Source organism: Hordeum vulgare, chromosome 6H (assembly GCF_904849725.1).
Source record: "Hordeum vulgare subsp. vulgare chromosome 6H, MorexV3_pseudomolecules_assembly, whole genome shotgun sequence".
NCBI classification, from domain to species: domain Eukaryota; kingdom Viridiplantae; phylum Streptophyta; class Magnoliopsida; order Poales; family Poaceae; genus Hordeum; species Hordeum vulgare.
Genome location: NC_058523.1, coordinates 558,533,212 through 558,605,300, shown reverse-complemented (window position 1 = coordinate 558,605,300; position 72,089 = coordinate 558,533,212). Strand labels below are relative to the sequence as shown.

The 72,089-nt window shown below is 45.3% G+C and overlaps 1 protein-coding gene and 1 non-coding gene across 2 annotated transcripts; one reads left to right on the top strand and one right to left on the bottom strand.

The window, feature by feature from the left end:
* Nucleotides 1-34,187: 34,187 nt before the first annotated feature.
* Nucleotides 34,188-34,326, top strand: LOC123406612. Its single transcript, XR_006612276.1, has one exon. It is a non-coding gene; the product is annotated as a small nucleolar RNA Z247 (small nucleolar RNA).
* A 12,817-nt stretch (nt 34,327-47,143) lies between these two features.
* LOC123405912 (disease resistance protein PIK6-NP-like) lies at nt 47,144-50,604 on the bottom strand. The gene is given in 3 exon segments (XM_045099426.1): nt 47,144-47,482; nt 47,485-48,798; nt 50,551-50,604. Coding segments are annotated over 3 exon segments (1,707 nt in total).
* Nucleotides 50,605-72,089: the final 21,485 nt, after the last annotated feature.

Here is a 72,089-nt window from a genome sequence, read left to right as displayed (position 1 = left end):
GTTCCGCCTTGTGGCGGCGGAGAATCCACGAAAAATCTCCACCTTGAATTTTTTCCGGACGAAACCCTTCATATAGCAAAAGAGGGGGGCCAGTGGGCCACCAGGTTGCCCACTAGCCCTGTTGCCGCGGCCAGGGGGTAGGCCGCGGCAACCAGGCTTGTGGGCCCCTGGTTGCTCCCCTGTGACACTTCTTTCGCCCAGTATTTTTTATATATTCCCAAAAAAATCACCGTTGATTTTCAGGGCATTTGGAGTTGCGCACAATAGAGGACTCAGACTTGCTCCTTTTCTAGTCCAGAATTCCAGCTGTCGGTATTGTCCCTCTTCAAATAAACCTTGCAAAATGAGAGAGAAAAGGCATAAGTATGGTTCCACAAAGTATAGTAATAGTCCATAAAGCGATAAATATCAACATGAAAGCATGATGCAAAATGGACGTATCAGTCGTCTACCACAAGGAAGAAATATTTCTTTCCCGCGTGAGTTGCCGGGGTGATAGGGCCACATAGATCACCATGGAGCAGCTCGCATGCATCACTTGCACGATAGGTAGACTGAGCAGGGAACGACATGCGGTGATGTTTTCCAACCAAGCACCCATTACATGCTCGATCAACATGGTCGATAAATGGCATCCCGGATACCATCTCCATCTTTGACATCTTCTTCAAGGCGTAGAAGTTAACGTGTTCAAATCTAGCATGCCATAACCACGAATCATCATCACTCTTGGTGAGCCAACACTCCGGTTGAGATTGATCAAGGTTGAGGATATAGAGCCTATTCCGTGTGCGATTAACACGAGCTAGCACGTTTCGGAGGTTGTCGAAGATCGTCATCACTCTGTTCTCGATATTCACCTTGCATCCATTCTCGTCAAGCTTCCCAATAGAGATAATGTTGTTGCGAAGCTGTGGGATGTAGTACACTCCGGTGAGTATGCGATGTTCGCTTGTGAGACCCTCGAAGAGGACAGATCCTTGCCCGCAAATCTCCACAGCTGAACCATCACCGAACTTGACCGAGCCTTGAACATTACATTCCAGCTCGAGAAATTCCTCCTTGCATCCCGTCATGTGGTTACTGGCACCCATGTCGAGATACCACGACACATTGTGATTCCCGGATAACTTAGGTGTCACATTCTTCTCATGAAGTAGCACCTTCCGGGTTGGTTTCACAACCATCGTTTCAGCGAGATCACAAACTTCAGCCATCAGAAGACCTGGACCTTCGTCTTCCTGCTTTGCCCAATTTGCCTTGATCTCCCGCTTGTTAGGCTTCGGACAATCCTTTGCAAAGTGACCCATCTCGTTGCAGTTATAGCACTTAACCTTGGATAAATCCAAGTTCTGTGGCTTCCGCCCTTTAGATTGGTCCGCCTTACCACGACCTTGTGGTTGCCTTTTCCTTTGACTTTTCCGGTTTGTCCGTCGCGCTTCACGTTGCTTGAGCCTTCGCCACCATCACGCCTTCCTTTGCTACTTGGGGCCTCCCAATCTACGCGCGAGTACATGAGTTGGTCGCTACCTCCTCCTTTGCCTTTCCGACAGCCACGAGCATTCTCTTCCCATGTCCGCAAGCGTTTGATTGCCTCCGTTATGGTCATGTCGTCGATGTCGTAAAGCTGCTCGAGTGTCTCAATGATGTACGTGAATTTATCAGTCACCGAACTAAAATATTTCTCCACAATCTCGGTCTCATCGAGCTTTGCACCAAGCGCGTGGATCTCTCCCACCAAAGTAGTAAGACGCATGGCATAGTCGTTCACCGATTCAGTTTCCTCCATCTGCAACTTGTGAAATTGGCGCTTCAGCACTTGTGCCCGAGCCTTGGTGACGCGATCTTCTCCGATCCTCATCTCCTTGAGTGCGTTCCACGCCTCTCTTCCGTATTGAACTCCGCCAATGTCATTAGCACGGAATCCGACACGGACTGGGCTATGGCGGCCATGGCACCTTCGTCGGACTCGTCATCGACGTCGTCGTCCATGATTGCCTGCCACACTTGAAGGGTTCGGAGAATAATCTTCATCTTCACCGCCCACACGCCGTAGTTGGCGTCGGTGAGCATCGGGTACTAGATGGGGATGTTGCGATGCGCCTGGACGTTGGCGCCGCTCGTTCCTCCACCACTGGTTGCTGACTTGACGCCCTTCTTCACCTTGTCGCCGTTCTTGTTCGCCTTGGCACCGTCCTTGCCGGACTTGACCGACTCAGCGTTGCTGTCCGTCATCGTAGATCGTAGATCGTCGAGGCTCTAGATACCAATTGTTGGCCTTTGAACGTGCATATGCAGTCGTACACCCCTAGGGTGTCTTTTATACACGTCCACAAGGGACTATAAAAATAGACTAGGACTAGGTATTCCAATACTACTAGTACTCGGTTTGGCTTTTTTTCCTAATTCTAGAGAAACAACATGATTAACTTCTACTACAAGGCATTACAGCGACACCTCACCACACTCATAGAAGTATTCATTGTTCATTTCCAATATTTCTATAGATGGTAGCTGCACTCCTCAGTCCTCACCAACCGCATGGGTATATAATGGCAAGAACAACCTCACCCATCTTATTCAGCTGCCTGAAGCAAATCCTGCATCAGGGATTGACGTTTGTGAAAAGGCATACGGCTTTGATAATAATATATGGCTGTCCGCCGGCTAACACAGAGTTTTCATCTATTATTGTCAGCCAATGCAAAGTTTGATATCTTTATATATATAGGGTCGCGTTATTCGTCACTCTAGATGAAGAATAGTTATTCTTCACCCCCCTCTATTTTAATATCAATGCACCGTAATTTTACATGTCATATTTGTTTCTTATTTTATACGTAAAAAGAGACCGTAAGAAAATATAATCAACGTAAAAATATTTTATGTCACGTAAAATTACGAACATACAAAAATAGTGCAGAAAATACAAGAAATTCAATTTTTTCTGGTCTTGTGACCTATATTTTTGTTTTTCTTTTGTCAAATTTTACATAATGATTTCATATAAATGTAATTATTTGTATTTCAAATGTAATTTATTTGTAAATTGATCGTAAGATTATCTCGGGTGAAGAATAAACTATTCCGCACCCTGGGTGATGAATAGAGTTTATATTTTTTTTTCTTATGTCAAATTTTTCGTAATGAATCAATATAAACGTATCTATTTGCATTTCAAATTTAATTTATTTATGAAATGGCCGTAAAATTACCTCGGGTGAGGAATAATTTAATGTACATCCTGGATATATATATATATTAATGAAGAGCAGTGGGGCATTTGGCCTGCACGGTGGCTCCATTCAGCAAGGATTTGGTGCGTACTCGGCGCGTGTTAGTTTAATTGACTAATTACGCATTGCCAGTTCCTATTTCCAAATTCCAACCACATGTATATATAAACGTTGCCTGAACCAAGCCTGCATCAAGTGACAATTTATGTGTCTCTCCGGCGGCCAACGCAAAGTTTAACCATTTATCGGTCTATTATTGTGGGCTGTTGGGACCTGCTGCGCGAGGCAAATTTGGCGTACCCACCAGCACCATTCAGCAAGGATTTGGCGTGACACATTTGGTGTGACTCATCAGTTGATATGTTGTACACTCTACATCGATATAGGATTAACAATTGTTTGATTGACAGTGTGACTCTTCACTAGATGGGCGATGATGGGATTGACAATTGTTAATCTGTATATGCAGAGCGATGAATAGTGGCCCGGACAGCCGGAGGGGAAAATGTGGTGAGGAGGCAAGATGGAACCTCGCTGGTCCTAGGAGTCCTCGTCGGAGAAGAAGAACCGAAGAACGGCCTCGGGCTCCTCGGCGCGGCACGAGCGCACAACGTTCCGAGCAGCTGCAGTCCTAGCCACGGTCCCCTCTGCTTCCAGTCGCACGCCTGCTCCAAAGGTAAACTTAAAAATGATTTCATACTTGAATCATACTTGAATCATATCCATACATGTATCTTTCAAAACCATACTTAAACCATATCCATTTAATGTCATTTTCAGTCCAGCCAAAACTGAACCTAATATTTTTTTCACCCAAATCTATTTGAACCGAATACATAACCATGGGTTTAAACTCAATATATAACTATGGTTTTGCTTTAATGTACATATGATTTCACAAATTGACATGTTAAGAAGCAAATGAGATAGAAAAGACATAAGTGCATCTAAAACAGTTTGGAATAAAGTTATCCTTGAGATACAATAAGCACACAACAAGAGGCAAGAAAGACAATTCCCACGGCTGAAAAACTCACTGATAAGTGTATTAAAGCCAAATTACTTAGTCAAATTTGCATGTGATGTTTTTTCATAATATATAATTACATAGTGCATCACAACATGCACATGGATCAAAGATCCTCGTTATCGGTTGTCGTTGGATATTGCACATAACCATTGTCCATAAACTGGTTTGGACCCATAGTTTATAACCACTAATAATCAAACCGTTTAAACCCATAACCAACTATACCCAAATTGATTTCTCCACATACCCAAATTAAAATCAAACTAAAAAAGTTTAACCGAATAAAATTTGAACCAATCAAACTCAAAATAAAAATCGAACAGTTTCATCCGGTTTTTTAATAACGATTCCCGGGTTTACCCAGAGGCACGTTCCACTGCCCTTCAACGGCGGGGCTCCCCATCCTTCCTTCGAAGAAACCGCTCTGGCAGAGCACTGTACAGGCCGGCTGGCGACGAGGAGACGCACCGAGAACGTATCTGATGAAACGAGCGAACTTCCTGCCGCCGCTGGTTGCTCAATCTCCGTGCACTCTTCCTCAAGAGCTCCCTGCCTATGCTCGCCTCCCTCCCCTTCTCCGGCCGCCGGCGCTGAAACACCAATGCCCAGGATCCAAATCATGAGGTCCAGCGGCGGCAAGATGTGATTGCATCTTCGTAGTGACGCGGGGCTGTAGCTGTGTGGACCAACAGCACGGCTGCATAGGAGTCTGCCCTCTGCCCTTATAGCTCACCAAGGATCCGAGGTATATGCACCGTATTTGGTTTATTCGTGCGTCGGATCTGATGTAACTTTTTAGATGACCCATTCTCGAAGTTTCAGAAAATCTCAAAATCTCCATTGCTTTTGCAGAACGTAGGGAGTATTTTATATTCCACCTGCAAACACTGCAAAGAGAGCCTTCGATCAGTGGTTGGGCATACGGTTGTGCAGACCAACAATCCGATTTCAAATCCTATAATTGATAGGTGATGCACACGCCTCTTCCTCAAATTTGGGTTCGTTTTTCGGGGGCTCCGTCAAAGGCTGTCAATGACTTTCTGGTTACTTGGAGTCTCGGATCATTGATAGGTAAGATTGAGAAGGTGGATATGCAGCATACAAGGGCTAAAGGAGTTGCGAGGTTGCGGGTTAGTGTCATTGACATCGAGCTCGTTCCGGATGAAGTTATATGGACTTATGCGGGAATGCGCTACACCTTACAGCTTGAGATTGAGAGTCCACCTCTGTTTGACGAGGTAGGGTCGGACAAGGATACTCATATGACTGACGGGGATGATGCTTCGGGCTCTAGGGAGTCCGAGAAAAACGAACACCAGCCCGAGACCGCAAAGGAATTGGATCAACCGGAATCAGCTTCTGATGGAGGTGCTATTCACTTGGTCACAGCTCCTTCGGTGCAGCTCAGGTTTGGTTCTTTTGAACCTGCCTCGGCGCCGGCGATGGTTGGAGGGGCAGGTATAGGCGCGAATGAGGAGGGTTCAGTACAGCCTAAGAGGTCGGGGAAGAAAACTAAGCCTGGCTCTATTCGATTTTATCAGCCTAAGAAGGCTTTATCGGCGGTATCCCGAAGACCTATCATGTTGATGTCCATCGACGAGAGGAGATTTTGGATCTACGTACGCTTGTAGATCGCACAACAGGAAGCGTTAAGAAACGCGGTTGATGTAGTGGAACGTCTTCACGTCCCTCGATCAGCCCCACGAACCGTACGGCGATCCGTCCCACGGTCTGTTCCAATCTAGTGCCGAACGGATGGCACCTACGCGTTCAGCACACGTACAGCTCGACGATGATCTCGGTCTTCTTGATCCAGCAAGCAAGACGGAGAAGTAGATGAGTTCTCTGGCAGCGTGACGGAGCTTCGGTGGTGGTGACGATCTACTCCTGCAAGACTCCACATGAGCTCCGCAGAAATACGATCTAGAGGAAGAACTATGGTGTCTAAATCTGAGTTGCACGTGGCAAACATTATCTCAAATCAGCCCTAGACCACAACTATATATAGGAGGGAGGGGAGGAGGCTTGCCTTGAGGACTAAGTCCCCAAGGGTCCGCCAGCCAGGAAGGAGAGGAGCAATCCTACTTCAACTAGGATTGGAAAGTGGAGTCCTTCTCTTCCTTCCCACCTCCCTTTTTTTTCCTTTCTTTGGTTTTTTCTTCTTATGACGCCAAGGCTATGATAGCCTGGCTTATTAAGGATGATAGACTACTCATATCAATAAGGAATTCCTTCTTTTCCGGAAGCCCGCGGTCATGTTCTTCATGACGTTTGTGACCCGTCGTGGCACACGGCATGGTACATGTACTGGACTGGATGCACAGACGTTTGTGCCAAGAGGGAACGCTCCTGTGGCCCGACGAGGACGTCGGTTACTCTGAGTGGTGGTGTATGTGATAGCCTGGCTTATTAGAGATGATAGACTACTCATATCAATAAGGAATTCCTTCATTTCCGGGAGCCCATTCAAACAGAACTCCCAGGTTAAGCGTGCTCGGCTTGGAGTAGTTCTAGGATGGGTGACCGACCTCATACGGGACTCTGAACAACATTCGGTAACCACACATATAACTCAACTATACTAAAACATCATCAAATCTTAAGTGTGCAGACCCTGCGGGTTCGAGAACTATGTAGACATGCCCTGAGGTACTCCTCCGTCTACGCGCACGAAGACCTATCATGTTGATGTCCATCTACGAGAGGGGATTTCCGATCTACGTACCCTTGTAGATCGCACAGTAGAAGCGTTAGTGAACGCGGTTGATGTGGTGGAACGTCCTCACGTCCCGCGATCCGTCCCACGATCTAGTGCCGAACGGACGGCACCTCCGCGTTCAGCACACGTACAACTCAACGATGATCTCGGCCTTCTTGATCCAGCAAGAGAGACGGAGAGGTAGATGAGTTCGCCGGAAGCGTGACAGCGCTCCGGAGGTTGGTGGTGATCAAATCTCAGCAGGGCACCACCCGAGCTCCGCAGAAACGTGATCTAGAGGAAAAACCGTGGAGGTATGTGGTCGGGCTGCCATGGCAAAAGTTGTCTCAAATCAGCCCTAAAACCCCACTATATATAGGAGGGAGGGAGGGGAGGAGGCAGCCTCAAAACCTAAAGGTTTGGCCGAAATTGGAGGTGGAGGAGTCCTACTCCAATCCTACTTGGAGTAGGATTCCACCTTCCGACTTGGAAACTCTTTCCACCTTGTGTTTTTTTTCCTTCTCAAACCTTATGGGCCTTAGTGGGAACTTATTCCAGCCCACTAGGGGCTGGTTTATCTCTTCCCATAGCCCATGAGACCCCTTGGGGCGTGACACCCCTCCTGATGGTCCCCGGCACCCCTCCCGGCACTCCCAGTACACTACCGATGAGCCCAAAACATTTCCGGTAATGCACGAAAACCTTCCGGTAACCAAATGAGGTCATCCTATATACCAATCTTCGTTTCCAGACCATTACGGAAACCCTCGTGACGTCCGTGATCTCATCCGGGACTCCGAAAAACATTCGGTAACCAACCATATAACTCAAATACGCATAAGACAACGTCGAACCTTAAGTGTGCAGACCCTGCGGGTTCGAGAACTATGTAGACATGACCCGAGAGACTCCTCGGTCAATATCCAATAGCGGGACCTAGATGCCCATATTGGATCCTACATATTCTACGAAGATCTTATCTTTTGAACCTCAGTGCAAGGATTCATATAATCCCGTATGTCATTCTCTTTGTCCTTCGGTATGTCACTTGCCCGAGATTCGATCGTCAGTATCCGCATACATATTTCAATCTAGTTTACCAGCAAGTCTCTTTACTCGTTCCGTAATACAAGATCCCGCAACTTACACTAAGTCACATTGCTTGCAAGGCTTGTGTGTGATGTTGTATTACCGAGTGGGCCCCGAGATACCTCTCCGTCATACGGAGTGACAAATCCCAGTCTCGATCCATACTAACCCAACGAACACCTTCGGAGATACCTGTAGAGCATCTTTATAGTCACCCAGTTATGTTGCGACGTTTGATACACACAAAGCATTCCTCTAGTGTCAGTAAGTTATATGATCTCATGGTCATAGGAACAAATACTTGACACGCAGAAAACAGTAGCAACAAAATGATACGATCAACATGCTACGTCTATTAGTTTGGGTCTAGTCCATCACATGATTCTCCTAATGATGTGATCCCGTTATCAAGTAACAACACTTGCCTATGGCCAGGAAACCTTGACGATCTTTGATCAACGAGCTAGTCAACTAGAGGCTTACTAGGGACAGTGTTTTGTCTATGTATCCACACAAGTATTGTGTTTCCAATCAATACAATTATAGCATGGATAATAAACGATTATCATGAACAAATAAATATAATAATAACTAATTATGATTGCCTCTAGGGCATATTTCTAACAGTCTCCCACTTGCACTAGAGTCAATAATCTAGTTCACATCACCATGTGATTTCAACGAATCCAAGACCCATACAGTTCTGGGGTCTGATCACGTCTTGCTCGCGAGAGAGGTTTTAGTCAACAGTTCTGAAACTTTCAGATCCGTGCGTTCTTTACAAATCTTTATGTCATCTTTTAGATGCTGCTACTACGTGCTATTCGGAAATGCTCCAAATATCTACTCTACTATACGAATCCGTTTCACTACTCATAGTTATTCGGATTAGTGTCAAAGCTTGCATCGACGTAACCCTTTACGACGAACTCTTTAACCACCTCCATAATCGAGAAAAATTCCTTAGTCTATTTAGTTAATAAGGATAACTTTGACCGCTGATCAGTGATTCAATCCTGGATCACTCTGTGTACCTCTTAACAGACTTGCTGCAAGGCACACATCAGGTGTGGTACTCAGCATGGCATACTTTAGAGTCTACGGCTAAGGCATAGAAGACGACCTTCGTCTATTCTCTTTATTCTGCCGTGGTCGGGTTTTGAGTCTTACTCAAATTCACACCTCACAACGCAACCAAGAACTCCTTCTTTGCTGATCTATTTTGAACTCCTTCGAAAACTTGTCAAGGCATGCATCTTGTTGAAACTTCTATTAAGCGCTTTCGATCTATCTCCATAGATCTTTGATGCTCAATGTTCAAGTAGCGCAATCGAGGTATTCCTTTGAAAACTCCTTTCAAACAACCTTGTATGCTTTACAGAAATTCTACATTACTTCTGATCCACAATATGTCAACCACATATACTTATCAGAAATTCTATAGTGCTCCCACTCACTTCTTTGGAAATACAAGTTTCTCATAAACCTTGTACAAACCCAAAATCTTTGATCATCTCATCAAAGTGTATATTCCAACTCCGAGATGCTTGCACCAGTCCATTGAAGGATCGCTGGAGCTTGCATACTTGTTAGTATCTTTAGGATCGACAAAACCTTCTGGTTGTATCACATACAATGTTTGCTCAAGGGAACCGTCGAGGAAACAATGTTTTGACATCCTATGTGCAATATTTCAAAAATAATGCAACAACTACTAACATAATTCTAACAGACTTTTAGCATCGCTACGAGTGAGAAAGTCTCACCATAGTCAACTGTTTGATCATGTCGGAAACATCTTTGCGACAAGTCGAGCTTTTCTTAATAGTGACTTACCACCATCGTCGTCTGTCTTCCTTTTAAAGATCCATCTTTACTCAATAGTCCTATGACCATCAAGTAGTTCTTCCAAAGTCTGCACTTTGTTTTCATACATGGATCCTCTCTCGGATTTCATGGCTTCCAGCCATTTGTCGGAATCCGGGCCCACCATTGCTTTCTCCATAACTCGTAGGTTCACTGTCGCTCAACAACATGACCTCCAAGACAGGGTTACCGTACCACTCTGCAGTAGTACGCGACCTTGTCAACCTACGAGGCTTGTAGTAACTTGATCCGATGCTCGATGATCACCATCATCAGCTTTCACTTCAATTGGTGTAGGCGCCACAAGAACAATTTCCTGCGCCCTTCTACACACTGGTTGAAGTGATGGTTCAATAACCTCATCAAGTTCTACCACCCTCCCACTCAATTCTTTCGAGAGAAACCATTCCTCGAGAAAGGATCTGTTTCTATAAACAAACACTTTGCTTTCGGATCTGAGATAGGAGATGTACCCAATTGTTTTGAATATCCTATGAAGATGCATTTATCCGCTTTGCGTTCGAGCTTATCAGACTGAAACTTTTTCACATAAGTGTCGAAGCCCCAAACTTTCAAGAAACGACAGTTTAGATTTCTCTAAACATCAGTCTATACTGTGTCATCTCAACGGAAATACGCGGTGCCCTATTTAAAGTGAATGCGGTTGTCTCTAATGCATAACCCATAAACGATAGTGGTAATTCAATAAGACACATCATAGCATGCACCATACCGAATAATGCGTGGCTATGACGTTCAGACACATCATCACACTATGATGTTCCAGGTGGCATGAACTGCGAAACAATTTCCACATTGTCTTAACTGCGTACCAAAACTCGTAACTCAGATATTCATTTCTATGATCATATCGTAGATAGTTTATCCTCTTGTTACGACGAACTTCACTCCGAAACAGAATTGAACTTTTCAATATTTCAGACTTGTGATTCATTAAGTAAATACTCTTGTATCTACTTAAATCGTCATTGAAGTAAGAACATAATGATATCCACTGCGTGCCTCAGCACCCATTGGACTGCATACATCAAAATGTATCACTTCCAACAAGTTACTATCTTGTTTCATCTCAATGAAAACAAGGCCTTGCTCATGTGGTATGATTTGCATGTCACTAGTGATTCAAAATCAAGTGAGTATAAAGATCCATCAGCATGGAGCCTCTTCATGCAATTTATACCAACATGACTCAAGCGGCAGTGCCACAAGTAAGTGGTACTATCATCATTACCTCGTATCTTTTGGCACCAATATCATGGACATGTGTAACACTACGATCGAGATTCAATAAACCATTGAAGGTGATTATTCAAGCAAATAGAGTAACCATTATTCTCTTTAACTGAATAATCGTATTGCAATAAACACGATCCAATCATGTTCATGCTTAACGCAAGCACCAAATAACAATTATTTAGGTTTAACACCAATCCCGATGGCAGAGGGAGCGTACGACGTTTGATCATATCAACCTTGGAAACACTTCCAACACGTATCGTCACCTTGCTTTTAGATAGTCTCCGTTTATGCCGTAGCTTTCATTTCGTGTTACTAATCACTTAGCAACCGAACCGGTATCCAATACCCTCATGCTACTAGGAGTACTAGTAAAGTACACATCAACATCATGTATATCAAATATACTTCTTTCGACTTTTGCCAGCCTTCATTATCTACCAAGTATCTAGAGTTGCTCAGCCTCAGTGACCGTTCCCCTCACAACAGAAGCACTTAGTCCCGGGCTTGGGTTTAATCTGGGGTATCTTCATTACTGCAGCAACTGCTTTGCCGTTTCACGAAGTATCCCTTCTAGCCCTTGCCTTTCTCGAAACTTAGTGGTTTTACTAACCATCAACTATTGATGCTCCTTCTTGATTTCTACTTTCGCAGTGTCAAACATCGCGAATCGCTCAAGCATCATTGTATCTATCCTTGATATGTTATAGTTCATCATGAAGCTCTCACAGCTTGGTGGCAGTGACTTTGGAGAACCATCACTATCTTATCTGGAAGATCAACTCCCACTTGATTCAAGCGATTGTCGTACTCAGATAATCTGAGCACACGCTCAACGATTGAGCTTTTCTCCTTTACTTCGTGGACAAAGAATCTTGTCGGAGGTCTCATACCTCTTAACAAGGGCACAAGCATGAAATCACAATTTCATCTCTTTAGAACATCTCTTATGTTCCGTGACGTTTCAAAACGTCTTCGACGCCTTGCTTCTAAGCCATTTAAGTATTTTGTACTGAACTATCGTGTAGTCATCAGAAACTTGTATGTCGGATGTTCACAACATCTACAGATGACGCTCGAGGTGCAGCACACCGAGTGGTGCATTAAGGACATAAGCCTTCTGCACAGCAACGAGGACAATCCTCGGTTTTACAGATTCAGTCTGCAAAGTTTGCTACTATCAACTTTCAACTAAATTTTTCTAGGAACATATAAAAACAGTAGAACTATAGCGCAAGCTACATCGTAATTCGCCAAGACCATTAGACTATGTTCATGACAATTAGTTCAATTAATCATATTATTTAAGAACTCCTACTCAAAAAGTACATCTCTCTAGTCATTTGAGTGGTACATGATCCAAATCCACTATCTCAAGTCCGATCATCACGTGAGTCGAGAATAGTTTCAGTGGTAAGCATCTCTATGCTAATCATATCAACTATACGATTCATGCTCGACCTTTCGGTCTCATGTGTTCCGAGGCCATGTCTGCACATGCTAGGCTCGTCAAGCTTAACCCGAGTGTTCCGTGTGTGCAACTATTTTGCACCCGTTGTATGTGAACGTTGAGTCTATCACACCCGATCATCACGTGGTGTATCGAAACGAAGAACTGTCACAACGGTGCACAGTCGGGGAGAACACAATTTCGTCTTGAAATTTTAGTGAGAGATCACCTCATAATGCTACCATCGTTCTAAGCAAGAAAAGGTGCATAAAGGATTAACATCACATGCAATTCATAAGTGACATGATATGGCCATCATCATGTGCTTCTTGATCTCCATCAGCAAAGCACCGGCACGATCTTCTTGTCACCGGCGTCACACCATGATCTCCATAATCATGATCTCCATCAACATGTTGCCATCGGGGTTGTCGTGCTACTCATGCTATTACTACTAAAGCTACGTCCTAGCAATATAGTAAACACATCTGCAAGCACAAACGTTAGTTTAAAGACAACCCTATGGCTCATGCCGGTTGCCGTACCATCGACGTGTAAGTCGATATTAACTATTACAACATGATCATCTCATACATCCAATATATCACATCACATCATTGGCCATATCACATCACAAGCATACCCTGCAAAAAAAAGTTAGACGTCCTCTAATTGTTGTTGCATGTTTTACGTGGTGACCATGGGTATCTAGTAGGATCGCATCTTACTTACACAAACACCACAATGGAGATATATGAATTGCTATTTAACCTCATCCAAGGACCTCCTCGGTCAAATACGATTCAACTAAAGTTGGAGAAACCGACACTCGCCGGTCATCTTTGAGCAACGGAGTTACTCATAGCGATGAAACCAGTCTCTCGTAAGCGTAGGAGTAATGTCGGTCCGAGCCGCTTCGATCCAACAATACCGCGGAATCAAGAAAAGACTAAGGAGGGCAGCAAAACGCACATCACTGCCCACAAAAACTTTTGTGTTCTACTCGAGATTACATCTACGCATCAACCTAGCTCATGATGCCACTGTTGGGGAACGTGGCGTGGAAAATAAAAATTTTCCTACGTGCACGAAGACCTATCATGGTGATGTCCATCTACGAGAGGGGATTTCCGATCTACGTACCCTTGTAGATCACATAGCAGAAGCGTTAGTGAACGCGGTTGATGTAGTGGAACGTCCTCACGTCCCTTGATCCGCCCCGCGAACCGTCCCACGAACCGTCCCGCGATCCGTCCCACGATCTAGTGCCGAACGGACGGCACCTCTGCGTTCAGCACACATACAACTCGACGATGATCTCGGCCTTCTTGATCCAGCAAGAGAGACGGAGAGGTAGATGAGTTCTCCTGCAGAGTGACAGTGCTCCGGAGGTTGGTGGTGATCTAATCTCAGCAGGGCTCCGCCCGAGCTCCGCAGAAACGCGATCTAGAGGAAAAACCGTGGAGGTATGTGGTCGGGCTGTCGTAGCAAAAGTTGTCTCAAATCAGCCCTAAAACCCCACTATATATAGGAGGGAGGGAGGGGAGGAGGCAGCCTCAAAACCTAATGGTTTGGCCGAAATTGGAGGTGGAGGAGTCCTACTCCAATCCTACTTGGAGTAGGATTCCACCTTCCCACTTGGAAACTCTTTCCACCTTGTGTTTTTTTTCCTTCTCAAACCTTATGGGCCTTAGTGGGAACTTATTCCAGCCCACTAGGGGCTGGTTTGTCTCTTCCCATAGCCCATGAGACCCCTTGGGGCGTGACACCCCTCCCAATGGTCCCCGGCACACCTCCCGGCACTCCCAGTACACTACCGATGAGCCCAAAACTTTTCCGGTAATGCACGAAAACCTTCCTGTAACCAAATGAGGTCATCCTATATATCAATCTTCGTTTCCAGACCATTCCGGAAACCCTCGTGACGTCTGTGATCTCATCCGGGACTCCAAACAACATTCGGTAACCAACCATATAACTCAAATAAGCATAAAACAACGTCGAACCTTAAGTGTCCAGACCCTGCGGGTTCGAGAACTATGTAGACATGACCCGGGAGACTCCTCGGTCAATATCCAATAGCGGGACCTGGATGCCCATATTGTATCCTACATATTCTATGAAGATCTTATCGTTTGAACCTCAGTGCCAAGGATTCATATAATCCCGTATGTCATTCTCTTTGTCCTTCGGTATGTTACTTGCCCGAGATTCGATCATCAGTATCCGCATACCTGTTTCAATCTTGTTAACGGCAAGTCTCTTTACACGTTCCGTAATACAAGATCTCGCAACTTACACTAAGTCACATTGCTTGCAAGGCTTGTGTGTGATGTTGTATTACCGAGTGGGCCCCGAGATACCTCTCCGTCATACGGAGTGACAAATCCCAGTCTTGATCCATACTAACTCAATGAACACCTTCGGAGATACCTGTAGAGCTTCTTTATAGTCACCCAGTTATGCTGCGACGTTTGATACACACAAAGCATTCCTCCGGTGTCAGTGAGTTATATGATCTCATGGTCACAGGAACAAATACTTGACACGCAGAAAACAATAGCAACAAAATGACACGATCAACATGCTATGTCTATTAGTTTGGGTCTAGTCCATCACATGATTCTCCTAATGATGTGATCCCATTATCAAGTAACAACACTTGCCTATGGCTAGGAAACCTTGACCATCTTTGATCAACGAGCTAGTCAACTAGAGGCTTACTAGGGACAGTGTTTTGTCTATGTATCCACACAAGTATTGTGTTTCCAATCAATACAATTATAGCATGGATAATAAACGATTATCATGAACAAAGAAATATAAGAATAACTAATTATGATTGCCTCTAGGGCATATTTCCAACAATTGGATCCTACATATTCTCCGAAGATCTTCTCGGTTGAACCTCAGTGTCAAGGATTCATATAATCCCGTATTTCATTCCCTTTGTCCTTCGGTATGTTACCTGCCCGAGATTCGATCGTCGGTATCCGCATACCTATTTCAATCTCGTTAACGGCAAGTCTCTTTACTCATTCTGTAATACAAGATCCCGTGACTTACACTTAGTCACATTGCTTGCAAGCCTTGTGTGTCATTTTGTATTACCGAGTGGGCCCTGAGATACCTCCCAACAAGTGCTATTGTTTAACGCCCTTAGCTAGGCATAAGGTGATAGAATCAAGTTTCGTCGTCTTTGGTTCTCAAACCATAAGTATCCCTCATCATGGATTCATAAGGCAATCTTATTTTCTTTTTAGGAAAATGTTCCATGCCCTTCTTGAATGGAAATTGAAATCTAATATTCCCTTCCTTCATATCGATGATAGCACCAATAGTCCTAAGGAAAGGTCTACCAAGAATGATGGGACATGTCAGATTGCAATCACTGTCAAGCACAATGAAATCTACGGGTACATAGTTCCTATTTGCAATAGTAAGAACATCATTGATCCTTCCCATAGGTTTCTTAACAGTAGAATCCGCAAGATGCAAATTAAGAGCGCACTCATCAATCTCATTGAAGCCTAGAACATCACATAAAGACTTTGGAATAGTGGAAACACTAGCACCCAAATCACACAAAGCATTGCATTCATAGTTTTTAATCTTGATTTTGATAGTAGGTTCCCACTCATCATGAAGTTTTCTAGGAATAGAAACTTCCAACTCAAGTTTCTCTTCAAGAGATTTCATCATAGCATCGACGATATGATCGGTAAAGGCCTAGTTTTGGCTATAAGCGTGTGGAGAGTTTAGCATGGACTGCATCAAGGAAATACATTCAATCAAAGAGCAACTATCATAATTGAATTCCTTGAAACCCAAAGTAGTAATTTCATTACTACTCAAAGTTTTGATATCCTCTACTCCACTTTCAATGCTTTTAGCATCAAGAGAGATAGACTCCGAATCATTGGAGCGTTTCTCAACCAAAGTGGATTCATATCCAGCACCATCATCATTAGGTTTGACATTAGAAAACAAGGATTCAATAGGAGTCACACCAAGCACTTTAAGATCTTCGTGATTCTCATCACGAGAACACGCTTTTTTAAGCCATTCATGTCTAGCACGAATTTGGGCGGTTCTTTCTTTACTCTCAATCATGGAAACACGCATAGCTTTCAAAGTTTCATCCATATTAATCTTGGGAGGAGCACATCTCAATTTCAAAGCATCAACATCAAGAGACATTATATCAATGGTCCTAGCCAAGTCATCAATTTTGAGCAACTTTTCTTCTATGGACGCATTGAAAATCTTTTGCGAGTTGATAAACTCCTTAATATTACTCTCAAGATGAGAGGGTAATTTATTTTAATTTCCATGAGCATTGTTGTAGGAATTGCCAAAGTTATTAGAGGGATTACTAGGAAAAGGCCTAGGAATAAAGTTTCCTGTATAAGCATTGTTGCTGCCAAAATTATTCCTACCAACAAAATTAACATACAAGCTCTCATTGCTACTCTCAATCAAGGAAGACAAGGGCATATCATTTGGATATAAATGAGCACCTTTAATAGCAAACAATTTCATTAACTCATCCATCTTAGCACTCAAAGAGTTAATTTCTTCTATAGCATGCACTTTTATACTAGGTGTGATTTCCTTGAAAGTTCCACCGGAGGCGGAATCCAAGATATTTCTAGAAGCAAAATTCAAACCAACATAGAAGATTTATATAATCATCTACGGACTCAAGCCATGAGCGGGACAATTTCTAATCATCAATTTCATTCTCTCCCAAGATTGTGCAACATGCTCATGATCTAGTTGCTTAAAATTCATGATATCATTACGGAGAGAGATAATCTTAGCCGGTGGAAAATACTTGGATATATAAGCATCTTTACACTTGTCCAAGAATCAATGCTATTTTTGGGTAAAGATGAAAACCAAGTTTTTGCTCGATCTCGCAATGAGAACGAAAATAGCTTCAATTTAATCACATCATTATCCACATCTTTCTTCTTTTGCATATCGCATAACTCAATGAAGGTATTAAGATGGGATGCGACATCTTCACTAGAAAGGCCGGAAAATTGCTCTTTCATAACAAGATTCAGCAAAGCAGCATTGATTTCATATGATTCCGCACTAGTGGCGGGAGCAATCAGAGTACTAATAAAATCATTATTATTAGTATTCGAGAAGTCACAAAGTTTGGTGTTTTTAGTCATGATGACTTCAGCAAGCAGACAAGCACACAAGCGAACAGAAAGCAAGCAAAAGAAAAGGGCGAACGAAAAAGGCAAATATTTTTGTAATTTTTTTTTCAGAAGTGGGGGAGAGGAAAACGAGAGGCAAAAAAGTAAATGCAAGAGATGAGTTTGCGACAGTTACTTGGATAATCTTCACTTAGAACAGTCCCCGGTGCCAGAAATTGACACGTTGGAGGAATACTATTCTTGACTTGATACTTCCCGGCAACGGCGCCAGAAATTCTTCTTGCTACCTCTTGAGCTTGTGTTGGTTTTTCGATTGAAGAGGAAAGGGTGATGCAGCATAGTAGCAGTAAGTATGTCCCTCAGTTTGAGAACCAAGGTATCAATCCAGTAGGAGTATCAAGGAAAGTCTCCAAAGTACGTGCGCAAAAACAAACAAACTTGCACCCAACGCTATAAAGGGGTTGTCAATCCCTTTCACGATTGATTGCAAGGTGAGATCTGAAGGTGGAAGGTGCAACAAAGTAAAAGTGTAGAGCTGCAAATATGAAGTGAAGTAGACCCGGGGGCCATAGTGTTCACTAGAGGCTTCTCTCATGATAGCAAGTATTACGGTGGGTGAACGAATTACTATCGAGAAATTGATAGAACCGCACAAAGTCATGATGATATCTAAGGCAATGATGATACATATAGGCATCACGTCCGAGACAAGCAGACCGATACTTTCTGCATCTATTACTATTGCTCCACACATCGACCGCTATCCAGCATGCATCTAGTGTATTAAGTTCATAAAAAATGGAGTAACGCCTTAAGCAAGATGACATGATGTAGAGGGATAAAGTCATGCAATAGATATAAACTGCATCTTTTTACCCTTGATGGCAACAACACGATGCGTGCCTCGCTACCCCTTCTGTCACTGGGTGAGGACACCGCATGGTATGAACCCAAAACCAAGCACTTATCCCATTGCAACAATTATAGATCAAGTTGGCCAAGCGAAACCCACAACTCGAAGAGAATTACAAGGATACGAAATCATGCATATAAGAGATCAGAGGAAACTCAAATAACATTCATAGATAATCTGATCATAAATCCACAATTCATCGGATCTCGACAAACACACTCCAAAAGAAGATTACATCGGATAGATCTCCATGAAGATCATGGAGAACTTTGTATCGAAGATCCAAGAAAGAGAAGAAGACATCTAGCTACTAGCTATGGACCCGAAGGTCTGTGGTGAACTACTCACGCATCATCGGAGAGGCAATGGTGTTGATGAAGAAGCTCTCCGTGTCCGATTCCCCCTCCGGTAGGGCACCATAACGTGTCCCAGATGGGATCTTGCGGAGACAGAAGCTTGCGGCGGCGAAAAAGTATTTTCGTGGCTCTCTTCCGTGGTTTCAGATTTTTGGAGAATTTATAGGCGGAAGAAGTAGGGCAGGGGAGCCACAGGGGTCCCAGAAGCCTGCTAGGCCCGCCCCCTAGGCCGGGTCTGGGTGGCTTGTGACCTCCTCCGAGGTCCCGTGCCTTGGTTCTCAAGTTTCCTGCATGTCTTCTGTTATGGAAAAAATCATTCCGCAGGTTTTATTTCGTTTGGACTCCGTTTAATATTCTCCTCTGAAAAAGGTCAAAAACACAGAAAAAACAAGAACTGACACTTGGCACTGAGTTAATAGGTTAGTCTCAAAAAAGATATAAAATAGCATATTCATGCATACAAAACATCAAAAGTTGACAAGATAATAGCATGAAACTAACAAAAATTATAGATACGTTGGAGACGTATCAGGGTACAGCGAGGAGGGTATTGCACTGGTTTCTGTTGAGCGGGTCATAGAATATGGAGGTATTCAAAGTCCGTTGACAACGGATAGGAGATCTAGTGTGCGAATTCAGAATCAACCTGATGCGAATGACCTACAGATAAGCCGTGCTATGCGTGCTGTAAAAAAGAGAGACGTGAATCTTCAACAGGTATGTCTTTTAGTATAAAAGATTCTATTCTTCATTTTTCTCCGCATGAAATTATTGATAAGGCAGCTTCTGTTGGGGTTTCTTTGGGGAGCACAAGCCGAGAAATTTTGAAATCTATTAATGATCTATTAGACTTAGAGGTTGATAGAGCGTTAGATATAGTTTGAAATTTAGCAGCAGTTAAACCTATGAAAGACTCTGATATTAATGAACTCGGGGGGCCTGAACTCTCTTTGTGATAATCTGGCCCCTACATAGCATCTAGAGGAAGGAGATGACGATGTCTTGGATGGCCAAGGAGTGGGTGAACAATCTTCTCAGGCAGACTCACAAATTCCTCGTTATATGGACCAGGAATTTCTAGAAAAGCCGAAACGACCATGGAGACGGAAAGTATATCCGGTCTCCGTGGTGCGTAGAAGTGTTAGATTTAAGATTGCCAAAAAAATTATGATGAATAATGAGAGGAATTTTTTGGAATAGTAGAGGTCTTAGAGACTTGGCTAAAAAAAGATTTCTAGCAGAGGCTACGTTAGAACATCACCTCGATTTTATCGCGCTTATGGAGACACGGCGGGATAATTTTACATCACAATTTTTAAGTTCTTTATCAGCCGGGGTGGATTTTGACTGGCACTGTCTCCCTCCAAGAGGAAGGTCCGGTGGGATCTTACTTGGAGTTCGTTGTGACACCCTCCAAGTGCGGGAGGTAGTGTTTGGTGAGTTTGCAGTCAAATTCAGGATTAGATCTAAGGGGGATGGTTTCCAATGGGCTCTTGTAGCTGTCTATGGCGCAGCACAACGAGAGCTTAAGCCTGATTTCCTAGCGGATCTGCTTAGGATTTGTGATGAGAAATTACCAATTTTGGTAGGGGCTGATTTTAATATTATTAGACGGGCTGATGAAAAGAGCAGTGTTAATTTTGATGGCAGATGGCCTTTCATGTTTAACACAATAATTGAGAGCTTGGATCTAAGGGAGATAGCTCTATCGAGTAGAAAATTTACCTGGGCGAATGCTCTACAAAACCAGACATATGAAAAGTTGGATTGGGTCCTTACTAGTATTGAATGGGAACAGAAGTTCCCGCTAGTAACTGTTAGAGCGCTTCAACGAGCAATCTCGGACTATAGTCACTGTTGTTGGACTCCGGTGATGCAGTCCATATGGGAAACAAGCATGGATTCTCTTTTGAATCAAGTTGGTTCACAAGGGAGGGATTCATGAATATGGTTGAGAGGGAATGGAACAGGGAGTTGGGGGGCATCCTTTGTAGATAGATAGCAGAACAAGATACGACATCTTAGACAGTACTTACGGGGTTGGTCTAAGAATGTATCCGGTATTTATAAGGATGAGCAAGATAAGCTTATCAAACTTATAGATAATCTCGATCGGAAGGCTGAGTTGTCTTTTGGATGCAAAATAACGGTCTTTGAATTTTGAGGCCGAACAACGATTGCGTGTTCTCCTTAGGGAGGAGGAAATGAAATGGGCACTTAGAGCCAAAGTGAGGGCCATGGTACTTGGGGATAATAACACTATTTTTTCCACTTGATTGCAAATGGCAAACATAGGAAAAAGAGAGTAGTGCAGCCAGAGAAAGATGAGGGTACAATAGTATGTCATGAGAATCAAAAATTGTACATCTCTAACTACTATAAACAATTATTGGTTGCTCCTGATCATAGTTATGTGTCTATGGTTGAGCACCAAATCGTGGATATACCTCAAGTTGGAGAGACCGACAACGAGATATTATCCGCTCCTTTCTCCAAGAAAGAGGTGTTTAATGCGATTGGGCATATGAAGAATGGCAAAGCTCCCGGTCCAGATGGGTTTCTGGCTGAGTTTTATAAGAACTGTTGGCATATTACTAAGAAGGAAGGGGCCACACGTATTACTATAACGTTGTTACCAAAGAAGGAAGGGGCCACACGTATTGAACAGTTCCGTCCGATATGTTTGTTAAATGTTAGTTTCAAGATTTTCACAAAGGTGGGAGCGGATAGGTTGACTAAGATGGCCCATCCGGTGGTGCAATTTACGCAAATAGCTTTTATGTCGGGACGTAATATCCTTGAAGGAGTCGTTGTCTTACATGAAACTCTTCATGAAATTCACTCGAAGAAACTTGATGGGGTTATCTTCAAAGTGGATTTGGAAAAAGCATACGATAAAGTCAAATGGTCTTTTCTCCAGCAAACCCTATGTATGAATGGTTTCGATGAGCTCTGGCGTAAGCATGTCGATTGTTTTATAAAAAAGGGAAGTGTTGGAATTAAATTAAATGATGATGTGGGTCATTTCTTTCAGACACTGAAGGGTCTCCGGCAAGGGGATCTAGTGTCACCTATTTTATTCAACATTGTTGCTGATATGTTGGCACTGATGATTAAGCGGGCCAATGAGAAGGCCCTTGTACGGGGATTAATCCCGCATCTTGTTGAGGGGGGTGTCTCTATTTTATAGTATGCGGATGACACGATTCTATTTATGGAGCATGATCTTAGTAAAGCCAGAAACCTCAAACTCATTTTATGCTTATTTGAACAGCTATCGGGGCTGAAGATCAATTTTCATAAAAATGAATTGTTTTGTTTTGGAAAGGCCAAGGATGAACAACACACTTATAATCAATTGTTTGGTTGTGCTAGTGGGAATTTACCTTTTACGTATTTAGGGATCCCAATTCATCACCGAAAATTATCAAATAAGGAATGGAAATGCATCGAGGACCGGTTCAAAAAAAGTTAAGCTTTTCGAAGGGCAAGCTCTTATCCTATGGAGGAAGGTTGGTACTTGTTAATTCGGTATTATCGAGTATGCCTATGTTTCTCCTATCCTTCTTTGAAGTACCTGTTGGGGTGCGGAAAAGGTTGGATTTCTATCGGTGTTTTTCTGGCAGAGTGATGAGATCAAGACTAAGTACAGGCTCACGAGATGGGACATCATATGTAGACCAAAAGATCAAGGGGGTTTAGGGATTGAAAATTTAGAGATTAAAAATAAATGTCTACTCAGTAAATGGCTGTTTAGATTATCTATGGAGACAGAAGGTTTGTGGGTACAGATTCTGACCAACAAGTACTTACACAACAAGACCTTGGCGCAGGTTACAGCGAGACCAACTGGCTCACCATTCTGGAATGGGTTGATGCGGTCTAAAAATGCATTTTTTAATAGGACTAGGTTTGTCATTGGTAATGGCGAATCTACGAGATTCTAGGAGGATACTTGGCTGGGGGAGACACCTTTAGCCATTCAGTATCCGCATCTGTACCATATTACACAACGGCGACAAGCGACCGTTGCGTCAATATTATGCGAGGTTCCTCTAAATATTCAGTTCCGTAGAGCCTTACTGGGTAACATATGATCCAACTTGTTGCATCTAGTTAGAAAGTTGATGGATATTAACCTTGCTGAATACCCCCACAATGTTCGTTGGAAGTTGAACACTAATGGAGTATTTTTGGTAAAATCTATGTATTTTGATCTCATAAATTCAATACCTATTCTGAAGTCCTTACATATTTGGAAGGTCAAAGTTCCACTTAGAATTAAGATATTCATGTGGTTTGTTCATAAGGGGGTTATTCTAACAAAGGATAATTTGGCAAAACGTAACTGGAAAGGTAATACTAGATGCAGCTTTTGTGAGAACAATGAAACGATTAAGCACCTCTTTCTTGATTGTCCTATGGCTAAACTTTTATGGCGATCGCTTCTTATTGCTTTCAACATCAAGCCACCTAATAGTTTAAACACGTTATTTGGGACGTGGTTAAAGGGGGTTGATGTTAGAACTGCTAAACTTATCCGATTAGGAACATGTGCACTTTTATGGGCTACATGGAATTGTAGAAATGACTTGGTATTTAACAAACATCAACATATTCATTTTTTGCAGGTCATTTTCAGGGCTACTGCCTTGATCCGCACATGATCATTACTCACTCCTGTGAAAGCCAGGGAGCCTATGGTTACTGGGTGTGTCCCATGGGAGATAGTAACTCAGGCTATCTTCAACCGGTTTGGATGACGTCATATTAATATGATAAGTGGTTAGTCATCTAGGCCTATGTGCATCCCTGGTTGTGGCGCGTTAGACACCGTGTATCTTTTTTCTTTTTTCATTTGAGACTCTTTTGTACTATTCGATGACTTGAGATCTTTTTAATATATGGTCGCATGCATCCCTCGATGCACAGGCCGTGGCTACGCCTCATTTTCTAAAAAAAAAATATTCCACGTTGAATACTGTTGAAGTTTCATAAGCTATTTAAGATGTATGCAAATCTCCATTGCTTTTTAAGTAGCAGTATTACTCTGTTGTAGATTGTATACCAGCTTGGATACGGTCTGGTCCGGTCTAGTCGCGGCACTGTCCGGCATTTGGACCGGCCGGCGCCGGTCCGGACTGGACCGAGCTGGCCAGCGTTCTCATTTGTCAAGGCCGGACCGAATTGATGCCACCTCGGTCAAGGTTTTCCAGCTTGTATGGACCGAGCCAACTTGTCCTTCCATCTTCTGTTTAGTGCCTATTTAGCTGCAGTTCCGGTCTAAGTTAGCTGTTTTTTAGTCATCTCTTAATTATGAACAGCAAATGAAGCAGAAATGGAACATTTTCTTTGAAAAACAAGAATAGCAGGTCTGATTTTCTTTGAGCAAATAAAGCAGAAATATCACATCTCCAAAATTTGGACAACAAGAATAACTAAATTTGGACAGCATTTCAGTTGATTTTTGGACATCAAAACAAATGATTTTGACAGGAAACATATCACAAATCAGTTTAAGCATAAATATCACATGCATAAACATAAGGTCTTTTCATCATTGAACGATACGATTACAAGCTTGCAATGACAATTTGAAGTTCATGTCAATTGACAAGTTCAACATAACATAAATGAGGGGTTCATCTCCAAAGTTGCAATAACAATTCATAGTTCATGAGTCGACAAGTTCGAACATAACACAAATTCAAAAGTAGCCTTCACATGAGAAATATCACTTTCTCATCCATCTCCTAAATAGCAAGATCAACAACCCCATGATAAATGTCTACAAGTAAGATAAGCAACATTCACATAAATAATGTTTGGTATTGTATAACATGTGAAACATGTAGGAAGAATAAATTACCAATCGTTTATCTCCTCTACAATGGGCAACTTGATGGTCTCAACATCATCCTCTTCATTATCATACCTCGGCTACAAGTGCGTAAGTTAGACAAATGATCATATCTCATACAACAAGACCAAAATTGAAAGAAAAAAGGTAAGGAAAATATTGCAAACATACCACCATATTCAAGTCAATGTGCGCACCCTTGATATAACTTGCAGCACAAACTAATGCCTCTACCTTATCCGGCTTTAAAGAACTCCGGTAGGCATCTAGTATGAGAAGTAGTTCGATGATGAGAAGTTGACAAGTTTATATCTAAACTTCGTTTGTAGGAGTTGACATACCTAAAATCCGTCCGGACATGCTGAAGGTAGATTCCGAAGACACGGAGGTAGCCGGGATAGCAAGGAACCTCTTGGCTATCTTGGCCATAATTCGGTATCTAGGAGCATTGACCTTCCACCAATCAAGAATATCAAGAGATGTATCGGCAGAGGCAACTTCATCCTCTAAGTAGTTCCTGATATTCTTGTTGAACGGGCTGATAAGGACTTACCCAGCTTGAACCAGGATACTAGGAATGCTTGTAGTTGTAGATGAAGACTCCATTTCCAGCTCACTTATCTTTGGCAACACATTTGAGATACAAGGCCTCCAACTCTTTCTTCACAACAGTCATTTCAGTTCTAAACCTCGCAGTTTCTTTTCCATGTAGTTCTCCAAAGGCCCACCCTATGTAATTCATCTTGTACCTAGGAGAAAATCAGCAAGCATTCTCTTAAAAACAGCAAGCATATGAGTGAAAAGAGGAAGCATTCTATTAAAAACAACAATATGAGTTAAATGAACAAGCAAGCATATGTACCGTGGATCAAAGATGGTTGCAATCACCATGGCATTGTTCTTTTCTTCCCAATATTTGTCAAACTTATCCAACATCTCTTCACCCATTTTCTTGTAGTGGTCACTATCACTAGCAATTGCATGTTTTATTGCAATCTTGACACCAACAATGTATGAGTAGAAGATGTTTGAAGTGGGATATGAACTTCCTGAAAATGCTTTTGTCACCTCAGCCAAACTCTTAAGTAATGGAGAGATAAGGTCATACATGTCCCACTCCGCGTTTGTCGGTGCCCAAGCATAGTTGGCATTGGAGTGAGCATGAGAGGTCAAGGCTTCCTTGTATTGACCGACAGTGTTAACCATCTTATAGGTTGAACTCCACCTTGTTTGACAATCCAGGTGTAAATGGTTGCCAACTTTGACACCCATGCTTCTACAAGTGTCAACAAAAGCGTGGAGATGAGAAGGTGAGCTCTTGAAGTACTTCACCGTCTCTCTCAAACTCTTTATCAAATTTTCTAAGACATTTATTCCATCTTGCACCACCAAGTTGACGATGTGTGCACAACAACGGATATGAAAATATTGGCCTTCGAAGTCATTACCTACAAGAGGTAACTTCTATGTGAGCACAAATAACAAGCGTACGAGCATACGAACAAAAACAACAAGCATAACTCTCCGGTACAAGAACTTGGTCTTCAAAGCATCGATTGCACCATCATTGTTTGAAGTGTTGTCTAGTGTGATGGACATAATTTTTGTCTCAATATTCCATTCTGTCACAAATGCAGAGAGAGCATCCGCAATGCCAATTTCGGTGTGAGGAGGATCCAACTATAGGAAACCAAGTACGTGAGTTTGCATCTTCCAGTTATCATCTATATAGTGTGCAACCACACACATGTAAGATAAAGTTTGGTTGCTTGTCCACAAACCCGTGGTTAGAGATATGGAGCTCACACCCCTTAGGACAGATTTAAGCACCTCTTTTTCTTTCTTGTAAACCCTCATGCACTCGGCTCGTATTGCCTTCCTTCCAATGCATTTATAATTTGGATTCATGCACTTCATTAGAATGTTGAACCACTCATGTTCAACCATTCTAAATGAATACGCATGCACACATATCATCTTAGCAATAAGCTCCTTGATGATTCCTTGGTCGTAGTCGATGGAGGGGCTCATCGCTGGAGCACTTGTTGGACCATTGGTTTTGCGCAATTCCAGAGTTGTTTGGATCGAAGCCCTAGCCATCTTGGCCTTGTAATTCAAACATTTTGTATGATGCCTTCCAATAGTTGAGGTGCTGCCAGCTTGCTCATACGCATACTACTTTCGACAATAATTGCAACATGCCTTCAAAACATTTTGTCCGGGGTTCTTCAATGATGGCTCCTTGACCTTATGAAAATGGGCCCAAACATCTCATGTTGTCCTAACAGGAGCATTGGCTCTTGGCCTCTTGTTCTTTTTCTTGTTCCTTTCTCCTCCTCCTCCTCAGAGTCCTTACTAGAGACGACATGCACAAGTGATTCCTCGGGCATAGTGTCACCTTCTAGTTCATCAGCTGATTCCTTGTACCCCTCTGATGTATCATCATCCGACATATCATCACCTCCTTGCAATGGCGGGACCACAAACAGATTATGCTCGTCATATTCCTGATCATCCTTTTCCTTGTCCTCCTCCATGTCCTCGTCCTCGGCGTCCTCCTTCTCCTCGTATTGTGGCACCTAGCACACATGAGCAAACACATAAGGAAAAACTTCTATATGGTTATATGGAAATATGGCTACATCAATCATCAAGCAAAGGAATCATACATGAGGCACCTTGGAGCCGGAGGCAGCGGCTTCCGCAACACGCACGCCGGCACTAGTGCGATCGGGGAGACGCGGAGGAGGTGGAGGGTGTTTCTTTACACTACAAACAAACTCTCCCATTGGGGCATTGAGAAAGTCTTTTGCCTTCCTAATCGCCGCCTTCTGCTTGCCCTTCCTCGGAACCGGTGGAGGCAGCGGCGAATCTTGCCTAATTAGGTAATTCACGCTCTTCGCCTTTGTCTTCGCCTTCCCATTCTCCTTCTCCTTACCAGCCGCCCCTTTCCCTTCTCATTCCCCTTCCCCTTCACCATTCCCTAAAAAAAGTACATAATAGCTGTCAATACATAAAGTTTATGTTGAAATTTCAGAAATGAACCAAGTACAGGAGTAGCAGCAGCAAAAATCACAGGAGCAGCAGCAGCACAATTACAGGAGCAGCAACAGCAGCACAATTACAGGAGCAGGAGCAGCAGCGATTTCTAAAGAATTACAGCAGCAGCAGCAGCAGAAATTACAACAGCCCAACAACAGAAATTACAACAACATCAACAGCAAAAAAATACAGCAGCAGCAGCAACACAATTACAACAGCAGGAGCAGCAGCGATTTCTAAAGTATTACAGCACCAGCAGCAGAATTAGAGTAGGAACAACAGCAGAATTACAACAGCATATTAGGCCTCTGAATCAATTACAACAGCAGCGATTTCTAAAGAAAAATATAGCAATGGGCAACCAACTCTACATCCACCAGGACCACTACAATCAGATTCTACACAAACCAATTATCCACCACCGCAAACAAATTCATGCACCACCACCACAATTTGTATTTATGCACAGATTCTACATCCACCAAGCAGCCAACTCTACATCCAACACTAGACTGAAAGAAAATACATCACCAACTCTGAACCAGTCAACCAGGGAGGGAGGGAAGGCGGCGAGCCGGCGAGGTTACCTCTTCCTCCTCGTAGCGCTCGGTGAGGAACCAGGGAAGGCGGGATCAACGACGTGCCGGCCTTGCGGCGACCCCAGCGTGCAGGTGCTCCTCCAGCTTGGACTCGGACGAGATGTCGCCATCGGTGAAGGGGAGAGGCCGTAGGCGACGGCACCGTCGCTTTAGGGTTAGGGTTAGGGTGGGATGAAGAAGAGGAGGCGCGTCTATGCGAGAAGGAATCGAGCGAGGAGGAATCGAACGAGGCAGAGAGAAGACACCAGATCGGCCCTAGTTGGGCTCAGTCCACTCGTTCGGCCCGGTTAAAGACCGGACCGGACCGAACTTTTTTCTGTCTGGAATACTGGGCTCGGACCGGCCTGTTTTCTTGTCGGGTCTGGACCGAGCAGGCCTAAAAGCCCGCTTGGTATGTCCAGACTGAATTGTATATGAAGGCATGCCTCTTCTTTTATACATTTGTTTGACCGGGCTTTTGTTTTAAAGCGTGCATACCACCTGTGATAATTGACAAGATTTCTTGTATCAGCTTATGCAACTATCGCATGGCTGCTCATTGCTGACTTTAGCCAAAAATGCAAAGTTTTCATGTAAGTTGTTCTTTGTACAATTGGAAGAAAAATGTTGCATGTGTGTAATACTCTCTCCGTTTTCAAATATAAGTTTTTTAAGAGATTTCACTCGGAAACTACATACAAAGTAAAATGAGTGAATCTATATTTTAAAATATATCTATACATCCGTATGTAGTCCTCTAGTAAAACCTCTAAAAATACTTATATTTAGGAAAGGAAGAAGTATTAAGTATCAAAGAAGCAAACTGTTATGATAGATGGTGTTTTCCTGTGTTAAAAAAAGAATATAGTGTACGGCAGCACAGGACGGAAGAAAAAGTGCAGAGGGAGAGAGACGATTACAGAAAGAATGGGTGCAGAATTCTGTTACACGTAAAGGATAAGTTTGCAAAAGTACCAGCAGCTCCCTTGCATATGGATCCTGTCCCTTGGTTTCACATCTATTGGCCCATAAGTTATCGAAGCACCTGGTGCATGAGTTCGCTCGTTTCATCAGATATGTTCTCGAGAAGCACCACTCTTCGCGGCTGAGGGCCTGAGGCCACCACGCCCGGCGGCTCGGAAGGGAAAAGGGCAAAGAGTACTCTTTTTCCTCAAAACAAAAATACAATTAAATATATCAGTTTTGCTATGTCACATCTAAGTTTCTCACCATATATCAAACTATCCCAAGATCTATATTTAACTCCCACACGTACACATACATCAGGTTTTTTTGTGCTGGATTGTTTCTTTTGGTTGGTACTAGTACAAATGCCCGTGCGTTGCAACGGGTAAAACCTACCCCATGTGCCATCACACACCATTTTTTATCCAGTTCTAAACTTACAGAGAAGGGTTGCAGCTAATTTGCCATTTAAGCTAATCTTAAAGGAGAGAGATCCGAGGTGAAGATTCAGAGAATTTGAGCAAAAAATTGTCCAACCTAATAGAAAGGCTGCAGTAAAAATTTGTCATTCGAGCTATGCGTAATATTACTTAATAGGAACATGGATCCCCTTTCATCCTAATATTACTTAATAGGAGCAAAAAATAAGGTGCTTCCATGATGATCTTCTAAAAAATAGAGGCGTAAAATAAATGTATGTTACCGCAAAATATTCATTTTCTACAAACAAACTATTTCATCATTGTTGCTTACAAACCTTGACAATTAAATCAAACAATGCATGTACCTTCAGTTGACGAGCAATTTCCAAAATAGTTTCTTTAAATTCCATCTCTGTGAGGGCTTGCTAAGCAGCATTATCATAATCTGGGTCAAACTCTTGTCTCTTTGCATTCTATATTTCTATCCACTCAATTTAGTTAAAGAAGGCCCTCCATCTGGCACATGTAAATTGAACAGATCAATTTCTAATATAGGGATATTGCAGGAATCTAAGGAAATACGAAGGTGAGGCTTATATTTAGTTAGACAAGAAACTACTTCTAAGTCTATCTTTGGTATACTTTGTCGGTAGTACGAATATCTAAATGATGTCTTCAAGCATAAATGTTTTGGGCACCTCAAATGTTTTAGTAATAACCATAAAATAAAGCCAATGTTGCACCATTTAAAAAGCATGACAGTAATTGTATAGGTCCAATAACGCAACTCAGATTTTTAGGCCACATGCCAATGTCCTTTCGGCGAACATCCAAATGCGCCCAGTTATCAGCTCCACATCTTATGGGACAAAGTTGTGTCCACGGTATAGCTTTTGGCTCTCCTGCACCAGAAGGAAATAAAACATATCAAAATCACACATGAAGTTATAAACATAGGGAACTGGTGCATCCAGAGATAAAAAGAAACTGCATCAGAAACTCAGTGTAGTCAGTACCTGTTGTTGCTGATGAAAAAGGTATGTTAATTAGGGTGTCTGGAAATTGATAAACTGGAAAGTATATGGATAACCTGCAAATCCAAGACATTTAGCTGCCATGTAGGTCTCATAATATAAGAACGTTTAAGGTGATAAATGGATACATGTACAGCCAAACATTATAATTGGCATGTAAACGGCACATTGCAACAACTATAGAGATTTTGCACAACATGAAAATCATGATAGCTGGAATTTATATTCTTGTTGCATCTAAGAGCATGTAAAACATATGCTTACCAGAGCTAAGATAAACATTGCATTTCGCAGAAGGGTACCGCCTGAAGATGTCCAATATTTTCGTATTTGTGACATCAGTTGACGAGATCTCATCTGACAGCTTAACAATCACTTTTTTAAGCATTGGTGCACAACTAAATACCAGTTTCAAGAAATCAAGCTCATGATCCTCTCCTTCAAAGCCATGTATTTCTACTTCTTCAAGAGCAGTCAAGGAGATAATTTGGGTCCTCCAGTTCGTAGGCTGACAAGTACAAACTGCAGGGCATACATCTTTCTCCTAATAGTACCAAACAAAAGATGTGAATGGTTACAAAATGTATTATTGAGATATATAAGCACAGCAAAAGGATGGGAGCACAACAAAATGTATTATTGAGATATATAAGCACTCCAATAAGTACAGCTTCAATTGCTTAAGGATGGGAGCAACGATGTCAATTCGGTGTGTCCGGAAATTACACATGTCCTCCATGACAAGCTCCTGCAGCGACGCGGAGTGGACTATCGTCGTCGAGTAGTCGCGGGGCAAAATGCCCTTGAGCCTGAGCACGCGGAGGTATGGGCAGAGGGAGAGCAAGGCACCAAGGTCGACTTCGCCGCCCTTGAGGGACGGCGTCTGTAGGGCGGGGAACTCGCCCCCGGCGGCCTGTGCGCGGAGGACGAAGGGGATCCGCTCCAGCGCAATCGACGTGGCGCGGTGGAAGCACGGCAGGTCAACCTCCGTGGGATATCGATATAGGCCCAACGGGAAAGTGAAGACGAGCTTCTCCGGCCCTAGCCGCGCGGCGGCATGCAGCAGCGATGCGACGATGCCGGCGCCGGCGGGAGGCCTGTTCTCGTCGGGGACGCGGATCTTGAGGAGGGAGACCGCTGGAGGGGGGAGGGCGACGCGGCCGAGCGCCGCCTCGAGCGACGGGAGCGCGACATCCTGGAGGCTGGCCCACAGTCCGCGCCACCTGCGGGCGAGGAGGCCCATGCGTGCAGCGGCGGCGGCGTAGCCGAGGCAGGCGAGGACCAGGAGGAGAAGGTCGTCGGGGAGGGCGCTGAGGGAGTCCACTCCGCCGGCTGGGCCTGGCTCGGAGGAACACTGGCGGCTCCTCGTACCCAAATCCATTGAAACTTGCAGAGGCCTAAATTTCCGATGGTGGTTGCAGTGGGTGTGGTGGTGGCCGGCCCCGATCTTGGCTGTGAGCTCTCTCTGTGTACGGCGTGGTGGTGGCCGGCCTCGGCGGCCGCGAGCAGTGGCGTGGTGGTGGCCGGCCGCGGCGGCCATGGGCACGAAACTTTGTTTAACTCAAAAACGTATTGCGGTTTGAATACTGAAAAAGCGAGGATGTTTTTGTAAAATGACCGCGACGTACGGCCGAAGCACTTCGCGCGTTATTATTAGGAAGAGACATCAGCCCGAATGGGTTGTGGGTTGTAACTATTTTTCTTTTGGCTCGTGGCTGGTTTCACTGGATGGGCTGCATGGGCCGCGATGATCTTTTTACGGCCCTATTGTTTCCTCATTTTCTAGTACATCCTATTCGTCGTACTATTCATTTTCCTCGTTTCTCTCGTCTCCTTTCTTCGTAATAAGTTTTGAATAGAAAAAGTGTCACACTACTTCCTTCATCTTAGTTTATAAATCCGGCATGTATACTTAGGTCGTTAATTTAATCAACTTAATGATAAGCATATATTATAAAAAATATATCATTAAAAAGTTTAGATGTTTTATTTTCTAATGATATAATTTTTATATTAAATAATAAATTTTATATATGTCAAATTGACGACCTAGATACACATGCGTGCCTTCTAAACTGTGACGGAGGTAGTAATAAATAGAATAATAAGATTGCAGCGAGGATTATTTTGGGGCAGCTTTTTTGAATTTGTTTTGTCAAGATTGTCCTTCATTACTCAGATTTTTTTTTATGAATGCAGCAACGATTTTCAGTTGGTAGGAGAAGCACTAAACTATTGAAGTCGGGATGCACATCCGTTTTTGTTTTCTGTTTGTAGTTTTGTCGATCTAGACTTTCTTTTAGTTGTCTTCTAGCTTGGTGCTTCCAAACTGTGAATGCATTTCCATGCCAGGGATGCTGGCAGAAAAGGATTCTGGCTCAACCACGAACCCATTGAGGCCAAAAGCCATGTCGCAGTCTGTTAGAATATAAACTGTATAGGGATAGGAAATTGTCTTAAACCTGTTTCCTTCTTATCTCTTTGCCTCTCACTTATCTTATGTAACCTCCTAGAGGATCAACTTGTATGCCACGGTATTGATATTATAAATACAATGTATCCCGAGACAAAGGGTTCTACGCTTCCTTATATGGTCATCAGAGCCCTTCCTTTCGTACGTCTAGCTTTCAAGAGAAAATCAATCTACTGATCGAGAAAGAGAGGAATCAAGATCGAGCTAAGAAGTAAACCATGACAGGCACCACGCCATCCACCACTGCATCTCCATCCTCCATCTTTGCACCATCTTCCATCTCCAATAGCTCGATCTCTCTCGGTCCACCTTCAATAGAGAAGCTCACGAGGACAAATTTCCTCCTCTGGAAGGCTGTCGTGCTACCCCAGATCAAGGGAGCACAGATGGAACACTTCCTCGACGCCGCAAGTCCGGCGCCCCCTGCCACCATCACCATCACCAGCAATGGGAAGGACGAGCAGGTTGTCAACCATGCCAGATCGATCTGGTATGCTCAGCAGCAACATGTACAAGGATACCTCATGGGATCTCTGTCTCGAGAGGTCCTTGCTCAAGTCGCGATGCTCCAGACGCCGGCCGAGGTATGGACTTCCATCCATGCCATGTTCGCTGCACAAACACAAGCCCAGAAGATCAATACAAGGATGACGCTCACAAATCTGCAGAAAGGTAACCTAACCATGGCAGGGTATCTTGGGAAAATTAAAACCCTTACAGATGAAGTTGCCTGCGCCGGTGCTCCGCTCGGAGACGCCGAGATCATCTCCCACGTCATAGCTAGTCTCGACATCGACTACAACCTCGTGATCTCGGCGCTGGCTGCGAGGATTGAACCTGTTACGATCCAGGAGCTGTATAGCCAGCTCCTGAGCTTCGACGCCCGCCTCAGCATGCTCCAAGGAGGTAATGTGCGCCAATCCTCTGTCAACGCCGCTTCCCGCGGACGTGGCTGCGGGCGTGGACAGCAGGGGCGCGGACGTGGCGGCGGGGGACGCAGCAGCAACCAGGGCCAGGCTCGCCCTGGTGGTGGTCACCGCGGCGGCGGCTACAACAACAACGGCGACGACTACAAGAACAACAATCGCCGACCGCGATGTCAGATGTGCAAGAAACCGGGCCATGAAGTCGTTGACTGCTGGCACCGGTACGATGAAGACTTCGTGCCCGATGCACGGCAGGCTGCTATAGCCATGCGGGAGCACGGTGGAGCTGACGGTGACACGGTCTGGTATGCCGACTCTAGTGCCACAGATCACGTTACAAACGAGCTAGAGAAGCTTTCCCTCCGAGAGAGGTACCATGGCAGTGATCAAATTCACACCGCGAGCGGTGGAGGTATGGACATTCTTCACATTGGTCAATCATATATTAATTCCCCTAGCCTTAAACGTTATCTTGTCCTTAAAGATGTTCTTCATGTTCCACAAGCCGATAAAAATCTAGCTTCCATGTCTCGTTTAACCTCCGACAATAATATTTTCTTTGAAACTCATCCTACCTATTTTTTCATAAAGGATCGGGCAACGAGGGAGCTCATCCATCACGGTAGATGCATCAGAGGATTATACCCCATCACATCTAGAGTCTTTGATCATCGCAAGCGTCATCGTCAAGTCTATTCTGCTATCAAGCCCTCCTTAGCCAAATGGCACCAAAGACTAGGGCATCCTTCTTCAAATATAGTCAAGCAAGTAGTCAATAAAGGCAATTTATTATTGTCAAGTAGTTCCGAAAGTGAGTCAATTTGTGAAGCTTGTCAATGTGCGAAAAGCCATCAACTTCCTTATCCTTTGTCAAATAGTGTGTCTCATGCTCCTTTAGAGCTTATTTTCAGTGATGTGTGGGGTCGTGCAAGAGATTCTTTTGGTAGAAAGAAATACTATGTCAGCTTTATCAATGATTATAGCAAATTCACATGGATATATTTGCTCAAATTCAAATCTGAAGTCTTTTCTGTTTTTCAAGAGTTCCAAAAACTTGTTGAAAGACAATTTGATAGAAAAATCCTTGCAGTACAAAGTGACTGGGGAGGAGAGTATGAGAAACTCAACTCCTTCTTTCGTAGCATTGGCATTATTCATCATGTCTCTTGTCCTCATGCCCATCAACAAAATGGCTCAGCCGAACGAAAACATCGTCATATTGTGGAAGTTGGTTTGTCTCTCTTAGCCCATGCATCAATGCCACTCAAATATTGGGATGAGGCTTTTATCACCGCTACATATCTTATCAATCGGTTGCCCAGTCGAGTCATTGGCAACACTACCCCTTTGAAACGCTTGTTTCATCAAAAACCAGATTATAGCTCCCTAATTTGTTTTGGGTGTGCTTGTTACCCAAATTTGCGTCCCTACAATCGCCATAAACTTGAGTTTCGGTCCACACAATGTGTGTTTCTTAGCTATAGTAATCTTCATAAAGGGTACAAATGCCTAGAGATCTCATCTGGCTGTATCTGTATTTCTCGTGATGTCATTTTTGATGAAACATTGTTTCCTTTCTCTAAGCTTCATCCTCATGCGGGAGCTCTCTTGCGTGCCGAAATATCCCTTCTTTCAGATCCTATGTTCCCTTCTAGTCACAGGGGTGAATTAATTAACGCTGATCATGTGCAAAATTCCATGGAACAGTTTGAATCTAGTGTTGATTGTGCAGCTACAGGGCGTGATTTCATGTGTGGAGATACAACCAAAACAGGATCTAACACGCGATCCCAGGATGATTCCCCTCGCGCTAGATCCGGCGCGCGATCCCAGGCTGATCTGCCTGGCGCTGCTGACTTGCCTGGCACCTCGGCTGCGCGATCCGAGGCTGATACACGCGCCAGCCTGCCGGACACGGGATCCCAGGAGGATTGTCCTGCACCTCCCGTGACATCCGACCAGGTGGCCGACAGCCCTCCAGGCGCGGAGCCCACCCGTCTGCATGACAGCGACTGCCCTCGCGCTGCGTGCCACGATGCCGCTGACGAGGGGGAAACGCGTCTGCTACCGCTCAGTCTGTGCCAGGTGAGAGTTAGATCGACCCGGTCGGATCCTCTGTGGATGACAGTGCTACTGCAGAATCGGCATCTTCAGGATCCTCTGTGACCAGACCTGTTGCAACACTAGTTCCTTCCCGTCATACACGGTCTCAGTCAGGTATTGTCCGGGAGAAGAAATATACGGATGGTACAATCAGGTATGATAAACTTAAGCATGCTTTTCTAACGAGTACCGGTGAACCAACAAATTTGCATGATGCCCTTGCACATAAGGATTGTAAGAAGGCTATGGATGTTGAATATGATGCACTCATTCAAAATAAAACTTGGCGGTTAGTTCCACCAAAGAGGGATGCAAATGTGATTGACTGCAAATGGGTATATAAAATTAAAAAAGAGCTGATGGTAGTATTGACAGATACAATGCCAGACTAGTTGCAAAAGGTTTTAAATAGAGATTTGGTATAGATTATGAGGATACCTTTAGTCCTGTTATTAAAGCTGTTACTATATATTCAACTTGTGTTGTATATTGCTATTTCCAGAGGTTGGAGCCTACGATAGCTAGACGTCCAGAACGCGTTTCTTCATGGTGTTCTTGAGGAAGAAGTGTTCATGCGGCAGCCACCAGGATATGAAAACAAAAACACACCACATTATATCTGTAAGTTGGAAAAAGCTTTGTATGGGTTAAAACAGGCCCCAAGAGCCTGGTACTCAAGGCTAAGTACACAATTGCAAAAGCTTGCGTTCTCACCATCAAAGGCAGATACTTCATTATTCTTTTACAATAAGAACATGTTGGAAATATGCCCTAGAGACAATAATAATTAGTTATTATTATATTTCTTTGTTCATGATAATCGTTTATTATCCATGCTATAATTGTATTGATTGGAAACACAATACTTGTGTGGATACATAGACAAAACACTGTCCCTAGTAAGCCTCTAGTTGACTAGCTCATTGATCAAAGGTGGTCAAGGTTTCCTGGCCATAGGCAAGTGTTGTTACTTGATAACGGGATCACATCATTAGGAGAATCATGTGATGGACTAGACCCAAACTAATAGACGTAGCATGTTGATCGTGTCATTTTGTTGCTACTATTTTCTGCGTGTCAAGTATTTGTTCCTATGACCATGAGATCATTTAACTCACTGACACCGGAGGAATGCTTTGTGTGTATCAAACGTCGCAACGTAACTGGGTGACTATAAAGATGCTCTACAAGTATCTCCGAAGGTGTTCATTGAGTTAGTATGGATCGAGACTGGGATTTGTCACTCCGTATGACGGAGAGGTATCTCGGGGCCCACTCGGTAATGCAACATCACACACAAGCCTTGCAAGCAATGTGACTTAGTGTAAGTTACGGGATCTTGTATTACGGAACGAGTAAAGAGACTTGCCGGTAAACGAGATTGAAATAGGTATGCGGATACTGATGATCGAATCTCGGGCAAGTAACATACCGAAGGACAAAGGGAATGACATACGAGATTATATGAATCCTTGGCACTGAGGTTCAAACGATAAGATCTTCGTAGAATATGTGGGATCCAATATGGGCATCCAGGTCCCGCTATTGGATATTGACCGAGGAGTCACTAGGGTCATGTCTACATAGTTCTCCAACCCGCAGGGTCTGCACACTTAAGGTTCGACGTTGTTTTATGCGTATTTGAGTTATATGGTTGGTTACCGAATGTTGTTCGGAGTCCCGGATGAGATCACAGACGTCACGAGGGTTTCCGAAATGGTCCGGAACCGAAGATTGATATATAGGATGACCTCATTTGATTACCGGAAGGTTTTCGGAGTTACCAGGAATGTACCGGGAATGACGAATGGGTTCCGGGTGTTTACCGGGGGGGCAACCCACCCGGGGAAGCCCATAGGCCTTGGGGGTGGTGCACCAGCCCTTAGTGGGCTGGTGGGACAGCCCAAGAAGGCCCTATGCGCCATGGATAGAAAATCAAAGAGGAAGAAAAAAAAGAGGTGGGAAAGGAGAGAAGGACTCCACTTTCCAATCCTAGTTGGACTAGGATTGGAGGAGGACTCCTCCTCCCCTTGGTGCGCAGCCCTTGGGGCTCCTTGAGCCTCAAGGCAAGCCTCCCCTCCCTCCTCCTATATATATGGAGCAATTAGGGCTGATTTGAGACAACTTTTGCCACGGCAGCCCGACCACATACCTCCACGGTTTTACCTCTAGATCGCGTTTCTGCGGAGCTCGGGCGGAGCCCTGCTGAGATTAGATCACCACCAACCTTCGGAGCGCCGTCACGCTGCCGGAGAACTCATCTACCTCTCCGTCTCTCTTGCTGGATCAAGAAGGCCAAGATCATCGTCGAGCTGTACGTGTGCTGAACGCGGAGGTGCCGTCCGTTCGGCACTAGATCGTGGGACGGATCACGAGACGGTTTGTGGGACGGTTCGCGGGGCGGATCGAGGGACGTGAGGACGTTCCACTACATCAACCGCGTTCACTAACGCTTCTGTTGTACGATCTACAAGGGTACGTAGATCGGAAATCCCCTCTCGTAGATGGACATCACCATGATAGGTCTTCGTGCGCGTAGGAAAATTTTGTTTCCCATGCGACATTCCCCAACAGAACAATGTTACTATATTTGTTCTTGTCTATGTTGATGATATAATTGTTGCCAGTTCAAATCCAGATGCTACAACTTTCTTGCTCAAGGATTTAAAACTGGAGTTTGCTCTTAAAGATTTGGGAGATCTACATTACTTTCTTGGAATTGAGGTCAAGAAAGTAAAGGATGGTATAATTCTTACACAAGGAAAATATACCACTGGTATTCTCAGAAGGGTAGGTATGGAAAAGTGTAAGCCAGTCAGCACACCTATCTCTACTTCAGAAAAACTTACTATTGAAAGTGGAGAAGCACTTGGGCCAGATGATGCAACAAATTATAGAAGCATTGTAGGTGCATTACAGTACTTGACTCTTACACGTCCTGATATTTCATACTCTGTTAACAAAGTATGCCAATACTTGCATGCTCCTACTACTTCTCATTGGACAGCAGTAAAAAGGATTTTGAGGTATCTCAAGTTTACAGAGGGACTTGGTCTCCAGATTGTTAAGTCTTCATCTATGCTTGTATCAGCATACTCTGATGCAGATTGGGCAGGATGTTAGATGATAGAAGGTCAACTAGTGGTTTTGCTGTTTTTCTGGGAACAAACCTTGTGTCGTGGAGTGCAAGAAAACAGGCAACAGTCTCACGATCAAGCACCGAGGCTGAGTATAAAGCTTTGGCTAATGCAGCAGCTGAAGTAATGTGGATTCAGATACTGTTGCATGAACTTGGAGTTAAAATCCCACAAGCTGCAAGATTATGGTGTGATAATCTTGGTGCAACCTATCTTTCAGCAAATCCTGTTTTTCATGCACGGACAAAACATATTGAAGTTGATTTTCACTTTGTCAGAGAAAGAGTAACATGCAAGTTACTTGATATAAGGTTCATTCCAACAGGTGATCAACTTGCTGATGGATTCACAAAGCCTCTCACAATGAGGAGGTTAGATGATTTCAAGTACAATCTCAACCTTGGCAAATAGAGTTTAGATTGAGGGGGAGTGTTAGAATATAAACTGTATAGGGATAGGAAATTGTTTTAAACCCGTTTCCTACTTATCTCTTTGCCTCTCCCTTATCTCATGTAACCTCCTAGAGGATCAACTTGTATGACACGGTATTGATATTATAAATACAATGCGGCCCAAGACAAAGGGTTCTACGCATCCTCATACAGCCACCACACCAACCCATCCTGACGAAACTGGTCCCAAAGACGACGCCATCACCAAAAGCACAACACCAAGTTTTCCTGCTTCCTCTGCTGGGAGCGAGGAGTCACTGAAATCCATTGACGAGTCAGTTGAAGACCCTCCTCCCGCCGAAGCATCTCAAGCGTAGTTTCAGGTAGCTGATACTACCTCTCCTCCTCACCCGGACGCTACCGAGGAGCTGAGGAAACCGCTGCTGGCCACAGAGAGGCTCCAAGAGGGTGCCACTTCGGAGAGCAGTGCGGCCTCCCCACTGTACACCTCCCTGAGGGCCATCATACCCGCGAGGGAGCAGGAGCAGCAGAAGCAGGCGATGGAGGCAGCAGCGGCCTCTGTTGGAGATGACGCAAAACGGAAGAGCGGGAGGCGGAGCCGGATGATGGACCTGGGGAAGAAGATCGGGGACAAGCTGGAGGAGAAGCGACGGCAGGCGGAGGAGAAGCGGCGGCACATCATCGAGAAGATGCGTGAGAACGTGAGGACCAACAGCATGGAGAGAACCACCGGAAGTTAGTTGATTAGCGGGGAGCAGCAAGTTCGGTCAGCCGTGCTCTATCGAATTTTCGTCTCTCTTTTGGATCGGGAAATCTGTGTACGGTAGCTAAGCTGAATCATTCCAGATGCATGTCACACATGTGCAAATGTTGATTGACAATGAACATCTAGGCAGAACCAGCTAGGGCAATGTGTACCTTTAATGGTGTTTCACTTTGAGTAGTACATGAGTGGCAATTACCATACTGAACTTCTGTAGTGTCAAATTAATGGTGTTTCAGTAGTAGCACATTAACAACATTGACAACACTACAACTAAATGCTAGCATATTTAGAGAAACTTCAACATGATATAAAAAATGTAACCATGCAACACGTACTCACTCCGTTCCTAAATATTAGCCCTTTTATATAGATTTCAGTTTGTACTAAGGTTAGTATGAAGTTCAGACACTTATTTTGGGACGGAGGGAGTATATTCTATATTCTTCAGTATGCAGTCCGTATTTGAAATCTCTAAAAACATTTATATTTAGAAACGGAGGGAGTATATGCTATAAGGAAGCATTCTTCTGAACAAACGGCAACACAACATTATAAGAGCGTTTTTGACACTACATTAGTGTACGCTCTTATATTATGGGACGGAGGGAGTATAACAAGTAAATGGGGTTGAAGAACCACATTTGTTCAAAATATGATTGAAGAAGAACATCTCCCTTCTGGTTTGTTGACAGTTAAGCTTCAAGAAGACATATTGGTAATGGCAAGCCAGATCACCATTAACAGAAGTGATGTTCAGTTACAGAGTTATTGCCCAAGGCCAGAACAAGGAAAATGAAATGAACAATTACACATGAACTGAAAACTTGGAAACTATACAGCCAACGACGAAACCACCGCCCAAACTGGAACATAAACAAACACACTGGCAAGTAGGCCCACAAGTAGAGACCCCTCGCTAGCATATATATGCCCCCGGATCATTCTCCTTTGCAGCATAGTAAGTTCAGAAAACAGTTTGTTGACCTATTTCGTTCATTGCACCTTCAAAATGGGGCTATTTTTATTGTTAGCGAGCTGCTTCCTCATGTCCTCCTTGGCTTTGTCTTCCCTGTATCTTGCCTCCTCTTCTGCCTCTTCTTCAGTCATATTTTCCTTAACTGCGATGAATGTTGGGGAAGCGAAGACCAAGAGCTGCACTTCCTTGATACTTGGGAGAAGTTCCAGTCCAGAAAAGCTAGTTTTACAGTCAATAAGTCGCAGGTTCAACATCTCAAGTTTGGGCATTGATGTTGCCTCGAACTCCAAGGACCCTGTTAGACATGAGATATTATAGGGATATTGTATAGTTATAACTCCCTTTGTATTTAACTTTCTATCTCTATCTCTCTCTCATGTATATCTCTAATTGGTTGTGATACAACCGGTTATACCCCTATATAAAGCTTCGGCTCTCTTATTGGAGAGACATGCCGCAACATATCTTCCTATATGGTATACAGAGCAGGCCCTTCCACCTCATCTAGCTAATCTCCATCCATCCCCCACCATCTCCCGCCTCCATGTCATCCTCCATTGTTCCCATCTCTGCCGCCCTAAACTACAACACCTCCGAGCCCCTCTCCAGGACGAACTATGTCCTTTGGAGAGCTCAAGCGCGATCCCAGATAATGGGCGCTGGCTTGTTTGGCTATATCGATCAAACCCTAGAAGAACCCTCCAAAACCATCTCCACCAAAGACAAAGACGGCAAGGATCAGGTTGCTCCAAACCCTGCCTATGCCCCCTGGTTGATCCAGGATCAGCAGATCGTTGCCTATCTCCTTCGCAACCTGTCCAAGGAGGTACTTGTCTAGGTTGCTTCCCTCAAATCCTCACATGCCATATGGGCTGCCCTCGCAGCCATGTTCTCCGCCGTCTCCCTGTCCCGCATCAACAACATACGATCTGCCCTCACCAACACCCAGAAAGGTACTCAGTCGGCCTCGGCTTACTTTGGGCACATGCGCTCCCTCTCCGATGAGCTCGCGGCAGCGGGCAAACCACTCGGAGAGGGGGAGCTCATCTCCTTCATCGTCGCGGGGCTGGACATGGATTACCAGCCCATCATCTCCGCCCTCGATGTCCGTACTGAGCCTGTCACCATCGACGCACTCTTCTCCCTCGTGGCGAACTTCGATCAGCGGATCGAGATGTTCCACGGTGGTGGTGCTGGTGGCTTCAAGTCATCTGCCAACGCGGCCTCCCGCGGTCGCCCCAACGCCGGCAGGGGCGGCTACCGCAACCAGAAGGGCAGCGGTGGAGGTGCTCCCCGAGGCAACGCCGGCGGCTATGGCACCCCTAGTGGAGGCAACTATGGCTCGGGTGGCGGCGGCGGCTATCACCAAGGAGGTGGTTCTGGTGGTCCTTACCATCAGAACAATGGAGGAGGCGGAGGCTATGGTGGTGGTGGTGGTGGTGGCCACTATCACCAGAACACCTCGGCTGGAGGCAACAACACTCGACGCCCTCCCAACAACAACAATAGGGGGCGCCCCTTCCAAGGGTATGACGGCTATGAGGGCCGTTGTCAAATCTGTAAGAAATCAAATCACATTGCCAAGGACTGTGATTGGCGTTATACCGATGATCCTAACTCCCAGAGCAAGAAGATTGCAGCCGCAGCAGATGTATCCTATGGTGTTGACACCAACTGGTACATGGACACGGGCGCCACAAACCACATCACTGGTGAGTTAGAGAAGCTGTCAATGCCGGAGAAATACCGTGGCCATGATCAAGTCTACATTGCTTCCAATGGTACAGGTATGAAGATAAGTCATATTGGTCATTCACTTATCAAAACCCCACACAAAAACCTTGCTCTCAATGAAATCCTTCATGTTCCCAATGCTTCCAAAACCTTATTATCTGTTCATCGTATTGCCCTTGATAACAATGTGTTTCTAGAATTTCACCCATTCTTTTTCTTGATCAAGGATCAGGTCACGAAGAAAATTCTTCATAGAGGTGTTTGTGTCCAAGGCCTCTATGCTTTGCTTCCCCGCTACTGCCAAGGAAATAAACAAGTCTATGGTGCCATCAAGCTTTCTGCTGAAAGGTGGCACAGTTGCTTAGGTCATCCTTCGTTTGCTACTGTTAATCGTATTCTTAGTACAAATAACCTCCCAGTTGTTGGTGAGAGAAATCTAGAAACCATTTGTGATTCATGTCAACGAGCTAAAAGTCATCAATTACCATACCCTGTGTCTCTTAGCATCTCTACTAAACATTTGCAACTTATTTTCTCTGATGTATGGGGTCCAACACCCAGTTCTGTTGGTAGAAACCAATACTATGTCAGCTTTATTGATGATTTTAGCAAATACATATGGATCTACCTTCTTAAGAAACGTTCAGATCTGTTTCAAGTGTTTCATAACTTTCAAGCTCTTGTAGAGCGCCAATTTGACAGCAAAATACTTGCAGTTCAGTCCGACTGGGGTGGTGAGTATGAGAAGCTTAACTCTTTTTTTTCAAAAGATTGGCATATCTCACCATGTCTCATGCCCACATGCTCATCAGCAGAATGGCTCTGCTGAGAGGAAACATCGCCACATTGTCGAAGTAGGCTTAGCACTCCTAGCTTCCGCCTCTATGCCTTTAAAATTTTGGGATGAGGCTTTTCTTACTGCTGTTTACCTCATTAACATGTGGCCCACTCGCACTATTTCTCATGAAACTCCCACATAACGTCTTCTCCACACAACACCCGATTACTCAGCTCTTCGTGTGTTTGGTTGTGCATGTTGGCCCAACCTACGTCCATATAATACTCGCAAACTCATGTATAGATCCATAAAATGCGTTTTTCTTGGCTATAGTACACAGCACAAAGGTGTCAAGTGCCTTGACGTGTCTACTGGTCATGTGTACATCTCACGAGATATCGTTTTTGATGAAACACAGTTTCCCTTTTCACGTATTCACCCCAATGCTGGTGCACTCCTTCGAAAAGAAATTCTTCTCCTACCGTCTAACCCTTCCAGTGTCTCGTGTGCGGGTGCTGATATTTGTACTGACCAAAATATGACTAATTTATCTTCTGCACCACCTGAGCAAGCTTCTGCAGGACAAAACAACGCCTCCAATGATGATCTGCTACAGCTCTCCTCGGGATCGTCACACCTGCGCCAGTCAGCACCGCCAGCATCCACCTCGGACTTGCAGTTGCACCAGGCCCCGCCCTCCATGCATGCACCAGCCCCACCAGCATCCACGTCGGGATCGCTGCCGCGTCGGGACGCCAGGGGGACTCCACCATCCCCTGCTCCGCGCCTCTCCTCCGACGCCCCGTGTCGCCTGTCCCCCGCGTGGGACTCCGCGTCCGCTTCACGCCAACCACCCGTGCGGTCTGCGCCGATCCCCCTGGTGTACAACCGGCGGCCCGCACCGGTTACCGCATCGCTGGGTTCCGTGTCCTCTGCGCCAGGCGGGCCAGATCGACGCGCCGCCGGGTCTGATGCCGTTGCTGACTCTGAGGCTGATCTGGTCGCCTCGCCTGGATCTTCTACGGCATCACCTGGCTCCCTTGCGGCTTCACCCGCCTCCGCGTCGGCTGACCCTGCCACAGCAGATCTGGCGCACCAGCAGCAGTTGCCAGCGGCTGGATCCTCGGCTACGTCGCACTCTGCAGCACCCCGTACACGTCTCCAAGATGGTACTATCCCACGAACGAACTACAAAGCTAGGTATGGCCTAGTTGCCTCTGTTTTACTCTGCAGCACCCCGCAACGTCGATGCAACATTGGCTGATCCAAAGTGGCGCATGGCTATGGAAGAGGAGTTTCATGCTCTTCAGAAAAATCAGACGTGGCATCTTGTTCCTCCTAGACAAGGTAAAAATATCATTGATTGCAAATGGGTGTACCGCATCAAACGCCGATCTGATGGTACCATTGATCGCTATAAAGCCAGACTTGTTGCCAAGGGATTGAAACAAAGGTATGGACTGGATTATGAGGACACATTTAGTCCTGTTGTTAAAGCTGCCACCATTCGCCTTGTTTTATCAGTTGCTGTGTCCAGAGGATGGAGTCTTAGACAGCTAGATGTGCAGAATGCGTTTCTTCATGGTGTTCTGGAAGAGGAAGTTTATATGAAGCAACCTCCTGGGTTTGAAGACAAACATAAACCATCTCATATCTGCAGGCTTGATAAATCTCTATATGGACTTAAACAAGCACCACGAGCATGGTATTCTCGTTTGAGTTCTAAGCTGTACACCCTTGGCTTTATTCCCTCCAAGTCTGATACATCCTTGTTCATCTACAATAAGTCACAGATAGCCATCTTTGTCCTTATTTATGTGGATGATATTATTGTCACTAGCTCCTCCAATGATGCTATTACCGCTCTTCTAAAAGATTTAAATTCAGAGTTTGCTCTAAAGGATCTTGGAGATCTTCATTACTTTCTTGGTATTGAGGTCAATAGAAATAAAGAAGGGGGCCTTCATCTCTCTCAGGTCAAATATGCATCTGATCTCTTGAGCAAGGCAGGGTTACAAGGGTGCAAACCATCACCAACACCTCTTTCTAGCTCAGAAAAATTATCCCTTGCAGAAGGGGTTCCTTTGAATTCAGAGGATGGCACAAAGTATAGAAGTCTGGTAGGTGCACTTCAGTACTTGACACTCACCAGACCTGATATTTCCTTTGCAGTCAATAAGGTTTGCCAGTTTCTTCATGCACCTACTTCAGCTCACTGGACTGCTGCTAAGCGCATCTTGAGATATGTTAAGCACACCTTGGATGTTGGACTCACCTTCAGTAAATCTCCTTCCACACTTGTCAGTGCCTTTTCTGACTCTGACTAGGCAGGTTGTCTGGATGATAGAAGATCTATAGGTGGGTTTGCAGTTTTCTTTGGACCCAATCTCATATCATGGTGTGCCAAGAAACAGGCAACTGTCTCTAGATCCAGTACTGAGGCAAAATACAAGGCATTGGCAAATGCAACAGCTAAAGTTATATGGGTAAAAGCAATGCTCAAGGAGCTTGGGATATGTCATATACAAACTCCATGTCTTTGGTGTGATAATCTTGGTGCTACATATCTCTCTGCAAATCCTGTCTTTCATGCAAGGACCAAGCATATTGAAATTGATTATCACTTTGTTCGAGAAAGGGTTGCAAGCAAGGAATTGGAAATATGCTTTGTTCCTTCAAGAGATCAAGTAGCCGACGGTTTCACAAAGGCCCTGGCTACGAGACCATTTGAGGAATTCAAGCGTAATTTAAACTTGAGAAGCTTAGATTAAGAGAGGGTGTTAGACATGAGATATTATAGGGATATTGTATAGTTATAACTCCCTTTGTATTTAACTTTCTATCTCTCTCTCTCTCATGTATATCTCTAGTTGGTTGTGATCCAACCGGTTATACCCCTATATAAAGCTTCGGCTCTCCTATTGGAGAGACATGCCGCAACATATCTTCCTATAGACCCGACTTCCACTTCCATGTAAACAAGCTCGAGCACCACAAGGCTTCTGAAGAGGCCACTATGGAAAGTGATAGGTAGTGCACTCTGGAAAGATGTCTCCTTGATTAACATGATGGATATGTTTGGTAGGTTCCCAAGGATTCGCATGTCTTCATCATTTGTAGACACCTCGGTGAGTTCTAGCTTAATCTTCACCAGATTCTGGAGTACCTTGATCCATTGCGGCAGTTCATCCATAGTTCATCCATCCAACCGTGAAGCTTCAGGCTCCGGAGGTTTTCTGGAGGCGAGGACATGCCGTGCAAGATGTCACATAAATCTCGTTCCGATGACCGCACAAACAAAGATTCAAGGCGGTGGAGACCTGAAATAGCTGAACAAAACTCTGGGCCATTCCCCCTATCAATGCCATACACTCCTAACTTGCGAAGGTTGGTGAGACCTTCTATCTCTTTTATGTTGGCATTTTCCCATTCAAGGTGCACACAGCGCAGCGTGTCCAGGGATCTCAACTCCCTGATCCCTACTGGCACCTTAACAACATAAGCTCGTATGACCATCGCGCAACAACAAGCAAAAGGTACACAACATGCTAGTGATGGCCGTTCTTCTCCCACATAGAATTGATTGCCAGCTTTCAGTTGACATAGCTTCCTAAGCTTGGTGATGGTTTTGGGCAGCATCATTATTCTTGTATATTTGATGTCTAGTGTCTCAAGTTGTCGCAGGTTACCCACTGAATCTGGGAGGTAATATATTCCTTCACACCTTCTTAGAGAAAGGTATCTCAAATGAATATGCTTCCCAATGTGCTCAAGGTGATGATCATCAAGATCTGTAGTGCCTTCGAGGTCCAGCACACGAAGAAACCTCATCTTGTCAGAAGTATAAAATGGCCTCCACTTTCCAAACACCGTCAATGACCGTATACATGACAACTTCATGGTGGCCTCCAGTTGACCCTCATCTCCATCCCAATTACTGCTTATGGCAAGGTGACGCACTGCGCCTTGTCTATTCAAGTTGCACCCTTCCTCCAACTTGAAAAAAAGATTTTCCTCCTTTGACTTCTCTATGATGATATCACGGATCAAGTCATGTACCTGACATGAGTCGGCTCCTTGTATGCTGCAGAGTAAAATCTGAGTTGGTAATATCATGCTTCTCTCTAGAAGTTCCATGAAGTATCTTTCGGCCGTGTATGTATCCTCCGAGTAACCTTCCGCAACCCATCGGCACACCAACCGTCTCCGGCTAATTGTGTGACCTTCAAGGAAGATGGATAAGTATAGGATGCAGGACTTGAGGTAATAGGGTAGGCCATCATAACTTTTCATAAGGACTGTTTTTACGTCCTCAAACTTTCGATTCATCTCAATCTCAACACTGATAGATCGATCCAGTTTCCTCCACTCCGCAACAGTTTTTGTTGGTTGTTCTGCCAAGAAGCCACCTATTGTGACTATCGCAAGGGGAAGCCCATTGCACTTCTTTAGGATCAGATTTGCGGGTTCAACCAATTCAGGATAATGCTTAGTCAAATCTATGGCTTTATTCTTAAATACCTGCAATTGGTTAACATATAATTAGTTTTTACCACTATGTAAATAAGATGAGTCGGGTGTATGCAAACTAGTGTACAGAGTTTATTTTTGACTATCATGTGCTTGTTTGGCTGGCTAGTACAGAATAGGCTATGTTTTCTAGTGACTTGGCAATAAACATCAGGAATGCAATTAGAAATAGAAAGTGACTAGAGTTTATCTAGATGAGATATAATTTGGTCTCATTCACCAAAAAAATAAAAACAGATTCAAAGTAGTACTACAACCCACGCCAGCACACACACATCTTGTAGTATATCAATCCAATGGCTATAAAGGTGAATTAGACATAACCAAAACTCAGCTAGATGAGTTTAGCAAAACCGCTAGAAATATCCCTTTCCTTATCTATTTTTTAAATTGGAGTGACTAGGACATAGTTCTGTATGTAACACTATATGTTGTTATAATACAAGTTGAGTAATAACTTATCATGTGCGTCTCCCATACATATTTTGTACCAAATTTAACACCAACATGTTTCCATCCATTCTCTCTCTATATGAAAAAATTAGTATTTTCTGGAAACATGATTATGTTATTTGGTTAATCTTGTACAAAAGGGAAATGTGAGAAATACTTTTCTAGTACCATGTACATACCAACCCGTTTCAACAATATGGGAAAATGATTAAATTGTATTCATTACGGTTACATGATTCTTTCAAACATCGTTCCTATATAATTTGGTAAGAGGCGTAATGAAGTCGTGGAATTTTAACAGCTTAATGCTAATGCTAACCTGGCCTAACGCAGGGCACTGGGTTGATGTAATCAGTATTTTGGTTTCATAGCTAGCATGTCGAATGTATATCATTCCTAAATATTACCCTAGAACATGGTAGCCAAATTTACGATTTTGCAACCCACTCTGAATTATCTCTTGTAAAGGGGGTTGGTTGTGTTGTGCTTAGAATATGCTAATCTGAAATAGTATGATAAAGGGAACTACATATTTTTGCAATTGATTAAGTGAATAATACGGGTAGTGCTCTTTCAGTACCTTTTTTGTGAAGAGGTCACAAGCATCCTTTTCTTCCAGACCGTTGAGCAAGCGTATGCACTTTGTTTTTTCGCAACAATGCTTAGCAATATCCTCCTGTCTTGTGATGATCAGAATGACCAACCTTCGTCTATTCATTGCAAGCAGAGATGACAATATTATATCCCATTGCATGGTAGACGAGAGGTCATCAAGAATAATCAAGCAATTCTTTTCTTGTAAACACCCGTCCAACACTCCAGGATAGTCTGCAACTTCGGTTGAACCAACATTTCTTACATCTAGTTCAAATGCTAAGCTGCTAAGGAGTTTCTCAAGCTCGGAAAGGTTGCTAGACCGTGACATAGGCATGTTTTTCAAACACTTGGTTGACCTCTTGGCTATGGTAAATATCTCTGATCAGAGTGGTTTTTCCAACACCACCCTTTCCACACACTGCAATGACCTGAGTTTGTTGGGTGGTAGAGTGTTCTCGAATCAGTTCAGTAATTTCTGATTTTTCTTTTGCCCGTCCAATAAGCTGAATTTCTTCCAGATGACCGTGCACAGGGTTTTGTTGGCCAAGTCTTTCGGTAGTGCCGTACGTAGGGGCAAGGGAACTGCTCGTGTGTGTGCATGATCCACTAGGATAGGTATGTGATGTTAGTGGGTGCGTGTGTGAGCCTATAAAATGGCAGTGTAAGCAACATGTTTAGAAGACGAGAAAATACGAGAGAAAAGCTCGGCTGTGTGTGCAGCGCGAGGCCAAACTCTCCTGTCTCCATTGCTTCTCTGTGAGAGTTCAGAGGTAGAAGAAAGGGGTTGTGCGTTGCAGCCCTGACAATTGGTATCAGAGCCAGGTGACATCGGGCGCCGGTGGCTATGTCGATAGTTCCATACGAGCGCGGCTGTGCGGCGGGTTCGATGCATCTCCCGCCGCTGGTACCGACGGGCTACACCTCCTGGGCAATCAAGGTGGAGGCGATCCTTGATGCGGGGGGGGGGGGGGCTGTGGGGCGTGGTGCAGCCGGCGGACGGAGCGGCGGTGGACGCCAGGAAGTGCAAGACGGCGCGGGCAATGTTGCTCACTGCGCTGCCGGAGGACTTCCTGATGCAGGTGGCGGCGAAGCTCACCACGAGGGAGGTATGGGACTCCCTCAAGATGCGTTTCGTCGGTGCCGATCGCGTGAAGGCCGCACGGCTGGCATCGCTGCGCGGGGAGTTCGACCGCCTGCGGATGGACGACGACGACGATTTGGATGCGTACGCCGGGAAGGTCTACGGCATGGCGGCAAGGTACGTGGGGCTCGGGGCGACCCTCTACGATGCTGCCATGGTGAAGAAGTTGCTCGACACCGTGCTGGACCGGTTGTACGCCGCGGTGACCGGCATCGAGCAGTTCTGCGATGTGGAAGCAATGGCGTTCGAGGAGGCACTCGTGCGGCTGAAGGCGTTCGAGGAGAGGTCGCGGCGACGCGCGCAGGCCGGTGGTGGTGAGCGGGCGGACGAGCAGTTGATGCTCACTACGGCTCAGTGGGCGGCGCGACGGCGTCAGGGAGGCGGCGACTTCAACCACCACGACGACGACGGCGGCAGCAGCATGGCATCGGGTGGAGGGAAGCGGCGCGGCCGCTGCTACAACTGTGGTGTGCGCGGGCACTTCCGGAGGGACTGCCGGAACCAGAAGAAGGCCGAGGAGGAGAAGGCGCTCCTTGCCGACGCCGACGACCAGCCGGGCCTTTACTAGGTCGTGGTTTAGGGGGAGATTGTTGGGAATAAACCATGACAATGTCGTGTTTGTGTTGTGTCTGCAGGTGCACGAGTTCGTGCTTGTGTGCGTCTAGGTTCTAGGTTGAGTCCAAAGCTGGTGCGGCCGCGTCCGGAGTCTGTTCGCGTCTGGTTCGTCGTTGGTGCGGCGATGGAGACGGCATGCAACGTGCGCAAGATTGGCGGCATGGCGGCCCAAGTCTCGCGAAGGAGCAGCAGCTCACGATCGAGGAAAAACGGATCGAGAACCCGTTCGCGTGCGGGGCGATCGCTGGGTGCGTTGAGTCAGGACGAAGCTAGCTGCATGCATTTTGTTGGCCAAGTCTTTCGGTAGTGCCGTACGTAGGGGCAAGGGAACTGGTCGTGTGTGTGCATGATCCACTAGGATAGGTGTAACGACCAAGATGCGGTCCTTTCCGATCTGGGGGTCGAGGCCCCCGAATAGGAAAGAAGCGCATCTAAGTGTTTCGCAAGCAAGTAAACATAGCACATAATAATAATTACAGTAGACAATCTGGGATTCAACTGTCTTCTTATTAATAATACAGAGTACAACGCAGATACAAACAAGGTAGTTCCGGTACGGACTACAAAACAAGGAAAATGCTATGCTACCCGCTGCAGGCCCACGATCACGACCACGGCTCAGTCCTCTGGATAGTTCACGTAAAGGCGATCCGTCTCCTCGTCGTACTGCCACGCCAGATGGGTGCCGTCGGGATCATCAGTCTCTGGGGTACCTGTACCTGCTGGGAGTTTCGGAGGAATCCGTGAGCCACGGGGGCTCAGCAATCTAAGACCTCGGTGCCAAAACTAGTCACGTTATTTGGGTAAGGAAGGGGTGAAGTGTTTCAGGCTGCTGCAACCTATGATTGAATAAGTGGCTATCTTACACAAAAGAGAAGTGAAAGTGGTCTACGCTAACGATCGGGAATACTTGATCAGAAAGTGATCCTGAACACCTACCTACGGCATTCATAACCCCACCATGTTCCCGATCGAAGAGAGATCTTCGAAGGGATAGTCACGGTTACGCACACAGTTGGCAATTTTATTAGTTTATGTTTATGTTCTCTATTACGGGATGTTAACAAAATTATTCCAAGTTGCCACATAACCGTGGGCACGGCTTTCCGAAAGATTAAACCCTGCAGGGGTGCTTCAACTAGTCCATCACAAACGAACACAGGCTGCAAAGGCATCCTCTACCACAAATCTCGTGATCTCGTCGGATTCCTTAGAGGAAAACCTCAACTCTGGGTGAAACCAAAGCTTCACTGGGATTCCTATACGCAAGATATACCGCTAAGGCAAGACAAGACTAGCAGGACCTCCCGACGTGTCGACGACCCTGATAAGCGCCGCGTATCTCAGTCTCAGGACACGCCGGATGAGCGATGGTTACCACGCCAAAACACCGAGTTGCCCCGGGGAGCGTAATAAGCTGCTCTGGTTTGGACCAACACTCATGAGGAGCACTGGCCCGGGTTGTTGATTAAATTCCTCGGGGTAGCTATTCCCTATGCAGTTTATTATTAGGTGATTAGCAAATAATACCAATGTTGGGTCCTGCCGGACAAGCCTTAACACGACGCGATTTATCAAGGGGGTCCCCATAACAACCCCGAACGTGTTAGGAGTGATCATTATGGAATCAAACACCGGTAACCGGTAACTAAGGCGGCAATAACGGAACAACACACCCGACAAAAGGCTAGGCCTCCCGTCATTTACCAAGTATATAGATACATTAATTAAATAACAGAAATTAATATAATGATATCAAGCTCATGTCCTCACATGAGTTTAAAACACCTGCAACTAACAATGCTAACATTAGTAGCTAAGCAAGCCTATCTAGCCATGCAAGTTTGCTAGGAAAGAGTAAGGTGTTTAGGCTCATGGCATATGAAGAGGCAATATATTTTCAGTGGTAGGCAGCGAGCAATTTGACATGGAATCGAAACTAACATAACAAGTCTAGAGATGGGATCAAGGTCATATCATCTTGCTTGTGATATCCTCAGCTTGGAATGGTTCTGGATCGTCCTGCACGTACTCTCCTGACTCCACGTATTCGTTCTCCGCTCCCGGTGCTACCCAACATAAGGATAACAGCCAATGAACAGCAACACCACAAAATGCAACAATCACATGATGCATGAGATGAAAGTTGAGCATGCACCACTATTTCTATCACTAGCACAAGCAAAATAAACTACAACAAGTTTCTGGACAGAACTTTGCACTAAACTATTTGGACATGCATGGGAATGACATGAACGGATGCAGCTCATAAAAACGGTGCAAAACCATATAAAGAACTTTGCAAACGGAGCTACGGATCAACGGGAATCAACGAAACACGATATGAAGCTCTACGTGAAAGATTCAACACCACACACACAATTGGCACAAATCTGGTGTTCTCAGGTTGCCAAGATATATATTAACCCAACATGAATGAAATGGAGCAAGGTAGAACACCACAGCAACAATTAAGCACAAACTTTGAACAAAATGGCAACACTACGCAATCTGCCAGTTTTGCATCTTAGCTGTTTGTGAGCAACATGCAACATAGCTACAGGTCTTCAAATATGACAAATAATATATGTGGCTGTTGCCAACCAAGAACACTACAAGTCCCAGCAAGAATCACAGCAAAAGGAATTAAACTCTAGAAGATACAAGGCCACAAACTTCCCAAAACCATCAGATCTCAGGGACTTGGTGAAAATTCCTGCACCTGAGTTTCTGTTTCTGTTCTGAATCTTTTTGACAGCAATAAAAACAAGCTAATGGACTCCAAATGACTTGAAAATTGACAGGAAGCTTCACAAACATACCAGGTTCAAAATACTAGCACTGAACTAAGTCCAGTTCTCAACAGAATGACCAGCACATCCTCATCTACAGGGGAAGAAAATGTTTCCAGCATTCCAGACTTAGTCAAATTTTCAGAGTTCAAAAATCTGGAATTTTTCAACCACATGCCCACTTTGTCTAGGCATAGTTTGCACCCACATGTCACCAAGAGGTGATTGACACCACTATGGTGTTGAGCACAACCCCTACTAATAACACACAAAGATCCATGCCCTTGGGCTCCATCTATACCATGGAATGAAGGACCAAACTTCCAACAAGATGTAAATGCAATTCCATGAGGTGTGCTTCTAAGATGACGATTACATAGGTCAGTTTTATGTGCACAATGACAAAGTGACATGGGAGTTTGAACCCCATGTTTGTGTTATGCACATCAACAACACCAACACACACAATACCTCACAAGCACTAGCATCAAGCTCAACACAAAATAACTCTAAGTTAACAAGAGAGTATGCACACCCCCACATATGGGCATGTGATGGTGCACACTCTCACATATATTCCACTTCATTCACAACAACATCATGCTCTTAAACCTAAGAACAACAAGAGGGGAAAAAAACTAAGCAAGTAACTTGGTAGCATCACCTCTCAAACACTTTTAGTAGGTACCACAAGTGGTGTGCACTCACAACAAACACATCTCCATACCTACACCATCAACTCCACTTACAACCTCCATGCACAAATGCCTATTTGCAAACACACCAACAACATGAACTAACAAGACCACATACACATTTATGCCCTATATACATGCTCTCTCTCACCCTCCATCAAACAACAGGGAAGTAAAGATATATAAGGGCACCTGCAACCCATTGATCTAGGCTTAGAGTAGCAAACAAAGCAAGGGAAAAACAAAACAAAAAAATCAGCAAGAAATAAAAGGGAAAAAGATTATGGGGTTTCTCTCAGATTTGAACCCCAGATCCCCTGATACAACACACCACAAAACATCCACTGCGCTGCAGTTACTGTTGTTGACAGGAGAAGGAAAATGCAAGGTGAGATGCCTGCAGGCCACTGAACCGAGATAATCCAAACAAACTAACAAAAAGGCGCCGAGGGGGGGACTCGAACACACGCCCTCCTACAGACGCATGCAAATGATAGTGCAATACTTGTTGGGGAACGTCGCATGGGAAACAAAAATTTTCCTACGCGCACGAAGACCTATCATGGTGATGTCCATCTACGAGAGGGGATGAGTGATCTACGTACCCTTGTAGATCGTACAGCAGAAGCGTTAGTGAACGCGGTTGATGTAGTGGAACGTCCTCACGTCCCTCGATCCGCCCCGCGAACAATCCCGCGATCAGTCCCACGATCTAGTACCGAACGGACGGCACCTCCGCGTTCAGCACACGTACAGCTCGACGATGATCTCGGCCTTCTTGATCCAGCAAGAGAGACGGAGAGGTAGAATAGTTCTCCGGCAGAGTGACGGTGCTCCGGAGGTTGGTGATGACCTTGTCTCAGCAGGGCTCCGCCCGAGCTCCGCAGAAACGCGATCTAGAGGAAAAACCGTCGAGGTATGTGGTCGGGCTGCCGTGGAAAAGTCGTCTCAAATCAGCCCCAATACCTCCGTATATATAGGTGGGAGGGAGGGGACCTTGCCTTGGGGCTCAAGGAGCCCCAAGGGGGTCGGCCGAGTCCAAGGGGGGAGGACTCCCCCCCCAAACCGAGTTGGACTTGGTTTGGTGGGAGGGAGTCCCCCTTCCTTCCCACCTCCTCCTTTTTTTTTCTTTTCTCTTGATTTTCTCTTCTTGGCGCATAGGGACCTTTTGGGCTGTCCCACCAGCCCACTAAGGGCTGGTGTGCCACCCTTAAGGCCTATGGGCTTCCCCGGGGTGGGTTGCCCCCCCCCCTCCCGGTGAACTCCCGGAACCCATTCGTCATTCCCGGTACATTCCCGGTAACTCCGAAAACCTTCCGGTAATCAAATGAGGTCATCCTATTTATCAATCTTCGTTTCCGGACCATTCCGGAAACCCTCGTGACGTCCGTGATCTCATCCAGGACTCCGAACAACATTCGGTAACCAACCATATAACTCAAATACGCATAAAACAACGTCGAACCTTAAGTGTGCAGACCCTGCGGGTTCGAGAACTATGTAGACATGACCCGAGAGACTCCTCGGTCAATATCCAATAGCGGGACCTGGATGCCCATATTGGATCCTACATATTCTACGAAGATCTTATCGTTTGAACCTCAGTGCCAAGGATTCATATAATCCCGTATGTCATTCCCTTTGTCCTTCGGTATGTTACTTGCCCGAGATTTGATCGTCAGTATCCACATACCTATTTCAATCTCGTTTACTGGCAAGTCTCTTTACTCGTTCCGTAATACAAGATCCCGCAACTTACACTAAGTTACATTGCTTGCAAGGCTTGTGTGTGATGTTGTATTACCGAGTGGGCCCCGAGATACCTCTCCGTCACACGGAGTGACAAATCCCAGCCTTGATCCATACTAACTCAACTAACACCTTCGGAGATACCTGTAGAGCATCTTTATAGTCACCCAGTTACGTTACGACATTTGATACACACAAAGCATTCCTCCGGTGTAAGTGAGTTATATGATCTCATGGTCATAGGAATAAATACTTGACACGCGGAAAACAGTAGCAACAAAATGACACGATCAACATGCTACGTCTATTAGTTTGGGTCTAGTCCATCACGTGATTCTCCTAATGACGTGATCCAGTTATCAAGCAACAACACCTTGTTCATAATCAGAAGACACTGACTATCTTTGATCAACTGGCTAGCCAACTAGAGGCTTGCTAGGGACGGTGTTTTGTCTATGTATCCATACATGTAAATGAGTCTTCATTCAATACAATTATAGCATGGATAATAAACGATTATCTTGATATAGGAATTATAATAAAAATAACTATATTTATTATTGCCTCTAGGGTATAATTCCAACAGTCTCCCACTTGCATTAGAGTCAATAATCTAGCCCTCACATCATCATGTGAATTACATTGTAATAAATCTAACACCCATACAGTTCTGGTGTTGATCATGCTTTGGCCGTGGAAGAGGTTTAGTCAGCGGGTCTGCTACATTCAGATCCATGTGCACTTTAAAGATATTTACGTCCTCTCCCTCGACGTAGTCGCGGATGAGGTTGAAGCGTCGTTTGATGTGTCTGGTCTTCTTGTGAAACCGTGGTTCCTTTGCTAAGGCAATGGCACCCGTGTTATCACAGAACAAGGTTATTGGATTCAGTGCACTTGGCACCACTCCAAGATCCGTCATGAACTGCTTCATCCAGACACCCTCCTTAGCCGCCTCCGAGGCAGCCATGTACTCCGCTTCACATGTAGAATCTGCTACGACGCTTTGCTTGGAACTGCACCAGCTTACCGCACCCCCATTAAGAACAAATACGTATCCGGTTTGCGACTTAGAGTCGTCCGGATCTGTGCAAAGCTTGCATCGACGTAACCTTTTACGGCGAGCTCTTCGTCACCTCCATACACGAGAAACATCTCCTTAGTCCTTTTCAGGTACTTCAGGATATTCTTGACCGCTGTCCAGTGATCCACTCCTGGATTACTCTGGAACCTACCTGCCATACTTATGGCTAGGCTAACATCCGGTCTAGTGCACAACATCGCATACATGATAGAACCTATGGCTGAAGCATAGGGGACGGAGCGCATATGCTCTCTATCTTCATCAGTTGCTGGGCACTGAGTCTTACTCAATCTCGTACCTTCTAGAACTGGCAAGAACCCTTTCTTGGACTGTTCCATTTTGAACCTCTTCAAAACTTTATCAAGGTATGTGCTTTGTGAAAGTCCTATCAGGCGTTTTGATCTATCCCTATAGATCTTAATGCCTAGAATGTAAGCAGCTTCTCCTAGGTCCTTCATAGAGAAACTTTTATTCAAGTAACCTTTTATGCTCTCCAAAAACTCTACGTTGTTTCCAATCAGTAATATGTCATCCACATATAATATTAGAAACGCCACAGAGCTCCCACTCACTTTCTTGTAAATACAAGATTCTCCAACCACTTGTATAAACCCAAATGCTTTGATCACCTCATCAAAGCGTTTGTTCCAACTCCGAGATGCTTGCACCAGTCCATAAATGGATCGCTGGAGCTTGCACACCTTGTTAGCATTCTTAGGATCGACGAAACCTTCGGGTTGTATCATATACAACTCTTCCTTAAGGAAACCGTTAAGGAACGCCGTTTTGACATCCATCTGCCAGATTTCATAATCGAAAAATGCAGCTATTGCTAACATGATTCTGACGGACTTAAGCATCGCTACGGGTGAGAAAGTCTCATCGTAGTCAACTCCTTGAACTTGTGAAAAACCCTTTGCCACAAGTCGTGCTTTTATAAACGGTCACATTACCGTCAGCGTCCGTCTTCCTCTTAAAGATCCATTTGTTCTGAATGGCCTTGCGGCCCTCAGGTAGTACCTCCAAAGTCCACACTTTGTTCTCATACATGGATCCTATCTCGGATTTCATGGCTTCTAGCCATTTGTTGGAATCTGGGCCCACCATTGCTTCTTCATAATTTGCAGGTTCATTGTTGTCTAACAACATGATTGATAAGACGGGATTACCGTACCACTCTGGAGCAGCACGTGGTCTCGTCGACCTGCGTGGTTCGACAGAAACTTGAACTGGAGTTTCATGATCATCATCATTAACTTCCTCCTCAACCGGCGTCGCAACGACAGAGGTTTCCCCTTGCCCTGCGCCACCATCCAGAGGGATGAGAGGTTCAACAACCTCGTCAAGTTCTATCTTCCTCCCACTCAATTCTCTCGAGATAAACTCCTTCTCGAGAAAAGCTCCGTTTTTAGCAACAAACACTTTGCCCTCGGATTTGAGATAGAAGGTGTACCCAACTGTCTCTTTTGGGTAACCTATGAAGACGCACTTTTCCGCTTTGGGTTCCAGCTTTTCAGGCTGAAGCTTTTTGACATAAGCATCACATCCCCAAACTTTAAGAAACGACAACTTTGGCCTTTTGCCATACCACAGTTCGTATGGTGTCGTCTCGACGGATTTTGATGGTGCCCTATTTAAAGTGAATGCACCTGTTTCTAATGCATAGCCCCAAAACGATAACGGCAAATCAGTAAGAGACATCATAGATCGCACCATCTCTAATAGAGTACGATTACGACGTTCGGACACACCATTACGCTGTGGTGTTCCAGGCGGTGTTAACTGTGAAACAATTCCACATTGTCTTAAGTGAGCACCAAACTCGAAACTCAGATATTCACCCCCACGATCAGACCGTAGGAACTTGATCTTCTTGTTACGATGATTTTCCACTTCACTCTGAAATTGCTTGAACTTTTCAAATGTTTCAGACTTGTGCTTCATCAAGTAGACATAACCATATCTACTTAAATCGTCAGTGAAGGTGAGAAAATAACGATATCCGCCGCGTGCCTCCACGCTCATCGGACCACACACATCGGTATGTATGATTTCCAACAAGTCACTTGCACGCTCCATTGTTCCGGAGAACGGAGTCTTAGTCATCTTGCCCATGAGGCATGGTTCGCACGTGTCAAGTGAATCAAAGTCAAGTGACTCCAAAAGTCCATCAGCATGGAGTTTCTTCATGCGCTTTACACCAATATGACCTAAGCGGCAGTGCCACAAAAATATGGCGCTATCATTGTTAACTCTAACTCTTTTGGTCTCATTGTTATGTATATGTGTATCGCTATCAAGATTCAATATGAACAATCCTCTCACATTCGGTGCATGACCATAAAAGATGTTACTCATAGAAATAGAACAACCATTATTCTCTGACTTAAAAGAGTAACCGTCTCGCAATAAACAAGATCCAGATATAATGTTCATGCTCAACGCAGGCACTAAATAACAATGATTTAAGTTCATCACTAATCCCGACGGTAACTGAAGTGACACTGTGCCGACGGCGATTGCATCAACCTTGGAACCATTTCCTACGCGCATCGTCACTTCATCTTTTGCCAGCCTTCGTCTACTCCGCGGTTCCTGTTTCGAGTTGCAAATATGAGCAACAGAACCGGTATCAAATACCCAGGCACTACTACGAGAGCCGGTTAAGTACACATCAATAACATGTATATCAAATATACCTGATTTTTCTTTGGACGCCTTCTTATCTGCCAGATACTTGGGGCAATTGCGCTTCAATTGACCCATACCCTTGCAATAGTAACACTCCATTTCAGGCTTAGGACCAGCTTTGGGTTTCTTCGTCGGATCGGCAACAGGCTTGCCGCTCTTCTTCGAATTACCCTTCTTTCCTTTGCCGTTTCTCTTGAAACTAGTGGTCTTATTCACCATCAACACTTGATGCTCTTTACGGAGTTCAGACTCTGCGACTTTCAGCATCGCAAACAACTCGCCGGGAGACTTGTTCATCCCTTGCATGTTGTAGTTCAACACAAAGCCTTTATAGCTTGGCGGCAGTGATTGAAGGATTCTGTCAGTGATAGCTTCTTGCGGGAGTTCAATCCCCAGCTCAGCTAGACGGTTTGAGTACCCAGACATTTTGAGCACATGTTCACTGACAGATGAGTTTTCCTCCATCTTGCAAGCATAGAATTTATCGGAGGTCTCATACCTCTCGATCCGGGCGTTCTTCTGAAAGATAAACTTCAACTCCTGGAACATCTCAAATGCTCCATGACGCTCAAAGCGACGTTGAAGTCCCGGTTCTAAGCTAGTCCTCCTTACGTGCTAACCAAGCGTTCTTAACATCCTGATCGGCCGTAGCGGGTGGTTCATCTCCTAGCGCAGCATTAAGGACATAATCCTTCTTCCCAGCTTGTAAGATTAGCTTAAGATTACGAGCCCAGTCTACAAAGTTGCTTCCATCATCTTTCAACTTAGCTTTCTCTAGGAACGTATTATAATTCAGGATGACTGTAGCGTGAGCCATGATCTACAACACAAATATATTCAAAGTGTACTTAGACTATGTTCAAGATAATTAGAGTTTAACTTAATCAAATTATTTGCTAAACTCCCACTCAAAAAATACATCTCTCTAGTCATTTGAGTGGTTCATGATCAACTTACACTAGCTCAAGTCCGATCATCACGTGAGTTGAGTATAGTTTCAGTGGTAAGCATCCCTATGCTAATCATATCATCTATATGATTCATGATCGACCTTTCGGTCTCATGTGTTCCCCATGTCTGCACATGCTAGGCTCGTCAAGCTTAACCCGAGTGTTCCGCGTGCGCAACTGTTTTGCACCCGTTGTATGTGAACGTTGAGTCTATCACACCCGATCATCACGTGGTGTCTCAAAACGACGAACTGTAGCAACGGTGCACAGTCGGGGAGAACACAATTTCGTCTTGAAATTTTAGTGAGAGATCACCTCACAATGCTACTGTCGTTCTAAGCAAAATAAGGTGCATAAAAGGATTAACATCACATGCAATTCATAAGTGACATGATATGGCCATCATCACGTGCTTCTTGATCTCCATCACCAAAGCACCGGCACGATCTTCTTGTCACCGGCGCCACGCCATGATCTCCATCAACGTGTTGCCATCGGGGTTGTCGTGCTACTCATGCTATTACTACTAAAGCTACATCCTAGCAAAATAGTAAACGCATCTGCAAGCACAAACGTTAGTATAAAGACAACCCTATGGCTCCTGCCGGTTGTCGTACCATCGACATGCAAGTCGATATTTCTATTACAACATGATCATCTCATACATCCAATATATCACATCACATCGTTGGCCATATCACATCACAAGCATACCCTGCAAAAACAAGTTAGACGTCCTCTAATTTTGTTGTTGCATGTTTTACGTGGTGACCATGGGTATCTAGTAGGATCGCATATTACTTACGCAAACACCACAACGGAGATATATGAGTTGCTATTTAACCTCATCCAAGGACCTCCTCGGTCAAATCCGATTCAACTAAAGTTGGAGAAACTGACACTTGCCAGTCATCTTTGAGCAACGGGGTTACTCGTAGCGATGAAACCAGTCTCTCGTAAGCGTACGAGTAATGTCGGTCCAAGCCGCTTCAATCCAACAATACTGCGGAATCAAGAAAAGACTAAGGAGGGCAGCAAAACGCACATCACCGCCTACAAAAACTTTTGTGTTCTACTCGAGAAGACATCTACGCATGAACCTAGCTCATGATGCCACTGTTGGGGAACGTCGCATGGGAAACAAAAATTTTCCTACGCGCACGAAGACCTGTCATGGTGATGTCCATCTACGAGAGGGGATGAGTGATCTACGTACCCTTGTAGATCGTACAACAGAAGCGTTAGTGAACGTGGTTGATGTAGTGGAACGTCCTCACGTCCCTCGATCCGCCCCGCGAACAATCCCGCGACCAGTCCCACGATCTAGTACCGAACGGACGGCACCTCCGCGTTCAGCACACGTACAACTCGACGATGATCTCGGCCTTCTTGATCCAGCAAGAGAAACGGAGAGGTAGAAGAGTTCTCCGGCAGCGTGACGGCGCTCCGGAGGTTGGTGATGACCCTGTCTCAGCAGGGCTCCGCCCGAGCTCCGCAGAAACGCGATCTAGAGGAAAAACCGTGGAGGTATGTGGTCGGGCTGCCGTGGAAAAGTCGTCTCAAATCAGCCCCAATACCTCCGTATATATAGGTGGGAGGGAGGGGACCTTGCCTTGGGGCTCAAGGAGCCCCAAGGGGGTCGGCCAAGTCCAAGGGGGGAGGACTCCCCCCAAACCGAGTTGGACTTGGTTTGGTGGGAGGGAGTCCCCCTTCCTTCCCACCTCCTCCTTTTTTTTCTCTTGATTTTCTCTTCTTGGCGCATAGGGCCCTTTTGGGGTGTCCCACCAGCCCACTAAGGTATGGTGTGTCACCCTTAAGGCCTATGGGCTTCCCCGGGGTGGGTTGCCCCCCCGGTGAACTCCCGGAACCCATTCGTCATTCCCGGTACATTCCCGGTAACTCCGAAAACTTTCCGGTAATCAAATGAGATCATCCTATATATCAATCTTCGTTTCCGGACCATTCCGGAAACCCTCGTGACGTCCGTGATCTCATCCAGGACTCCGAACAACATTCGGTAACCAACCATATAACTCAAATACGCATAAAACAACGTCGAACCTTAAGTGTGCAGACCCTGCGGGTTCGAGAACTATGTAGACATGACCCGAGATACTCCTAGGTCAATATCCAATAGCGGGACCTGGATGCCCATATTGGATCCTACATATTCTATGAAGATCTTATCGTTTGAACCTCAGTGCCAAGGATTCATATAATCCCGTATGTCATTCCCTTTGTCCTTCGGTATGTTACTTGCCCGAGATTCGATCGTCAGTATCCACATACCTATTTCAATCTCGTTTACTGGCAAGTCTCTTTACTCGTTCCGTAATACAAGATCCCGCAACTTACACTAAGTTACATTGCTTGCAAGGCTTGTGTGTGATGTTGTATTACCGAGTGGGCCCCGAGATACCTCTCCGTCACACGGAGTGACAAATCCCAGTCTTGATCCATACTAACTCAACTAACACCTTCGGAGATACCTGTAGAGCATCTTTATAGTCACCCAGTTACGTTGCGACGTTTGATACACACAAAGCATTCCTCCGGTGTCAGTGAGTTATATGATCTCATGGTCATAGGAATAAATACTTGACACGCAGAAAACAGTAGCAACAAAATGACACGATCAACATGCTACGTCTATTAGTTTGGGTCTAGTCCATCACGTGATTCTCCAAATGACGTGATCCAGTTATCAAGCAACAACACCTTGTTCATAATCAGAAGACACTGACTATCTTTGATCAACTGGCTAGCCAACTAGAGGCTTGCTAGGGACGGTGTTTTGTCTATGTATCCACACATGTAAATGAGTCTTCATTCAATACAATTATAGCATGGATAATAAACGATTATCTTGATACAGGAATTATAATAAAAATAACTATATTTATTATTGCCTCTAGGGCATAATTCCAACAATACTACCATCAGGCTACGGATCGATGTCTGGCTAGAACGGGAAGGGAAAACAGAAAAACTAACTTCACTGCAGAGGAGAGCTTCGCCGGCGGCCGGACCAGAGAGAGCTGGCGGCGCCACTCCCGTCTACCACCGGCAGGGGAGCTCTCGGCGGGGGACGCGGGAACCTCAAGGGTTCCATTCCCGCCCCTAACGGTACCTACCAACGCATCTAACGACGAGCACGTCTACCTCTACAGACTACTGCACTGCTACTGCTGCTACAGCGGTGCACAACACCTCGGCGTCGGCTCGAGCTGCCCCTGGCAAGAGAGGAAGGCGGCAGGACGCGGCTGCTCACCGAGGGAAGGCGAGGGAGGAGGGCGGCGTGGTGCTGGTCGCTGCAGAAAGTCGAGGAAGGAGGCCGTCGTTGCAGGAAGTCGAGGAAGGAGGCGCACGTCGCTGCAGGAAGTCGAGGAAGGAGGCGCACGTCGTGGCGTTGAGGAAGATGCTCCCGGCTTCGGTTCCGCGCGAAAATGGGACCCCTCCTGGGTCCTCTTGCCTGCGCCGCTGCGGGGAGGCGACAGGGTGGCCGCTACGCCGGCGACGAACTCGACCAGGAGCTGTTCATGGCTATGGACGACCACGAGGTCTCTGGCGGCGCGGGGGGAAGAAGAGGAGGGAGAGACCGGTGCCCTAGGGTTGCGGGGAGGAGGCTGGTCGCTTTATACACCTCGGGGAACGGGCTTGAGCCGCTGGATCGGGGAGAAAGCGATCGAGAGGTGGAGCTTCGGTCGTACGAGAGTGACGTCGGGAGGAAGAAGAAAACGTCTCACCGGTGGGCTGCTGGGGCGAAAGGCACTTGGGCCAGGGAGGAAGAGCTACTGGGCCAGCAACAGGAGGAAGCCCATGTGGCGCCAGGGAGAAGGATAAAACGCTGGGCCTCTTAATTGGATTTAAAACACACAGGAAAGAAAAGCTACTGGGACAAAAATCAAAAGGAAATATCTGCTGGACATAAGGAATTATGGCCCATTAGAACAAAATAGGAAAGCAATATTTGGAGCCTTTTGAAATAAATGCAAAACAGTAATTACTTTGTTGTTTTGGGTTTATTTGCACCTTTAAAAATCAAAGAACAAATCAGCAAAAATACTCCTCCTCATAATCACAATTTAATCTAACCACCAGACATTTTACAATCATTTTTGGGAAGAAGGAATTTTGACATGGGATAATAGGAGGGAAAAGGATTTTAAATAGCAAGAGCTTAAAATGACTAGCACTCACTCCTACATTACACACACCATTATCACATGAGCATCAACACAAAATATTACTAAACCACACCCTCACACCTATCAAGATCACATGCATTATCTCACCACAATACTAACTCCTAGTAAGAACATATGCCACCATGATCATGACATGCAATCATAAGGTATGGCATAGAATCAAGGTATGGCAAAGATGGTATGGCATGGATACATTCATGCAAAGAAAACTAAAAATAAGAGTCACATGAAATCACAAGATCAAGGAGATGACATGTTATGTTATGCTAAGCATGCATGCAAGGAAGATATGCAAGGGACACAGGAAATCATAGACACAAGTGACATCAACATATATCTGACAGGATGGACCCACATGCAACAGGTTCCAAATAGGGAAGGTTCCACTCTTAGGGCATTACAATAGGTATGTGCTGTTAGTGTGTGCGTGTGTGAGCCTATAAAATGGCAGTGTAAGCAACATGTTTAGAAGACGAGAAAATACGAGAGAAAAGCTCGGCTGTGTGTGCAGCGCGAGGCCAAACTCTCCTATCTCCATTGCTTCTCTGTGAGAGTTCAGAGGTAGAAGAAAGGGGCTGTGCGTTGCAGCCCTGACACAAAGTACCGGACAGATCGTCAGGCGTTAACGGCGATCTACTCCGCCATGCCGAAGGATGTGCTGCAACACCTCATCGGAAAGAAAACGGCGAAGGAGGCATGGGAGACCATCAAGATCCTGCACCAGGGTCATGACCGTGTCAAGGAAGCACACCTTCAGTCCCTCATGAGAAGCTACGAGTGCCTGAAGATGGAGGAAAGCGAGACGGTTGATCAGTTTGCCTCCCGTCTCAAGACCCTCGTCAACGGCATACGCGGCTATGGTTCAACTCTAGAAGAAGTTGCAATCGTCCGACGATTTTTGCGCGCCGCGCCGGCACGCTACATCCGAATCGTCACTTCGATCGAGCAATGTCTTGACCTGAACACTCTAACGGTCGAGGATCTCGTCGGAAGGTTCAAGGCCCACGACGAGAGAATTCGTCTCAGCTTCGGCGATTCGAAGGAGAGTGAGCATCTCGTGCTTACAATGGCGCAATGGATGGCCCTGTCGAAAGGAAAGCAAGGTGGATCCACAAGGGGTAGTAAAGCAAAGGAGAAGCAAAGCCCGGCGAAAAAGGACCTCGCTGGACAGGAAGAAAAGGCTAGAAAACCAAGGAGAAAATTTGACATAAAAAAGTAAGGTGTCACAATTGTGGAATCCTCGGTCACTTCAAGTCTGATTGCAAGAGTCCACCGAAGGAAAAAGCTCTCATGGTCAAGGGAGGCGATGATAGCGATATGATGCTCATGGTCGTAGTATGCGAGCTTATGGACGAGGATGGTCCAGCTCCGAAGGCACCGGCTACCGAGGTTGTCACGCTCGACGAAGAGAAGGTTTACCTTCATGACAAGAAGAGGGTGAACACGGCGAGGCACGTGTGGTACCTCGACACGGGAGCAAGCAACCACATGATCGGTGACAAGGACCAGTTTTCTGAGCTAAATCTCTCGGTTGGAGGCACGGTTCGGTTCGGTGACGGGGGGACCATTGACATCACAGGGCGAGGTACTGTCCTGTTTGAGCTGAAGAATGGCGGTCACAAGGTACTCACATATGTGTACTATATTCCCAAGCTAAAGAGCAACATCATAAGTCTTGGCCAGCTCGAGGAGCGTGGTTGCAAGATTGTGCTCGAAGATGGCTATCTATGGGGGTATGATCGTCAGAGGATGTTGATCATGAAGGTGCAGAGATCGCCAAACAGACTCTATGTCCTCAACTTGGATCGTGTGGATCCAGTATGTCTCTTGTCAAGCATGGAGGACTCGGCATGGAAGTGGCATGCGTGCTACGGTCATCTAAATTTCCACGCTCTTCGGCAACTTGGACAAAAGGAGATGGTACGTGGCCTACCGTGCATTGATCATGTTCAGCAAGTGTGCGACGGTTGCCTTGTTGGGAAACAAAGGCGGGCCTCGTTCCCGAGAGAGGGAAACTTTAGAGCAAGTAAAGCTCTTGAGTTGGTCCATGGAGACTTGTGCGGACCCATTACACCGGCTACCCCAGCTGGGAACAAATACTTCTTACTCATCGTCGACGACTTCAGCAGATACATGTGGATTGTGTTGTTGAAGACGAAGGACCAAGCTTTGCAAGCCTTCAGGAAAGTAAAGATGGCGGCCGAGGTAGAATCCGAAGCCAAGCTGAAGGCCCTCCGTACCGATCGGGGGGGTGAGTTCAAGTCTCGTGAATTCACAGAATTTTGCGAAGCACATGGGATCAAGCGGTATCTTACGGCTCCATATTCACCGCAGCAAAACAGTGTTGTGGAACGGAGGAATCAAACCGTGGTGGCGATGGCACGAAGCATGATGAAGAGCAAAGGGATCCCGGGCAAGTTTTGGGGTGAGGCGGTCAATACGGCCGTTTATTTGCTGAACCGGGCTCCAACCAAGAGTGTGGTTGGGATGACGCCGTACGAAGTATGGTACGGACATAAGCCCGTGGTTGATCATCTTCGTACTTTCGGGTGTGTGGCGCATGTGAAGACGTTGGCCGGGCATACAAGTAAGTTGGCGGATCGGAGTACTCCAATGATATTGGTTGGCTATGAAGCAGGATCGAAGGCTTACCGTGCGTGCAACCCCTCTACCAATAAGGTGGTTGTGACGCGTGACGTGGTCTTTGAAGAAGCAAGGTCATGGAATTGGAACTCTACCGAGCCGGTATACCCGATCTCTGATGAAATCTTTCACGTTGTTTACAATGAATACGAGCATGCCGATAATCAACCGGAGACTACAACGACGCCAAGTGATTCTCTCAACAACGGAGTGCAGCCGAACGCGCCAGATAAAGCAGGGATAGAGGCGCGCCAAGGCATGCAGCAGGACGCGGCAGACGAGGCATGCGATGGCTCATGCAACACACCAAGCAATGCTCGAAGCGCTCGACCAAGTGACTGCGTACCACAGAGGAGCAGCCTGGGAGCTCCGCCTGGAAGTCCACAGCCTGGACGTGGCCAGAATCTGGCTCCTACTCAAGCTAGCTGTGAGACAGGAAGGCATGCACGTGGACTTGAAGGTTCACATGTACGTGCAACTAATTCTGGAGAACCTAGATCGCCAGAAAACAGGAGTTTGGCAACTTCACAAGATGAAAATTCCTCGTCTTCGACAGAACAGGAGACAAGGGAACGTCCGCCGACACCAGTTCGTCTTCGACCAGTGGTGGATTTATATCCGAAGGAAGCACTTCGAACTATTAATCATGTCAAAGTTATAAGAAGAGGACGACAATGTTTGCTTAGCGTCGAGGAACCGAAAAAATTTGAAGAAGCAAATACTGAGGAGTGTTGGCGTCGTGCTATGGATGAAGAGTTGGGATCAATACGAGACAACAAAGTATGGGAGCTCGCTGATCTTCCCAACGGTCACAAATCCATAGGGCTCAAGTGGGTGTATAAAGTCAAGAAGGATGCTGAAGGAAACTTGGTCAAGCATAAAGCTCGGCTTGTAGCTAAAGGATCCGTGCAAGAGCAAGGTGTGGACTTCGAGGAAGTGTTCGCTCCAGTCACAAGGATGGAATCGGTGAGGCTGTTATAGCTCTCGCGGCTCAAGAATCTTGGAGGCTACATCACATGGATGTAAAATCCGCATTTTTGAACGGGGAGTTGGAAGAAGAAGTATACGTGAAGCAACCACCAGGGTACATCAAAGAAGGAGAAGAACACAAGGTGTTGAAGCTACACAAGGCATTGTACGGGCTACATCAAGCTCCTCGGGCATGGAACATCAAGCTTGACCGTACATTGATTTCTCTTGGTTTTGAGAAAAGTCCACTCGAACATGCCATGTACAAGCGAGGTAATTAAAGGCAAGGATCGTCTTTTAGTGGGCATCTATGTTGATGATCTCTTGATAACTGGAGCAGACGAAGAGGAGATTGCAAGATTCAAGCTACAAATGAAGGAGCTATTCAAGATGAGTGATCTAGGGCTCTTGACATACTACCTCGGGATCGAGGTACAACAAAAGCCGAACGGGATCACAATATGTCAAGAGGCATATGCAAAGAAGATACTTGAAAGTTGTAGCATGGAGGATTGCAAACCAACTTATGCTCCAATGGAGCCTCGGCTTAAACTTAGCAAAAGGAGTGAAGCCCCTGCGGTTGATGCAACGGATTATAGAAGTGTGGTCGGAAGCCTAAGGTATCTTGTGAATACACGACCGGACTTGGCCTATTCCGTTGGCATAGTGAGTCGCTTCATGGAAGCACCCACGACTGAACATTGGGTAGCTGTCAAACATATACTCAGGTACATCAAAGGGACAACAAACTTCGGTTGTGTCTATTTGAGAGAGAAAAAGAAGGAGATGGTGGAGCTACTTGGCTACAGTGATAGCGACCTGGCAGGAGATGTGGATGACCGTAAAAGTACCTCGGGTCTGGCATATTTCTTGGGCAGGAGCATAGTAACTTGGCTATCACAAAAGCAGAAGGTGGTCGCATTATCGTCCTGCGGGTCAAGGTGTGTGGCTAGAAAGGCTACTCGGTGACCTCACAGATAAAGAACCAGAAAGAGTGGTGCTCAATGTTGACAACAAGTCTGCGATTGGCCTGTGTAAGAATCCAATGCATCATGACAGGACTAAGCACATAGACATAAGGTATCACTACATACGGCAGTGCGTGGAAGAAGGCAAAATTGAAGTCAACTACGTTTGCACGGATGATCAGCTTGCAGATATCCTCACCAAGTCTTTGAGACGACAGAAATTTACAGAGATACGGAGAAGGATCGGCGTCCAAGCTGTGAAGTGAGGACATCGTGTTTAGGGGGGTGACTGTTGGAAATAACCAAGTTGTCTGTGTCCGGTTTGGACCGGAACAATCAACCGACTCGCTTTCGTATTAGGCTAGCTTTAGTTCTTTATATACTCATGTAAGCTACCCCTTGTATCTCAGATCAAAGCAATACAATCAAAGGCTCGATAAAAGCCTCTGGCAATCAACTCGCGTCAAGTATGTTTTAGCCTCGTGTGTTCCGGCGACTCCATCGAAGCTAGCTAGCCAGGATAAAATCCATCCAGCTACTAGGCTGCTTGTTTGCTTTTTTGCCGCAGCGTACGTACAAGTGTTAGTATTACCTGAAGTATCCATCCACCAGGTAGCCTGCTTGCTTGCTCTTTGTGCTGCAGCGTATCAGATCAGCGGATCGCTGCATTGACGACGGATCAGTGCCAACATAATCTTCGAGTATATAATACTCCCTCCGTCCCAAAATAATTGTTTCAACTTTTTACTACCGTTAGTACAAAGATATACTAAGATTGAGATATTTATTTTGAGATGGAGGGGATACTAATGCTAGCGTGATTGCAAAACAAATAAATAGGGGTATTAAAGTTGACGTATCCCAACGGCTTTCGATGACCAAGATTTGGAGCAAGATGAAAGAGTAACAAAAAGCTATTTTCAAAAGTGAACAAGCTTACCTGCTGGTGGAAAGCATAGATGGTCTGGTCAGCAGACAATTGCTTCAGCTTGGAAACCATACTTTTCTGGCCTGAACACAAGCTTGCAACTTCAACTTGCTCCGTGGACACCACGATTTGGCTCCCCATCTTGTTTTCGGGGCAGCAAGCCTTGATCTGGTGCCACTCTTCAATGGTGGACAGGTCCGTAAGAACAATCAGGTACCTCTTGTTGATGCACGCACCGTATTGGCGAGCCAACTCCCAGCCAGTCTTTGCCTCCTCCAGCTTCAAAGGAGAATCAACCACCCCTGCAACAGTTTCTCGAAACTGTTCCACCATACTCTGGACAAATTCTTCTTGATGGAAAGGGCGCGTCACTCTGATCCACGCACGGCATGGGAATTTCACTTTTATGGTTGGATTGTCATAGGCCTCCAGGATGATGGAGGTATGCCCAGCGGTGCCACTTGTTCCCCACACTCCGATCACTCCAATTTGGCCTGAGCCCGAGCCCGAGCCCGGGTCTTGGTCTTCCCTGAGGATCAGCTGGGCGAGATCCATCCCTGGTCTTGATTCAGGCTGATTCATGGCATGTCTTGTTGCTTCATCTACTCCGAACATGGCATCAACAGCGGCGGTGTTGATGGAGAGGTCTTGAACTTTGGAGGCACCGTTGATGATGCGGTAGCGCACGTTCCTCTGGCCGACGTCCTCTACCTTGGCACGCAGCTCCTTCATCTGCTCGGCGACATGGCACCGATCGAGGAGCGTGCGAGGGATGCCCCACCAGGTCTGCCCGTGGACGCGG